Raw genomic sequence first — 62,448 nt, forward strand, 5'->3', positions numbered from 1 at the left:
CCCTAGAAACCCAGTGAGTCAATTTGCCAGCAATTTGTTCCCATCCATAATGTTAGACATAAAACTTACAAAGAAGCTTTGTAAACAGAATATAACCATACATATACTTGTTTCTGACTTCCAAGGGGGAAATGTCTGACAGCCCTCATTCTAAATGCCTTGACCCAGGGTACAAAGCTGACCCCGACTGGAACCTATGAGAATGACATAAAATCAGGGAGCTTCAGGGTCAATTATTATTTTTCATAATTATATAGACATACATTAGGGCACACACAGTGTCAGTCTGAACAAGGAGAATCAAAGAAATACCCTGTTTAAGGAGACTTACCAATGCCACTGAGGCCCCTGTGAGCTGTGTCTGCTTCCATCTCCTCCGAGTCCACGGGGGGCCATGGTTCTGAACTTCATGTTAATAATTCCCTTGCCTTTCTTTATAGTTTTACCATAGGTGTAGAAATAGCATTTAATTTTACATGTTTGTATGCTTTGAGACTTCTTCTTAAAAGATTTTATTTATTTACTTTTAGAGAGAGTGAGGGGAAGGAGAAACAGAGGGAGAGAAACATCAATGTGCTGTTGACCCTCACGTGCCCCCAACTGGGGACCTGGCCTGCAACCCAAGCACATGCCCTGACTAGGAATCGAACTGGCAACCCTTTGGTTCGTAGACCAGTGCTCAATCCACTGAGCCACACCAGCCAGAGCTGAGACTTTAATAAATGGAGTTATTCTTCTAGGATTCTCTCTTTTTGCTCAACATGGTTGTGAGATTCATCTGTGTCGACCTGTATAGGTATGCTTCATTCATTTTCACAGCTTTCTCTGGCTGATGGATGTGAGTGTTCTGAGTTTTTAAAAAGTGAATAATGCTTCTATGAAAATTCTTCTCTATGTGTCCTGGTGCTTTATGTTACTGCTGATGTTGACTGAGCACTTATTTTCAGTCAGGCACACTTCTGAGCACCTTAATGCGCTGATTCATTTAAACCCCCGTAACCCTAGGAGGTAGAGTTATTAATCCCATTTCACAGATAAGGGAATGAAATCCCAAGAGTTTAAGTAATTGCCTAAGGTGACAAGCCTAAGAAGCAGCTGAGCTCGACTTTGATCCAAACCTCTTAGCGTTAGAAGCTATACTTTGTCATACGTAAGAATACTGATGCTTCCGTTAACCAATCACTCAACCAATTCGAAAAATTTTAAGGTTCCTTTTCTTTTGTCCTCATATACTTTTGTTAAGTCAAATGCTGCTGAATTCTTTTTTTATTTTTCAATTTAATTTATTGGGGTGTCATTGGCCCAAATTTTTTTAAAACTACAAATCAACAAATTCAATGAAGATCCAATATCCCATGGCTGTTTTTCGGGAATTGAGATTAAAATTCCCATTGTCCCCTGCCTCCACCGCCACCCCCCACCAATCAAATATTCTGAAGTGTCTGCATTTAAAATCGACTTCAGATTGGGGGAAAATTCACTTTATTAGAAGATACAATAATGTGTAAACTATCTTAATTATTTGAGACCTCTAAGAGCAGTGACTAATTCATGTGGCCCACAGAGGTCAGGTCCATGGCCAGGCAATGGCACATGGCATTTATCCCCATCAGGGCTTGTCTCAGCGGCCTGTGAGCGGGAACATGAACAGGAGCCACATGCCCATCTTTTGAGTTGATGGTGGGAAGCCTCCAAGTACCACCTAGTCCAGAGAATGACAGATTGAGAAATCAAAAGAAATATGTTGGGGAAGTGAGGGAAAAAAGACCTCATTCTGCTTCCAAATTTAGCAAAGTTCCACAGAGTTATAAGGGAACACGCGAACAGGCAGTCTTTTCTGAGGACAGAAGGGGCCTCCCTCAGGCCACACCAAACCAACAGAACACACCTGCCCTCCCCTCCCTGCAGGGAGCCTCGGAGGGAGCAATGCTTGGGGAAGCTGAACCCAGCACCTTTGGGCATTCAGAAATGAGAGCCAGCTGGAAACATTGTTAAAGACTAACACCAGCAAAGTAGGAAAGAAATCTTGCAGGTGCCACAGGGAAAGGAGTCTGGAGGAATATCAGCGGTAAACATAAATGCTCATCCAGGAATTACAGGGAGCGCCAAGGTGGCTGTCAAGCACCTGTCGCTGAGGATGCCGACGACTAAGAGGAGAGGACGTGGGAACTAAGCCCGGGGAGCTCAGCACCTCGGAGGGAGGTGAACGACCGCCAAAGAGCCGCCCCGCCCCTCTGCAGAGCTAGCGATTTTCAGGGCGCAAGGTCTGAAGAGGGCCAGGTAGCCAGGTACCTTTCCAGGACTCACAGCACTTTGCTCTTAGAAACGCCAGCTGCTGGTGGGTGCTTGACTAAAAAATATTTTAAAGCATCACATTTAGAAAAATAATTAATAATCTGCCATTTCAATAGTTTTAGTTGAATAAGACTGAAACTTCATAAAGTGAATCTTAGTTAAAAGGAGATCGTTTGTTATACATGTCTCAATAAAAAGAACAAGTTATACAAGGGTTCAGTATGAGAACCTTTTTGGGGGAAAATGTATATATATTATACATATGTACATACGTGTATATATACGTGTGTGTATAAACACACACACACGCACACATGCACTGAAGTGTGTGGAAATTTCTACACCAGGGTTTATCAGCTAGGCTATATGATTGACACTGGGGCAGGACAGCAGTTTGCTATGGGGGCGGCCCTGCACATAGTGGGATTTTTAGCAGTATTCCCGGCTTCTCCCCAATATGTGCTAGAAGTACCCTCTGGGAGTCCTAACAATCGAAAATGTCTCAAGAGACTGCCCAATGTCCCATGGGAAGCAGAGGGGGCCCCCCCCGCCCCCGCCCAAGTTGAGGATCATTTCTTTACCCTAATGTGCTTACAGTGGCTAAATCTGGGTGGGAGTATTACAGGTCACCCCTCTTTATTTCTAGTTATTCTACAGTGAGTATGTGTACATTCACCTTTTATGGCAACAAAATAGAAGCTACTATTAAAATACCCACAACCATATAACTATTTATTTAAAATTTACAGGCACATGCTTTTGACTGAGGTCTTTGGAAAAACTGTAGGTACAAGTGTCATGGAAGATATAATGTGAGGAACCGCAAAGTAAAATAGAGAAAAAACAGTTCTTCCCAGATAATTTAGCAAAAATTCATCTCAGGGGAAGGAGGTGGCAATGTGAGGGCCGGAAGGAACGTGCTTTATCTGAGTGATGACCCAGCGTACCGTCCATGCCGATGGAGACCTGTTTGAGGTCTCATTCCATTCACCACGCCGGCCAGACGTGCACTGCTGCCCGTCCCAGTAGTTTTTCTTGGCACTGATTTCCTTGGAATTGAGCTCAGCTGGGGGCACCTGATCTTGTCCATTTCGTAGTGCGAGGGGACAAGTGTCCTTCTTTACATACTCTCTTCCTTTGTGCAAAACGTGGTACTAGGTTTCACTCACTTTGTAGTGGGGTATTTTTATTTACCCAGTTGTTTAGAATTTATGACCTCCTGCAGAAAAAGAGCCACTAATAGATGTGTTCACGGGGAAAACTTACCTGATGTGGAAGAGGTATAAAAATCCTAGAGCTGACAAAAAGCCAGTGAGAGGATGACGAGTACTTGTCAAAGTTTCTGAGACCTTCACTTCCCAGCTCCGTGTGCGCCTCAGGCTCAGGGATGGAACCTGACGAGGTCCCAGAAGATGACTTCTCAGAGCTGCTGAGCCCTGATAGCAGAGGTGACAGGCTGCCCAGGGGGCATCACCAACACAGACACATCTCAGAATCTTAGAATGTGCTACCTTCCCCATAAAAATACTGATTATGTGCTCACATTTCAATGTGCATGTGTGTACGTATGTTGCAAAATACTGAAGCAACACAATTTTAAAAATGCTCAATAGTTCTCACTTGCTTAGACTGACAAAAGATATAAAAACAACTCAGAATTACATTACTTTTCATAAAACCCTCATGGGTTTCAACCTGAAGGCATGAAGTGGGAAGCAAATTACTACTGTACTTTCAGGTACGAAAAACAAAGAAAAACTCCGCTTTGAACAGAAATAGTCGTACGTCTAAATGGCTTCTCTTTCTGGTGCGAAGCTTGCTCCTTGCTGTTGATGATGACACCACACACACACACACACACACACACACACACACAGCACTCACTATGCACCAGGCACCATTCTAAGTGCCTTCTGTATACTCTAACGCTATCCTCAGAACGACCCTAAGTGAGTCGTCATCCCTAGTTCATAGATGAGGACATTTTAAGACATAGTAGGTGCTCAACAAATATTTTGTGAACGAAATAAGCCAAACTATCATCAATCACTTTTTTTCTTTTTGCTCTTAGTAACGACCCATTGTTTCCCACATCTGTTCTGCTTTCACAGTTAGTATTATAAACCTGTCCTTCAAAACTGGCAGCGTCACTTTTACAAACATTGAGAGGAACAGAACACTCTGGTTAATATAATTATGCTCTAAATTAAACCATTAGATCAGAAGCTGTTTGGATTTGTGGACAATCTCAAAAGACCAAGACTCCAGGCCGAGACATCCATCTCTGCCACCAGCATGGTCTGCCTGTGCCAAAAATACTAATGAGGAAATATGGATATCTGTTTTCCTGAAAGAGCTTCAATGGATCATGAGTTTGTGATTAAAACGAGTATGTATTGAGGTAAATCATATGAAATTGCTGTGTGTGCAGGTCAAAACTAGTCAAATATTAACAATTTTACATGGTTCAACTTAATCAATGCTGTCATATTTTAATGCAGTGAAACTGTAGAATTTAATTCTCTAAGTGAACGGTGAAGGGGACTGGAATAGTTACTGGACGTTAACTAGGATGGTGTTGCTTTATGGTGCACTTTAGTTCCCACAGTGAATTAGGTCACATGTTTAATACACTTAACCTTCCATGTTCATTGAACCTATTCCTTTTGTATGTCCTTGTCTACTTATTCATCTTAAGATTGTGTGGATGAGGAATATCCATTCATACATATTCCAAGTAGTCTTTGAGACACTGTCCATTTTAATAGAGTAATGTAATAGTCACACATTGTTTCAACTGCTAAACATGTTCTAGTTACAGACTATGTAAATATCTCATAAACATATTTCTATATACGTTGAATATCAACCCCTCGCCAGGGCTACTGTTTGCGAATATCACCTCCCATTCCATTGGCTGCCTTTTTGTTTCTGCTGGCAGTTTCTTTTGCTGTGCAGAAACTTTTTACTCTGATATAGCCCCACCCATTGACTTTTGCCTTACTTCTCTTGCCTTTGGGGTCGAATCATAAAATGTTCTCTAAGACCCAGATGCCCGAGTTTAGTACCTATGCTTTCTTCTCTGCAATTTATGGTCTCAGATCTTATATTTAGGTCTTTGATCCATTCCAAGTTAATTTTTGCACGTGGGGACAAACTGGAATCCAGTTTTATTCTTTTGCATGTGGCCTTCCAATTTTCCCAGCACCATTCACTGCAGAGGCTTTCTTTTCTTCACTGTTGTTTTTGGCTCCTTAGTCAAAAATTATTTGCCCATATACATATGGTTTTATTTCTAGGCTGCCAGTTGTGTTCCATTCTGCATGTCTGTTTTTCTGCCAATACCATGCTGCTTTAATCGTCGTAGCTCAACACCGAACAAACAATCCAATTAAAAAATGGGCAGAGGACCTGAACAGACACTTCCCCCAAGAAGATCTACAATTGGCCAACAGACATGAAAACATACTCAACTCCACTAGCTAGTGGGGGAATGCAAATGAAAACTACAATGAGATGCCCCCTCACACCTGTTAGAAGGGCTATCGTCAACAAGACAAGCAGTCACAAGTGTTGGGGAGGCTGTGGAGAAGAAAGAAAGGTTCCACTGCTGTGGAAATGTACACGGCCACAGCCACAAGGAAAACAGTCTGGCAGTTCCTCAAAAAGTTAAAAATAGAGTTGCCATACGACCCAGCGATCCTCTCCTGGGTACCTACCTGAAAAACTCGAACACATTTATTCACAAAGATCCATGTGCCCCTATGTTCACTGCAGCATTATTCCTGGTGGCCAAGATGTGGAGACAACCGAAGTGTCCTTCGCTAGAGGACCGGACAAAGAAGACGTGGTACACATACACGGTGGACTACAACGGAGCCTAAGAAAAGACAACCTACTGCCATTTGTGACAACACGGATGGACCTTGAGAACAGTACGCTCCATGACGCCAGTCAGTCAGGAAGAGCTAAGAACTGTATGATTTTACTCACATGCGGGATAGAAAACCGAAACTCACAGACACAGACAACAGTGTGGTAGATACCAGAGGGAAGGGGTGGGGGCTGGGAAGGGCTAAAGAGGGCCGAATATATGGTGATGGAAGATGATCTGACTTTGGGTGGTGGGCACACAATGCAATGTACACATCATGGATCACAGAAACGCACACTTGACCCCTATGTATAACCTTGTTAACCAATGTCACCCCAATAAAGTTAATTAAAGAAAAACATTTTCAGAAAGAAGTGCAATATTCCATTATAAAATGTGATGTTTTCTTTCAGGCTAGTCCCCTACTAAAAAGTCCCTAAGTTCCTGAGAGGACATTTTCTGACTACAAAATAATAATTACAGTTTATGTTTATACTTCAGAACTTCTTATAAAGTATTAATAAGACTGCTTAAAATAGCCCAAAGTGTGTGATATCAAGATCTGTGCTTGATTTGTTCACTTTGCACTTGTATTGTTGATTCAATGGTGGGTTAGGGTCCTTAAGTATGACCAACTTACCACATACTCAGTGATATTTGCGTGTTTTAAATATCTCATTCTTCTAACAATAAGCCAAATTCTAAAAAAGTAGTACTTATGACATGAAATATTTTTTGCAATGTTACTTACACAATTAAGTGCCCAGAAAATAACTCGGGAAGTGTGCTTATTAGAAAATCACAAAGAGGTCACAGTACATCCACCTGAATACACTGGGCATCCGATCTGGCAAACATTTTGGAGTACTTACTGGATACAAAGCAGTGTGCCAGCCACGGCACCCCAGGGCCTGCCATCACTGTCAGAGGCCCCCAGGCACGGACCAACCGCCCACACGAGGCAGACTGAAATAAGTGCTATGCGAAGAGAGAGAAGAAATAAGCAGTTCTCCCTGATACAGAGAAATATGGGTAAAATATGGGTAAACTGTTACCCAGGTACTTTATTGCTTGGTCACGTGATTGTTCACACTCATACGCCTTAAGGGAGGGGAGTTTGGGTGCTAGTCTTCCATTTGTACATACAATCCCCATTCCTCCAAAAATTGCACCAGATAGGTTTCATCTTCTTCCAGAGGCTTGTCTGAAGCCTGCTCCTCATAAAGTCTAGACAAAAGGCTCTCATCTGGGAGCTCCTTGTACTCAGGATGCTCACAGGCCTCTGAGTCATGTTCAAAGTCACATAATGAAGGTATAAACAGCCTGCCAGTCTGAGGGTCCCAGTCAACCAGTGTGGTCAATGACTCTTCTTCTGGCCCCTCTTCTGGGTCCGCATGCTCCTCTGGCAGGTGGTCCAGGTCCCTGAGCTGAGGGGCATATGAATACAGTAGTATGTGTAGGCCCGAGTCTGTCAAGGCTGCCTGTTGCTCAGACACTTTTCCCGGTAGGAACACCTCCTCCAGCAAACTGAGCTCTTGGTCTCCAGGCCCCACAGAAATGTCAGTAGTTCTTACATCATATTCATATTCAACAACCATTTTATCTGTGGGTATTGTTCTGCCGAGTGCCTCTTGCTGGGTCAGGAGAGGCCCTCCGGAGCTTGGCTCCGCGTCGCAGAAACCGTCCACCACATGGGAAGCGTACCCTAAGTGTTTCACCTCCAGTTCCTCTCGACCGGGCTCACTCAGGTCTGACACATCATTGCTTTTTTCCATCACACTGGTATCCTTATGAGAAATTTTAGAATCCTCCAAAATATTGAAGGTGATAAAGTTAATCACAATTTTTTCAGCAGGTACAAAGAATCTTTTGTCAAGTTCATTTCCATAAATCAAAATCTATAAAGAGAGAAGAGAATGGTTTTCACTTTTTCACTTTAAGGGAGACATTAAAAACAGTCGTTAAGTAGAACTCACACTGTCATCAGAAGGTTTGAAAAATCTATTCTTACCAACTCCTTGAAGTGAAAGTTACGCTTGGAACATACAGAACACCTCATTCACCTGGAGGCAAGAGACCCGAGGCACAGGAAGTGCACGCGGAAGTGAGAAGTGGCTCATGAGTGGGTATTTTTCCAGGTCAAAGATGACGGTGTGACTGTCCCCTCCTCTAACTGGCTGAGGAAATTCGGGGCGTTAATTTCTCCAGCCTTGGTTTCAATTCTGCAAAATCAGAATTTCTGCCACATCAGGAGTGGTGAGAACTGACTGAAGTAGAGGTTTTGAAATTGCTTTGTTAATTATAGTTTAATTATAGTATTTGTTAATGAGCTGTGGTTACCTGGACAAAAACATGTGGATGAGCATGAAAACCAGATGGGAAAAAAGAAGATAAGAATGAGTAGGGATGGTCTTCTTACTTCCACCCATATGCCAGTGCAGTCATGCTATAAGGAAGCCAAAAAGGAAAATCCATTTGCCAGTTTATGGCGGCTGGAGAAACTCTAAATCAGGTCAGAAACATATGTTTTGGATTAAAATCTTGGTGGGGATATGTGGGAGATGCCTGCTTCGATGGCCAATGATGAGTTATGTGACACCCTCGCTGTCTAATCTATGATGTGATTTCATTTAACATTATGAAACAGGTCTTTCAGCTTCATGCTTTCACAAATTTTTTGGTTTCAGAAAGTCACTTGTGGTCAGTTCTGTGAATTTTCCTCCCAGGAGAGGTTTCCCTATGCCATTAAAGAGCTAACTCCAACACTTAAATGCAGGCAGATTTATATAAACATTTTAAAACGGAAATAATAAAAAAGTACACATATGTATCATGTACATGGGAACATACATTTTAATAATTCCCAAAGAAGTCATTTTTATCGTTCAACTATGCTCAGCCTTTCAGACCCCTTCAGTGCATGGTCCAGAAGCAGAAGGGTTATTCCTTCTCCTTTCTTGCTTCTCCTCACTGCAAGTGATGGCGTCCTGGCCATCTGCCTCTTACGTGCACTTCCGTTCCGGGTCTTTGCCTCCAGCCCTCCACCCTACTCTGCTCCTTTAAGACGCTCATCTTCCCTCCTAGTTGCTTTATTTGTTTCTTCTAGTCTCACTCCCCCTGATGCTGTCCTAGACCCACTCACTACGCATTTGGATCCATGTAAAACACATTACTGACTGTGACACTCTCAATGTAAAATCCTACAGAGATTTCTTTGCCAACAAAAAAAAAAGCCCCAGTTCCTTAGAACAACAGCCCAATTCTCTCATTACCTGGCCTTCCCACCCACTCTCATCTCATCTTTCACGGCTCATTAGGAACCTCAGGATTTAGCAATACTCCATGGTTTCCCAAACAGCCACCCCTGTTGTTTCTTCTGCCCGCAGTGGGTCCCTGACTCTTACTCACCTTTCATAACCAAGCCCAGGCATGAAACTTCTCCTGATCTCCCATGTAGGGTGCCTGCCTGTACCCCAAGAATCCCCAGTGCCTGCTTTCATCTTAGCCATACATATAATTTTGAAATTCTTGCCCCCAACTACACTTGAACCTCTGGAAGGGCATGACTTTCTTTCTGCCGTATCCCAAGACCTTGTCTAATCTGGTCATTAAATATAAAATCTTTGTCAAAGCTTTGTCTTTGGTTATGCTAGTGAGTTAATCTAGTTAAGTATTTTTTAATTCATCAGCTTTTTAACCTTAAACTCCCTCTGCCCCTAAAAGGAATGGTATCTGTTCTGGTGTGTTGTTATAACAAGTCCTGCCATGCTAAGCACTCACCAAATTTGCCGGGTGTTTCTCTTTGCCAACGTGGATGTATCTGTACACGGAGAAGCCCATCACAGACAAGATAAACACGGTAACAGATATGGGCAAAACATACCAGAAGATGACTTTAACCTGCCAAGCTGATGTCTGGTCTGGAAAAAAGGGGGAAGGCAGATGTAACTCTGTGTGGTGGGAAAACACGGGCCATGTCAAGAGGCTTTGGGCAGACAGACTGCTTCCATTTAGACAGACTGCTTCCATTTAGGAATTCGGTTTTCTCATTAATAAATGATGTTATAAAGGCTCTCAGAACACTCCCTATCTCTGACAGTAGCTGGTCTTAAGGACTCATCTGGCCTGTCTCAAATCTTTACAGTGAGGCTGCATTAACAACCCGGGTCAGCGTATATTCCAACATGTTATGTCTGCCTGTGAGATTCCAGGTGGTGTTTACACTTGAAGGTAAATGTACCTGAAATTCAGGCAACTCACAGCACTCCAAACCAAGTGACAACGCCATCTTGCAAAGATCCTACTAAGCAGCCCCACTTTCCCGAGCCACTCACTCGACTCCATCGTTGTCATATATTCAGTAGAGGACAGGAATACAGGTGCCGCCTCCTGTGTGACCCACAGGACTATCCTTGCACTGGCCGGCCAGACAGCCTGGGTGTATCTGGAGCTGGGAGTGTGTGTGGGCAGGTGGCTGAGCTGCTGTGCACTGAGAGCAGTTTGGATGCACTATGTATGGGTTCATGATGAGTAAAAGTCCATCAGGGAATAATAAGACCTGGTGAACAGTTTTAAGAAAAGTGGTCCTGGACCCCACTGATTGGGGTACACAGCTGATGAACAGGGATTGTTGTGGCTTTTATCTGTCAAGCTCCTGTGGGGTACTTGGAAGTTTGATGGTTAATTTTACATGTGTTAATTTGTGTAAACCATGGCACCCAGATATTTGGTCAAACATCATTCTAGATACTTCAGTGAAGGCACTTTTTAAGATGAGATTAGCATTTCAATAAGTAAACCTGAGTAAAGCAGGTTGTTGGGTGTGGGGCCCACTGCAGGTTCTTCTGTGCTGAGCAGTTCCTGAGGAGCACACCTGCCATCGAATTCTATGTAGAAAGGTGCCACCACCATCTTCGCCACGCAGATGGTGCAGGTGGCTGAGCGTCACCTGCTCCTACTTCAGGCTACAGCTCAGTCCGGGCCTCCTGGCACCACCCCGGGTCTCTGGGCCCCTAATCAAGAGGAGCCAGGACAGCAATGGCCAGAGGTACTTGGTGCACGCTAACTCATGTTGACTACAAGAAGCCTAAGAACTCAATTTGTATTTTAGGGGTTTGGAGACTGTGGAGAGCAGAAGTATTTTTGAAAGAATAGTCCCAAAAGAGATAATATTGATTTTTTTTAAAAGAAGGGTGCCACAGCAGTGTCTTGGAAAGGTGTCTGAGTTGTTTTAACAGCTGGGATGGCCCGGAAAAGGTCAGAGCCGGAAGTGGGCCTCCTAGTAGTTTTGCTGCCTTTCCTAAGCTGCTTAGGAAGTTGCTCCACCTGCTTACTGGGAAGTATTTAATTTAATCTGCACTCTAGTTGCTTAGCACAGCCAACTGCTTAAATGACTTCCACTGGAATGCAGGCCCACCATTTGGCCACTGACCAAGCTGTTAGTAAACAGAGCACTTTATCCAAAACGCAAAAGTGATTTCTTCCATCTCCTTTGTTTTGGCTTTTGCTTGCTTAGCATTTTAATTTTATTTGACATGTGGTAGAGAACCCTTCATTTGAAAGGGAAGGTATGATAAGATTAAAGATTAAAAAATACAGCTTTTCTCTTTTCATTTGTGCTCACAAAATTCCCTTTTTATTCTCTGGGGTATTTTCATCATGCAACAAGGGGGGCGGGAGGAGGGCGTGAGGAAGAGGAGAGCAGGGCCCGGCCACCCACCACCGTTCCACAGCCGGTGACAGAACCAGGGCTTGGGGGGAAGGCTGTGACATTTGTCTCAGGCCAGCACATTTGGAAGAGAGCAATGTGGCCAAAGAGCCATTCAATGAAAGTCAACTTTAGGATTTATTTTAAAATTTCACATTTTGAGTCTAAGGTCCCCTCACCCTGGGGGAAGAATAATTAAACAAATGCCAAGCTCCTAACAGGAAGGAGACTCCTTGGCAGCTGAGGTCAGAAAACGTGAGAAGGAGACAAATGAAAGAAAGGAGAGAGAAGCCACGGTTGGTCGGAGCGAGGCAGCGACTGCTGACTGGCGACCCCGATGAGCCGTCAGTGACGCATGAGCACACCTCGTGGAGCCGTCATTCGCATTCCTGAGGGGGAGCAACAGGCTCTGTCTCCAAGCATTTTTAAGATAATGCTCTGCTTGTACCAATAAAGTTATCTGGTGTTCTTGAAGACCACAGAACTTCTACTGCCCAGGGTGATTATGATTTTAAAAAAGAAAAAAGATGTGTGTAAAAATTCCTCACTGTTATTTCCCAAGGTAGAGGCTTGCTGGCAGCAAGCGCCTGGACTGGTGCTGAGAGTTCCCTGAGGGGGTGAAAACACTCTCGCACATCGGCCAAGTTCAATGGCAGTGTCCCAGGATGCTTAATGCATTTCTGGCGGTAGCTGTTCCTGCCTTTGCCTCAACCTGTTTCTGATAGGAATGGGTTTGCCAATACTTTGTCTACACTGCCATATTCTCTTCTAGTTTTAACAGACTCCCTTTCTCAGCCAGCGGAGGGTTTTTTAAAGCTTACCTTTCAAAGTACTCATGCACTGCTTCTTGGAAGGCGGAGCAAGGCGAGGAGGCCCGGGGACAAAGGACTCCACCTGAACGCAGTACAGAGTGTCCGGCTCCAGCCAGTTGAGCACCAGCGTGTGGTTGGTCACGCACTGAGACCACTAGGTTAGGGGATTGCAAACAGCAGTTACAGGCAAGGACTTCCACTACCACCCAGACAATAACTCTACAGGATATAAAAGACCAGGATACCATGAAATCCTTTACTATGACTACAAGCTTTCTTTTTAGCAACAGCTTTCAAATACCCTTTTCCTTTAGCTCAGCAGAGCATGGTCAGGGACTGGAACAATCCTGGGAATGATACTAATAATAATAACAACATAAAAGTGGTTTCTTATTCAACTTTGTCCTGTGTTCTTGTTAACATTTTGTTTCTTTCTTGGACAGTGACTGATAGATGTAATGCAAGAGGAGGCTGTCCATCCAATTAAGGTGGACAACTTCTCCAACTGTAACAACACACCCCATTAACAGAGAGTTTCTGTAGAGGAGAGCTGAAGAAAGTTAAGTTTCCACGTAGCTTCCATTGTGGCTTGGATGCCATCTCTTTGGAACACCACACCTTCCCATTTCCACATGCAGAGACGGAAAGCATCAGAGCCGCTTGCTCCAGCACTAACTGCAAACAGCGACACAGACCATGTGCCCCCGACCCACCTCGGGCTTACCGTTCTGTTGGACTTGGTATTATAGATGGACACATTGTACTTCAGATTAGGGTATATTTGTTGCATGGAAATGGGACTTTCTTGTGGATTTTTTCTCCACTTCTCTGGAGCAGTCAGAACGACAGAAATGGATTTCTCATCAGGAGTCAAAGCAACCTCTGGTGGGCCAATTTGTGCTTAGAAGGGAGAAGAGAGGGAGTTATGCTTGACTGTAGGAGTCACCTTGGATAAAGCTATGGTCTAACCCTGCAGGGATCAAAGCTCCAAAGCCCACGCTCTCGTGGAGATGCCGCCGGCTGTTCTAAGGTGGGCCTGCGTTGCACCGAATCTCGGAGCAAGCATTTCGAAGAGTTGCATTCACTTAGTTCCCAGCCACATGAGTAAACTACCTGATGGCGGTAAATACAGTGAAACTATAACACTGCTGTGACTTGAAACACTGGTGATAAATCACATTATTATGCTTTGACACATGGCAAAAACCGGACACGGATAACTGAAGCATTGTGACCGACAGACCTTTGGAGACGTGACTAGAGTGATCAGAATGGGGGTTAGTGAAGTATTATCCTAAGCCTCCAGATATGATGTCTGCTGCAACTATTATTTACATAAGTGTAAAGCCCATTCTTAGGTCTTGGTCTGTAGAGAAACACGGAGGGCGCAGAGGTGCTGTACTTGGCTGAGGGCACAGTTTGCTGACTTCAGATCTAGAAGGGCACCACGGCAAAGGTGCCAGCATGAGGACCCAAAGGAGAACATGCAAATTTCATTATGGCAGCTCTGAGTCAGCTACAAATTAAGAATGGAGTCATTAAAAACCAGTTACCAGGAAGATGTTGCCTTACTTCTGAGTTACGCCTAGAAATTACTCCATCACACCACCGAGTTTACAACAAGAAAAGGCTTAGTTTGGTGATCAGAATAATCTTTAATCAATTTTATGGGCAGAGTCAATGGTTTCTACACCTATAAGACTTCTTAAAAATCTATTAATTGTAAGTCAAATTACACAGTCTCCACTAAATGATAAAATAAAATTGAAATTGGATAATATTGGCATCCAGCCGTTCACTTGGGATCTGGGAGAGATATTAGAGGCCACGTGGCCAGAGCTCACTCTAAAGATGAGATTCCGGGACCCAGCCGGAGGGGCTCCCTGGGCTGGGCACTCCGTCGGCTGCCGGACAGACAGAGTGCAGAACGGAGCCCAGCAGGGCGCTGGCTTCTTGGGCAGAGCTGTTTGTGACACTGAAACTGTTAACACTACGACATCAGATGAACATGATATTGATTTGCATTTAACAGACGAGTATGTTACTTACTTTCTAAGAGAGGATAGAATCGTCCAGTTTCTGCCCATTTAGAACAATTAGTTCCCCGAATGGCCTTAACTTTGGCATAGTACTGATGTTCATAGTCACGAGTTTCAGCAGAGAGATCACAGTATGTCCTATTGATATTCCTGCATTCGGATTTATTCAGCCATTTCTTTTGCCCATATCTGCTGAGAACCAAACTGTGAATTAATAATGTGGCGCCCTCTATGCTTTTCAGTAGGAAAAACACGGTCATTACATAAAACTGAATGGAACTTAAGACCTTCTCTTCAGAACAACTGATATGCCTATCACCGAGATAAAAAAAGAATCTGCTTTGCTGCTGGCAATTTTTTTTCATCAGCTGTCAGGAACATGAGTCAGAGTTTCTGGAAGCACCTTTCTTTTCTGTGAGTTACCATGTGGGTAGTACAGTTTGCAAGCTTGAGTTTTATTATTATTCTTGGGCTATAGTAAAGACTTTACATACTGTGTGATCAATTCTTTTAGTAATTATATTTATGTAAGTGTTTAGTCCACCATGAGTACTAAGGTGAGTTTAATGGGTAGTTTTAAGAAACATTAGTAATCCTTTTTTTTTTCTTCAAAGAAAAATTACCTTGACATTGTCATAAAACTTAAAAATCTACTTGCCATCAAGGGCTTCGGGGAAATTCACGAAGTTGAAATACATGCTCGAAGCTGCATTTTCAATAATTACAGTGATGATGATGATGATGGTGATGTTTGCTAGGTTGTTCACATTGACCTTTCCTTTCCTTCATTAAAAACACAACATCCGGAGTAAACACAGAGGAGGGGTGTTTTTAGGGGGGAGAGACCGAGGTAGAGAAAGTGGCAGGAGATCAGCCGGGGAAAGAGGCAGGGCTGCACGCAGGGCTGCTGAGAGGACTCCGGCAGAGTGTTAAGGTTTGAGAAGATAACTCTGGGGGTCGCGGGGAGAGGCGCTGGGAAGACACTGTAAGGGTCCAGGTGCAAGGTGCAGGGGGCTTAGACAAGGATGGTGGCCGCGGAGCTAATGATAGGACAAATGAAGAAATAGCAGGCCACAGGACTTGGGGATTGAGCGCATGCAGGAGATGAGTTCAGGACAACGTCTCTTTCTGTCTGGGACACAAGGGTGTAATGGTGGTAACGTTCACCAAAGCAAGGGAGACGGGAGAAGAGTGGGTTTGGGAAATGGGAGTGGACAGTAGAGGGAAGGAGAGATCATGAATCCAGGTGACATGCGGGGCCTGAGGTATGTAAAAGATGCCCAAATGCCGCTGTCCACAGACCCTGGGCTCAGGAGAGAGTCGTGAGTGGGAGGTAGTGATTTTGAAATAAATGGCAAAAAAGTGCTCTTTGAAGGCGTAGGCATGAATGAAATTACCATGGAGACAAAGCAAAGCCTAGGGTAAAATTTCAGGGGCATCAAGATTTACAGGTTGGATACAAAGCACACTTAGAAACAGACAACAAGGTGGGGCTTACCCGAGGGATAGGGGAGTAGGGGGAGGACAGAGGGGGTAAAAGGGGCTTAAAGGTGATGGAAGGAGACTTGACTTTGGGTGGTGAACACAACACAATATACAGATGATATACTGTAGAATTGCACACTTGAAACCTATAAAAACAGAAACAGCAGCTAAAGAGAAAGAAGAGAAAACAAATATCACAAAAGCAAGGGGAGCACACGTCTTGAGAAGGAGGCAAGATAAATTTTGTCAAGTGTTGTCAAAGATTAAGGGTATCTTCCCGTTTCAGAATACAGCAACAGAGTCCTGAAAGCAGATAGCTCCTGTTTCATACCTATCGTAATTCATTAGAAATGCCAGTCAGATCTTGCTGACTAACTGCTCTGTCCAAGTGACCTCCTTTGCCTAGGGGCTTTTAAACTTTGACTGTGAGCCACATGAAGAAAGACATTTTCCACTGTGACCCGCCTCATAAAATCATACATATATCTAACATACTAAAACAAAGGTTTTGTAAGACAGCACCTAACTTTGCTGCATGCCATGCATTCCCTTATTTTCCATTCCAATCCACTCCACACTACTCCAGTCCTTTCCACTAAAAATAACGTTAGTTATGTCCCTCCAAGTTGATTTCATGGCCCAGTAACAGGTCTTGACATGTCTTTTGAGAACTACTGCCGTTGCCTACTTGACCCTCCCTCCTTACACTTCCTCACTGTGCCAAGGGCGGGGCAGCTTCCCACGACAGGTGGTGATGGAGAAGAAAATGCTGTGTACCGGGTTCCGGACAAAATGCTTTGTAAGCCTGACAAGCTGACAGACGTGAATCATTCAATAAACACTCCAGTGACGACATTTGTGCAAGGTAAAAAGTCACAAGGGGCCCTTGGTGGTCTCGGACTGCTTTCTGGTAGTGGTGGTAAACCTCTACCAGGTGCTCACTGTGTGCCAGGTGGCATTTGCACATTACCTCAATTATCATGGTACCCCTACGAGGCAGGTGCCATTGTTTTTATACCATCTGACAGATGAGGAAACTGAGGCTGGTGAGATTAAGGGACCCAACCTCTCAAGTTCATGTCACTAGTAAAAGACATATCTGGGACTTGAAGCACTTTTCCCCGATGCCAAAGCTTGAGTTTTCAGTGCTATATTCCATTTTTTTTTACATTAAATTCTTTTGGCAGATATAAACTTTTGTTCAAATTTCACCTCTTACTTGGAAACAAACTTTACTCAAAAGTACAATGTGTAACCTGCCCAAAGTTACCCAGCTAGGCCTGTAGCCTGGCTGTGAACCTAGGACTGGCTGGCTGGAGCTCAGCCTGGAGCCCTGCCCGTGGAATATACCGCCCTGTACTCCTGCCCACCCATAGATTTGTTTTTAAGTATTCTGTTTCAAAAGTTGAGCAACCTAAATTATCTGCTGTCAGAGAGCAGTGATGACTCTGCCCACTGTTAAAAGCCCTTTCCTGAATCACAGAGACAGACAAAGGACAGAGCAAGCTCTTTGCTCCACCTAATGGAAAAGGAGGCCAGGCCCCGCTCCTGAGCCATTCCCCTTTACACAGGGATGTCTTCCGCCCTACACCCAGCTCCCGGGAGACGCCTCAGAAATGAGGGTGAGGGTCTAGACAAACGAGCTCCTTAGGAATGGCAGTTGAAGTCTCCTACTGCCTTTGGTGGCCAGCATTTTTTTTCAAAGATAAAATGACTTTATTCTTTTTTGTTAATATGGTATACTTTTTTTAAAAATCAAACCATCAGAAAAGTAGAATCAAGAGAGAAATAAATCACCCTGAAACCCATTATCCTGGAATATTTGGTATACATGATTCTGGACATCACATTATGCTTATGTATGTAACCAGAAGGATAATTAGCTGAATATAGAGCTAAAAACCAGATTATGCCACACAAATGGTTGTAATAAAAGTATTAAATTTAACTCGACTTAAACTTTAACATAAAAAAGTGAAGTTAAAGAAACTGCTATAGTTCAAATGTTTCATCGCCATAAGAGATATTAGTTCTTAAAAGATCTTTTAAATTAAGAAAATTGTTTTTGGAAAAATATCAAGAGCTTAGATATGAAAATGAAGTATTTTCACTTTAGATCATATTTAATGGTTTCCTGATATGAAAATCAGTACATATAGTTTTTCTTCACCTTCTGATTTGTTCTATTATTGTCTGGGATCAAACATGTACAAGAAATTTCAATAACCATATTTCCCATCACAATTTAGTCTTGGTTTTTCATTTAGATTGTTACAATGCATGCTACTGATCTTCACACCATCGTCCTGTCATTACTAAGCTTTGTTCAGGTTCATCTTTTTTTTTAATGTCAGGTGGCTATTATTTTCAGTTAGTGGTTCTCCCCACTCCCAATAAGGTCTGAGGGGAGGGATGTCTGAGTTCCCCAAATGCCTGATGATACTTCTGTTGAACTCGTAAGAGTCTCAGGCCCCACCCACTTCTCTCTCAGAAGACGCATCCCCGTTTCTGCTGAGTGCTGCCGACAACCGCCTCCCCTCCCACCCGACTTAAGTCCTGCTTTTGCTACGATGTCCAGAAATCATTTCATTTTCTTAAAGGCCAGTAACTTCACCAAGGTAAGCCTTGCTGTTGTTTTTATTAAATTTGCTGGACACGACATGCTCTTATGATGTGCAATTCTAGGCAGTCATTATTACCTGGTCAACTATCCCTATCTGTTAGCTATAATAAGTTTTAAAAGTCTCTTATTTAACATTTTTATTTTCCATCTTTTTCCTAAGTCCTGCCCACTTGCTTTTAAAAGAGTTCCTTCTGTGGTCTTAAGAATCTGTTCTTGAGAAGAGATTGCTACTTCTTCTCTGTAAGCTTTATCATTAGAAACACGTTTATGAAACACTTTTTCAACAGCAGGAGGCTGATGTGGCGGATGGCACTTCCCTGGGCTGCCCCCCTCCCACCTGCCCCGTCTCACTAGGGTCTCTCCCTGGCCTGCTACTGAGCTTCTACAAAGGATGTATCACTTGACCTTGATTTCTGTTTTAGCTCCTCCTCCTCTGACACTTTGTGGCACCAATCTGGCACTCCATGGGGACATTTCCTCACCTTCTGGTGGTGGAAATCCTTAGACTCCACATCCTTAGATTGTTAGGTAAGCTCCTTAGTACTGTGACATTTATACTTGTGAAATTATTTTCTACTGTTGGAGTTTGAGAAGGTATAGGTTTACTTCAAGCTTCTGTGGTTGTTTTATTACAGATCTCACAGTATTTGGCTTGTGCACCTCCTAGTTGTGGCTTAGGGATTGTGGCTGTTTCCTGGGTCACTCTGAAGATGGGCTTTGTCTCTCTGATTTGCATTCTCTCTCACTTGCACTGAGTTTTGAGGGAGAGTGAAAAGTGAAACTGTCCATTCATTACTATCTCTAATAGGAACAGCTAGTTGCACATAATTCTGTGTTCAGTTTCACTTAAAAATGTCTATAATTCTTATAAGTTTAGATGTTTCAGAGATGGTGGATTTCCTTCTTTGCTCAGCCACATAATAATCTTTTGCCCAAATTCTTTTCCCCATTTAAATAACTTCCTTTTGCCTTAGCCCCTAATGCTCCTGTCGCCACCAAAAAACTCTTTTTTAAAAACACACACACAAAAAACAACAACAAAATTCTTTTCTAATTTAACCTAACAAAACATAACAAGAGCCCTGGCTGGTGTAGCTCAGTGGACTGAGTGTGGACCTAGGAACCAAAGGGTCGTAGGTTCGATTCCCAGTCAGGGCACATGTCTGGGTTGCAGACACGGTCCCCAGTAGGGGGCATGTGAGAGGCAACCACACATGGATGTTTCTCTCTCTCTCTCTCCTTCTCTTTCCCTCTCTCTAAAAATAAATAAATAAAATCTTTAAAAATTAGAAAATTTAACATGAAACACCTAAAATTTTCTTCTTTTCAAATATAATACTTAATACAAAAGATGGTTTATCTTTGCACAATTATGTGAAGTCTGAGTCTAGTGCTTACAAATTAGCCAAAAGGAGAAGGACCTACTTACATGAAATACTGCACAGTATAAGTAACGTCCACTGCTGGTAGGCCCTCTGGGGGACTCCACTGCAGGACATTCTTCATGTTTACGGATAAGAAGGTGAGGTTTGCAGGCTTAGGCAAACCACCTGGGACACAGGGAACTGAAAAAGGAGTAGAGAGAAATCAAGGGCTTGGTGGAGGAAAAGGAAAACACAACCCCTGGGGTCGCTAGTCTCCAGATACCGCCTTCCAGTATTGGTGCACTGTGCATTTCCTCCCAAACTGAGCCTGAGTGGACACTGTGACTCACTTCAACCAATGGAATGTGACAGAGGTGACTGAGGGGCTAAGGCATGGCAGCTTCCACTTTTGCCTTTTGGGAGCCCCGAGCTGCCACGTAAAGCCTGTGCTACCCTGCTGGGAACACCGTGTGGAGAGGCTATGTGACGAGGGAGAGGGTCAGTTGCCCCGGCTGAGCCCGGCCTTCCCCCCGAGGGGCCAGCAGGAGCACTGTGGGCATCCCAGCCCCTGCCACAGACGGAGAGTGCACGAGGGGCTCCCGGGGAGACCAGCAGTCCATCCCGCTGTGCCCCCATTAACCCTCAGAACTGTGGGAGATAATAAAGTGGTGGTTTTAAAACCACTATTTTGGGGTAGTTTGTTGTGCACCAGCAGGTAACTAAATAATTCCCTTATTAGATACAGAAATGGGATTTAGAACAGATGCCCCGGAAGAGTAGAGTTTTGGAGATTGGAGCTGGGGTTAGCTTTACTAAAAAGTATGTATAAAGTAATAATTAGGAAAGAAATGAGCAAAAGAAGACAATTATTTAATCAAATGCTGGTAACTTCAGACTGTGATCTAAGAAAAACTGTGTCTAGAGGATGAATTTGTAAAAATACTCTGTACAGAAATGATAAAAAATTGAGAAACTGCCAGAAAATTATAAAAGGACAAAGGAGAGTGAAAGATAGTTTCTTATGAGAGAAAACAAGGATGACCCTTGAACTAAAGTAAGTAAAGAAATCCAGTGGTAACATGTAAGAATCAAAGCATTAAACTATGGGAGAGATCACAGAGCACTCGGTAGTAACTGGACCTTATGAAAAACTTATCCCCTCACACATCTGTATGTTCTAATCCATGAACTTGGAAAATATCAAATTTTGATACCGAAAATCAGATCAGGAAATAAAACACAGCTAAGTCACAGGAGGCCGGTCCAAGTTGGCTCAAGTCCCATAATTCCTGTGCACTGTAGCTGGGACTCATCGGAGAAAGGAATTAGCTTTATGCTTCTGGTAACCCTTGCCTGAGAGTAGCGCTGTGCAACGTATTCTAATTTCCCAAGCCAAATAAAAAGGCAGACATTTTTTTTTACCTCAGAATTAAACTTTTTATATGACCCTAAGGCTAAGCCTAAATAATCTCCTTCACATGTGGCAGAGCAACCAAAATGCAGACAGTTGTGTGTGTGTGTGTGTGTGTGTGTGTGTGTGCACGCAGATGCTATACTTGTAATGACTTCTGCTTTTAACCTTGGTCGTTTTTTGATAGCTCAGTTTTATTTTTAAGAAGAAAGTTAAACACTGATCACCGTGTGGGTATGTGTACAAAGGAGTAGAGAGGCTCTCAGAAGGACACCGCCTGCCCACCGTCCTTCAATTTCTTTGCTGTGCTTCCCATTCTCTGGAACCAGACTGTATCGACTGCTACTGGCATTTTTCCTGGAGATTATTTACAGTGTGCATGATCAATGACTTCATACTGCTCTATGCTATCACGCAGTTTGAAATTTTAATCATATTTTTCAGGATGAAACAGAGAACATGGGGAGGCAGAACCATGGACCATAGTATTTCTCCACCATTCAAAAGCTACAATATAAAAAATTCCAAAGATCTTTCCAGATCTAAAATGCTACATACAGTTCTGCATGTGTAGATGAACTAACATGTGAGGAGTGGTTAGCATCTTGTAGGAACTATAATTAAAACAGACTGTGCATTATAATATCACAGATGTAAGATATTACCAACACGTGATTCCAGGACTATCAGATAAGGAATTAGAATATTCTGATTTGTGGCACCTTGGGTTTGGAGATTTGAAACATAAGTTATCTTAGATATTACAGTCCAGGCATATTTTCTCAGTGTTTAATTTATACAAGTCTTTGTCTTATGCAACATTGGTTTCTGCTCATCTTTTAATATAAGTAAAAAAATTGATGGAACAAAATGCCTAAAACATACCCCAAAAAGGTTTAAGAAGTAAGTTAAAGTAAAAAGAACAGATTGCTCATTTAATTTAATTTATTTTTCTTGGTCACTGCCATAAGGAAACAAAGCCATTTTGCTTTTCTGAAGTGAACTGCATTTTGCAATGTACTGTCAATCATTAATGCTCATTGATTCAACATTTTGTTTAGTGTTTTGTAATTGTTTAAATAATCCTCTAGAAATGCTATGCTGATTACCAAAATGTTACCAAACCGCGGTAATAATAGGTTAAATAGAGGGAATTAATGACGTGACAATAATGTGTGTACCTCTCCGCATTCTGGGTAAACTGTATGTGTCACCACAATTTTGACGGCCAGCCTCCAAGATGGCCCGCTGGTATTCTTTCCATCCAACATTTGCAGCCTGTATAGTGCCTTCCCCCATGGCATCTGGGTTGGTCTGTGTGGCCAAGAGCATATTACTGAAGTGATGGTACACCATTTCCAAGATTAGGTTATAAAAGACACGTTGGCTTCTATCTTGCTTTCGTCTCTTGGTTGGATGCCTCCTCCCAAGAGGCATGTCAGTGAGCTTAGAAGTGGGTCCTGCAGATGACTGTAGTAGCCCCAGCCTTTCAACCTGTAGCGATACAACCTGACTACACTCTCAGGAGAGGCCCTGAGCCAGAAGCACCTGCCTAAGCCATCACCAGACTCCTGACCCTCAGAAACTCTGTGAGGTATTGTTGGTTGTATCCAGCTGTTAAGCTTTGGGGTAATTTGCTACACAGCAACAGACTGCTAATACAATAAAGATTTAAAGATGAGAGAAACTCAGAGAGATTAATCACTAAAAAAAAAAAGCAAATTAAACAGGAAGAAAAAAATAGGGCCCCTCCATTCCCAATAACGTTATAAATGACTCCTGCTTTAATAATCTTAAAGAAGTGTTCTTTGTAATAGGTCAATTTTATTTTTATAAAGAAAATTACAGACCCAATGAGAAGACTAAAAACTTAGACTTTGAGTAGCAAATGAAAATCATAGCAACAGCTTTTTTTTTTAAGACAAATGCTTAGTTAAGGTCATTATAAATACATGACAAGGAGTCATAGTAGTAAATAGCTTTAACAGAAATGCAATTCAGGTGCGTGTTGCTGTTTTATACACTGTTTCTGGGGAGAGAACATCCCAGCTTTTTAGTCCTGCACATTCTTCGTTTGGACTGCCATCGTCTTTTTGATTGCGTAGGCGAAGGAGCTATCAGTTCTGGATCATCCCCTTGTGAATAAATCAAAGTGTCATCTGGAGGCAGACCTACCGTGAAAAAGGAGGAGAGTGGCTAAGAGAAAACTGAAGAATACAAAGGGGTTAGACCTCCTTCTTTGTAAGCCCTGAAAAGGAACCTGGATTATATCAGAAATTCGGTGGGCAAGTAGTGAAGCCTTGTTATCCGGAGATGCCATGAGCCTACGTGTATTTCAAACAGATGACTTCACCCTTCGCTGGGAGAAGACCGGGTAAGGGCAAGAACAGAACTGGAGAAACCAGTAACCCATAATTACAGCTGCCCCAGTGAGGGAGGCTGAGCTTGCGCCCAGAGGCTGGCGGTGGATATGAAGATGGGTGGGCAGCTGGGAGCTCTATTTTCAAAGCAGAAACAACAGGACGTCCTGATGAAGCTGGGATGCAAGGGTCTCACAAGTGAGAGGCATTCTGTTGGAACTAAATGAACAGACCAGGATTTATCAAGGAATACTTGCCCTTTTATCTGTTTTGATGATGCAAAGGAGTGATAAAAAAAGAATTAGTACTTTTTTTTTTAAAGGGGAGGAATGGCACATTTAAGAAACAAAGAATTGGTAACTAGTATTTCTTATGGTTTTGAAATCTTTGCAGGTTTTGGCATGGCATTGTCCCAAGTTGGGAAAAGAGAGAGAAAGAGTGGATACATGTTCCAGTTGACGGAAGGCATTTTTCTAACCTGCCTGCACTGATCATTTAACACCAGAGTGAATACATCACACCCACACTGACGTCAGGAGTCAAGTCCCTGGGCAACGAAAGCACTTTTTTCCACATAGACTCGGGGCCTGAAAGTACAGCTCTGATTCTCTCACCGTCCACTGATCTCACAGCCCCAATCACAAAACTGTTGGACCGATGCGCACAGTTATTTCTGAGCGCGCTGCACCACTACGACTGACTTTGGTTCGAAACACGAGATTCTTCATGGTCTGGTCTGCCCTCTCCTTTGCGATTCTGCCAAACATACAATGTTCACCAGCCACACCAAATTCCCCACAACACCCTACCTTACTCTGCTCTTGTGTGCCTTTACAGTTTTGGTGCCCTCCCCCCCAGGTATTTTTTGGAACCAAAGAGCCCTTGTTCCTCCATGTGTGCGTCCATTTAATGACTACTAGCCTGTACTGTGTTAGCAACTAATGTACACTGATGCTGTGATGTTCTGTAGGGTGTGCATGGTCTCCACCAAAGGAAGTGGGCATTGACAATCTTGAAAAAGCGTTCTTTGTAATAGCTCAATTTTATCTTTATACAGAAAATTACAGACCCAACGAGAAGACTGACAACAGTTTCTGGGCAACAGTCTAGTCTTTGAAGAGAAAAAATGAACTCCTAAGATCTCATGAAGGGGCAGAACCCCTCTGGATTCCCTTTCAGCTTTTCTGCCTATAGTCTGGGCTTTGAACACTTGGGGTGCCCCGTTGAATGGTGGGTGCTTAAGATGGCCTATGCCATAACGAAGTTCTGAGGGGCCCACAAGGAGGTGTCCACTTAACGAACTTCCAAGTAGTGACTGGTCAGCTGTATCTTGTAAGCCACATCATTTAGATTAGTGCCCCTTTAGTGCTTGTTTTCCTTTTGTTACTGCTTGGCCTTTGGACAAGCCCTCTAGCCTGTGTTCACCTTTGTCACAGCACCATAGGAAAAACGTCCTACGTCTACTCATGGGTCCTTCTAGTAGGAAGACAACAGATAAATGGCATTTGCAATGGGCAAGTCTATGACAACTTCTTTAGTAGAGCTTTGTAAAATATGGCTGTTACAAGGTTTCCAAGAGGTACCTTGTAGACAGGTCTCTAGGTATAGTGAAATGATATGTGGTGTTTTCCTGCTTGCCTCAAAATTAGTATTAAGGCCATCATCTAAGTATGTTGCAGTTTTAATTATATGACTGCCGGGAAAGTGTACGTACTTGCATTTCATTATACTGTGGGAGAAGCCTAAATGCTTTGAATAAATTAGTGTCTGATGAACACCAGTAAAAAGTGGTGAGGTTCTCAGAGTGGAATCACAACAAGCCAGGGTAATTAAGTGGTCTTGTGGTTACCCAAACCTCTCTGCTTTGGGGCTGAGACATTCCAACTTTTCCGTGAAAAACAGTACGTTTCTCCACTGGTGAGAAAACCACCAGACTTAAAAGACTTCTGCTTTGGGGCTACTCAAGCATCTCAAGCTCATGACTGACTAGAGAAGCCTTGGAATTGAGGAAGTCCAGCCCAGCCTCGTCCTGAGAAAGCCTCCAGCCCGCCAGCCCACTGTGTCTTGCTGGCGCTGGAGCAGAGTGAAGGAACCACGAGCCTGTGAGCTGTTGTCACTGGGGACCGTGTCTTATAGAGCCTTTCCATCTCCAGTGCCTGGCAAATAGAAATGCTTTTGACCTGAAATAATCAGGGACTGGTGGGGCTTACATAAACCATGGGATCAGGGTATGACCCATAGGCATCTGAATGAGGACAGACAGCCTGAACTTGAAATCACCTTGGTACACTTACACTATACTCAGGGGCTCAGTGAGACAGATGGCTTTTAATGAAGAAGTAGTAGCCCATGGCAAGTGGTGGCTACATACCTTAATATGGTGTAAGACCCTACCTCACCCCACCCCCTGCGAAAGAAAGAAAGAAAGAAAGAAAGAAAGAAAGAAAGAAAGAAAGAAAGAAGGAAGGAAGGAAGAAAGGAAGGAAGGAAAGAAGGAAGGAAGGAAAGAAAGGAAAGGAAAGGAAAGGAAGAAAGAAAGAAAGGAAAAGGAAAAGAAAGAAAGGAAAGGAAAGGAAAGGAAAAGAGAAAAGAAATCATTTTCTGACTTTTCTATTGTGGGGAATGAAGTTAAAAAGAGTTAAGGTACAAAAAGTACAGGAGGGTGATTAACCAATTTCAAGAAGCTTTGAAAACTTTCAAATAACTCATCCTAACCACCACAAAGCAGAGCCAACAGGATGGCTGCCTTGAGTCAGGTTATTGTAAGTGTTGTTCTAACTTCATCATGGTGAAAGGAAAACTGTATATTTTTTGCCTCAAATTATAAACTATTTGTCTTGAAAAATATTAACTCCTCTCTTCTCCTCACCTCCAAATTATATAGCAAGAGCCCTTAAAATGTAAGCCATCTAAGCAGCACTTAAAATGTGACTCAGAAACTGTTTACCTGAGAAAAGACACACAGCTGTGTTCTGTGGACGGAAAACTGAATTATCTTCCCACAGCCACCATCCCCAGTATTTCTCTGCCCACTCACTGCTGTGCATGTAAGCTGCCTCAGTTTCTCTATAATACTTATGTCCATCTGCATACCAATACACACCTTATACAATTATACAGGGCCCTGCCATCTGCCCTATCTCATTGTTTTAACAACTGTGTATATGAGTACGACAGAGAGACGTTCTAACGACAAGGATTCTAGGGTGACACTGGGGCCTCCTCCTTGCTTACCACTTACCAGCTGTGTGTCTGTAAGTATTTTATTTAACCTCTGTGCCTCAATTTAATCATTTGTAAAATGAGACAATAGTACTATCCGCTCCACAGGCTCATGGATAGGATCCTTGACATAGTGCCTGGCATCAAGAAAGAGCTCAAGAATTATTAGCTCAGTACTGTCCTCCATAATTGCCATTCTCATTTTAGCGCTGAACAGAGACACAGGCCCAGAGAGGCTGAATGACTCGCCTGTGGTGACTCAGCCCTTTGTCAGGTGCCTGAACCCACGTGGTCTGACCACACAGGGCTCTGTCTGCTAAGATAACTCACCTACTGCCTTTAGGAAATGCTCTAAGGAACAGTGTTGTGGGAAGAAGGGACTGTAAGGTCATTATAAAGTTTGCAAGTTACAGATGACTGCTTCTAAGGAGAGACGGAAGAAATTCGATGGGGACTGCCCCAGTATTTCCTCTTTACTGACGCTTCACCTGCTGGAACTGTGCACGGCCACAGCATTCATTCAACACAGAGCTTCTGGGTGCCAGCTCCAGGCTGGAAACAGAAGCTGACAGGCACCGGGGCAGGGCAGCAGAGGGCAGAAATGCGCAGGAGGCCCTGCTCTCACAGACACTTCCTGAATGTGGGACACCACCCACCAATATATGCCAATGTGCTCAGGTATATGAATGTTTTATATAAATGAGTGAGGCAAACGTCATACAGCAAAAGTGATGTGCTTTCCTTACAGCCACGCCTTAGTAAATAAATCTATGTGCTTTTAACCATGTTTTTGAATACTGTTGTTGGTGCTTGATAGCAAGTAGGGTTTTAAAGTAAATGTACTGGAGTTTACCCAGCAAAGAGTCTGCATCTCCCACTTCGCTTGGGCGTGTTTATGATGATCCCCGGCTACTGCTCAGCTCCTGGCATCTGAGGCATGCTTCCTTTCAGCTGCAATTACCTCCAGAGGCAGCTAACAATGCAAAAACTTCCATCTCATTATTTTATAGTCACACCTCTGTTTCTACACAACATAGAATTTCCTGGCTGGATTACCCAAGTTTGTTGGAAGTGCCTTTGAATACTTTTGAGATTAAATCCACATATCAAAGGTGAAGATTTACCACTTAATGGTTTTTTTTCTGGCCAAGGTGTGCCAGGACCTACCTGGAATTCTGTGAACAGGAGTTTAAGAAATACATTGCTGTGAGATTTTTGTGTATAGCTTCCTAAAATACCTGTTTTCAAGATGCCATTATTGATTTTTATATGCCAGACCCATTGTTAGAAAACCAGTCCTAATATCTTATGTCATCTCTTGTGTGAATGTCTTCCTTTCCTTTCCCTTCCCTTTTGGAAATTAGCTTTTTGAGGTCAGGGACTTGATTTTCTCCACATCTGGCTATTTCTCAAGTGTCTTGATTAGTAGTAATACATATCATAGTAACTGTGGAAAAGTAAATTCATATGTAGGTTGGAGTCTCTACTACTTGCTAACTTGCTTTAGAAGGAAAACGATGAAAGAAAGGACAGAGTCAAAGACAAACCACCTGGAACCACTAAGGTATTGCAAAGAATAGCTGTTGGGAACTCCAAGTTCAATCAGTAGGTATTTATTAAATATCAACATACATCATCCAGTTTATTTTTCAAATCATTTTCACAACTAGCACTTCTTTTTACCCTCACAGGGGTAATGTGATTCTTTCATTAATATCACCACCACTTGAAATTTTTAAAGAAATAATCCATAAGATAAAAGTGTGAGCAAAAATGAATAGAAAAAGTAAGAGTCTAAAAATGATTCCTTAGTAAGAATTTGGAAGAAATTATCCAGTTGAGACTTGGAAGTAATTAACAGCACTGACTTGCGCACACTGTTGACTGGGGCTTTGAGGCAAATGAGGCTGACAGTGTGAACTCAGACTTTCCAGGCGACAAGATGAAGATGGAAGAGCACAGTCAAAACACTGTCAAAGGTGAAATATTTTCCAATAGGTTAACTCTGCAGTGGCAACTAGATGCTCTGATGTTTTGAGGGTGACCAGGACTAGCCTCAGACCTCTTCAGGGCTGAATTATGCCTTGATAAAGTTGTACAACTAAATGCAATAAAATGAAGAGGGCTTCCATCTAGGCCTTGCTGAAGATCAACTCTTGAAGTACTTTCTTGCCACAAAGATGTAAAAAAAACACCCCCCAAACCACTTGTTAGGATAAAAGCAATGTAACAATGGACAGGCCACCCATGAAGAAGAGTCAAAGATACTGACAACAGTGGAACTTACACAGGAACAACTACAAGAATCAATCAATTAAGACATATCCTTTGCTCATGCACATTCAAGCCCACAGAGACTCCAAGGACTGTGTTGACTCAGAAAGTGGAAAATAGCACATAGGACAGCAGGTCTACCTTAGAAAACCACAGTTTAACATTGTGGTCTTTGATAATTATTTGTGGTTTGATTCAGTACTGAGAAGAGAGGAGCCGCAGACCACACGGTGACTTGTTGAGGCTGACAGTGACCTTGAATCAGTCTGCCTGCAGCTATGAAGCTCCTTACTCCTACCTACTTGGTGATACCGCCTTCAAAAATATTGTCCTTTCCCTGGTATTTTGCTATTTTTTTTGTTAGGTTTTTGTTTGCTGATATGCAGTTTTATAAGAAAAAAATGTACATGTAAAAAAAGAATATTAACTACCTGGTAATTTATGGGTAGAATATTATTAAAGCAGGACTTAGCTTTATTTTCTTGCTAATATTTTAAATGAAAAGGCATGAATTTATATTGAACTATAATCATTTCACACAATGAGGATGAAGAGCAGCCTATCTGTGACTATTAATTAAATTTATGTTTTCTAAAAGGTTTTGAAGTATTTGTTCACAGTAAGGCATTTATGTGGACACATCATTTCTTTTCCATGCATATCTTTTCCACAGGCAGAGTGAGTGCGATGTGACAGGTGTGGGTACACACATACACACACACCCTGTAGCAACTCTCGTCAGTCTCAGTTTAAAGGACCTCTTTTATAGGAAGCCTAGCCTAACCCCTAAATTAGATCAATTGCCTTGTCCTGTGCTTCTAAATGAGCTTGGTTTCCTCAGTTCTCACATTTATACTTTCATGCAATCACTCGTCTGAGACTGAAGGCTCCGTGAAGAAAGGAGCCTCATTTTTGTTCACCTCGATGCCTAGAACAGCTCCTGAAAGTAGGAATGAATGACATCAAATGAATGAATGAATGAATAAAAAGTGCTCAAAGCAAGATTGTTTAAAAATTATATTGTGTCAAGTACATTTTAACTTTTGAAAACTCAAAATGGATGCATGGGGGTGTTAGGGTAATTCTTCTTCATTGAATCTGATCCCCTCAAACACCTCGTTCCCCTGTGCTGTTTGCTGCTGAACTGCATGTGATGTTATACACTTTGAACTTAAAAACTGTGAGCCAATTTTTAAAATAACAAAGTAGAGCATTTAGTAGATAGTTTAGTGGCCCTTTTATAACATATATATTTTTATCTAAAATGGAGGAGGAGGGCTGGCCTGGAATGACACGGGCAGTTAGCTGTAAGTATGAAAAACCGCCCTTGTCGGAACAACAGTGAGGGTTGTGCAGTGAACATGCCCACTATAGAAGCTGAGGAAAAGAAGCCAAATTGAAAGAGTTTTTAATGGCCAAAGCTGGAAAAATCTGAGCAGAAAATATAATTGTATTGAATGATAACTCAAAGTAAATGTTTATAAGTTCTTATTGACACATTTAAACAATCAAATAAATAAGTAAGTGGGGGAGAAGTGGACAGCTCTTCTTTGCAATAGTATTCCAATTAATATGGAGAAGAAAAGAGGGAAATAAAAAAATCACCATTAATCATAATAGTTATGTAGTATCCATTGGTGGATACTAAAATTAGTGAGTATAAGTTTGAGGAGAAACAGGATATTTGCATGATCTCAAAGTATCTTCCCACAAGATATTAATCAATCACAAAGTGGAAAGTATTAACCCTACAGAGAGAAACCCTCTGGACACCACCTCAACCACGTGGTCAAGACTAATGTCACCAGCAAAAGACATATTAATATCATAAATGCTTTCGCATGCTGCACTGAGAAAGACAATATAGTATGTATGGTATTCTTTTTTCAAGATTTTATTTATTTATTTTCAGAGAGAGGAGAAGGGAGGGAGAAAGAGGAGAAAAACATCAATGTGAGAGAGACACATCCATCAGTTACCTCTCTCATGTGTGCTGACTCAGGACTGAACCCGGAACCCAGGCATGTGCCCTGGCCGGGAATCAAACCGGCAACCTTTCTTTTGCCTTGTGGGATGCTGCCCAACCAACTGGGACACACCAGTCAGGGTGTGTATACGATATTCCTGTGCAAAAGTAATAACCTCACTAATCATGAGGAAACAGCAAATGAACCCAAATTGAGGAATATTCTAAGGAAGAGTTGATCAGGATGCTTTACAAGTGTCAAGGACCTAAAAGCAAAAAAAGGCTAAGGGACTGTCACAGATTGGAGGAGAAGAAGGAGACGTGACAATTAATGTCGTGTGGGGTCCGGGAGTGGGTCCTGGAACAGAACGGGGGCACTGGTTGAAAAACGGGTGAAATTCCAGCAAGGTCTACAGTTTAGTAAACACATTATGCCAACATTAATTTGCTATTTTTGAACCTGGTAGAATGGTTACACAGGAGGTGAAAATTGGGGGAAACTAGATGAGGGAGTTATAGAAACTCTACACTTTTTCTGCAACTTTTCTGTAATATTCAAATTAGTTCAAAATACAAAGTTTAAAAAATAATCAAAAAGCTTAACTAGTTCCACTAGAATCATTTGTGTGTGTATGAAGTATGTCCTGGAATAACATGTCAGTAAAATAAAATACCCGATGCTGCTGTGTTTATGTCAAAGAGGAGACACTTCAACAAATACCCTCATCATGTTTATTATAGTATATTAGTTCTAATAAGCATGAGTGTATTAGTAATATTTAGATTGTATTCTAAAGCTCCAAAACTAAGTTAGGTTCAATTGTTTATAGACATAAAAAACTCTATATTTTTCCCTCTTTGAGGATTTTGGAAAGATTTGGGTGATTTTGTTCAAGAGTCAACTATCTTTATACACCCAACATAAGAACACCTAAATACAAAAAGTAAATATTAAGAGATGAAGGGAGAAATGAACAGCAATATAATAACAGTAGGGGACTTTAATACCCCACTTACATGAATGGATTTATCATCCAGACAGAAAATCAATAAAGAAACATCAGCCTTCAAATCCCATATGATCTCACTTATAAGAGGAATCTAATGAACAAAATAAACCAAAGAGCAAAACGGAAGCAGAGGCACAGAAACAAGGAACAGACTGACAGCTGTGAGAGGGGAGGGAGGAGGAGGAGACTGGTCGAAAGAAGGAGAAGGGACTAGTCAAGGAACGTGTGAAGAACCATGCACACGGACAGCAGTGTGGGGACTGATGCAGGGCAGGCTGGGTGGACGGGGGCAAGGGGCAAAAATCGGGACAACTTTAAGCATAAATAACAAAATATTTAAATAAAAAAAGGATACAAGTGACACTCCTCAGGGTGCAAAGCAGAATGTTCACTCTGCTGCTTACTGATTAGAGTGACTAAATCACATAGCCACATAACAACAAACATACAAGTGAGAATTTGAGCAACTTGTCAGAAAATATGGTCTTGGTTTACACAGCTGGCACTTGGCAAAGCTTGTGAAACCTCTAACATTTGTGAGAAAGTATGCAGGGAATAGGTTAACTCCACCTTCTCAGTTTGCCAAAGTTTACCTGTGAACTAGGCTAAATCATCAGACAGGAAAACAGCCTGGCCTTGCCTTTACCTGCCTCTTAATTTATCTAATATCATGGCCTTGGCTTTCACCAATGACTGCTGTATGTTGTACCCATTTGAAGAAAATGCACAGTATTTTTTGCAGAAGAAGGAAGGAAGGAAGGAAAGAAGGGAGGGAAAAAGGAAGAAAGGAAGGAAGGAAGGAGACACACACACACACACAACAACTTTAAACAACACATTAGACACACGGATTTAATAACTGTGTACAGAACAGGCCATTTAAAAGCAGCAGAATGTATCTTCTTCTTAAGTGCACACATACCATTCTCCAGATAGATCATATGTTAAGCCATAAAATGAGTCTCAGTAAATTCAAGAAGACTGAAATCATTATCAAGAATCTTTTCCAACTACAATAGTACAAAACTAGAAATAAATTACAAGAAGAAAACTGAACAAATAAAAAATACGGTATGTGGAAACTAAATAACATACTACTGAAAACCAATGGGTCAATGAATAAATCAAGGGAAAAAAATACCTTAAGACAAATGGAAATGGATGTGAAACATGCCAAAATCTATGAGATGCAGCAAAAGCAGCTGTAAGACAGAAATTTATAGTGACACAGAACAAGAAAAATCTCAGATAAGCAATTTAACTTTATACCTAAAGGAACATGAAAAAGGACAAACAAAGCCTAAAGTTAGTAGCAAAAAGAAATAAAGATCAGAGCAGAAATAAATGAAATAGAGTCTAAAAAGACAATAAAAAAGATCAATGATACTAAGAGCTGGTTCTTTGAAAAGATAAACAAAATTAACAAACCTTTAATTAGTCTCACTAAAACAGAGAAAGAAGTCTCAAATGAATACAATCAGAAATAAAATAGGGTTACAAGTGATCCCAAAGAATACTATGAACCACTATACACCAACAAATAGGACAAACTAGAAGAAACGGATACATTCCTAGAAACATACAATTTTCTAAGATCAAATCATGAAGAAACAGAAAATCTGAATAGCCCAATTACTAGTAGATTGAATTAGTAATCAAAAAAACAAACTCCCAACAACAAAAGTCCAGGACCAGACTGTCTCACTGGTGAATTTTACCAAACATTCAAAAAAGATTTAATACCTAACCTTCTCAAACTCTGCCAAAAAACTGAAGAGGAGGGAATGCTTCCAAACTCATTTTATGAGGGCAGCATTACCCTAGTACCAAAACCAGACAAGCAAATCACAAAGAAAGACCGTTACAGGCCAACATCCCTGATGAACGCATATGCAAAAATCTTCAACAAAATATTAGCAACCAAATTCAACAATACATTAAAAGGATCATACACTATGGCCACGTGGGATTTATTCCAAGGATAAGAGGATGGTTCAAAATCTATAAACCAATCAATATGACATACCATGTTAACAAAACGAAGGACTAAAATCATACTATTATTTCAATAGATGCAGAATAAGTATTTGACAAAATTCAACATTCATTTATGATTAAAACTCACAACGAAGTAGGTACAGAAGGAACATATCTCAGTATAACACAGCTTAAATATGAGAAGTCCCCAGCTAACATCACACTCAGTAGTGAAAAACTGAAAGCTTTTCCTCTAATGTCAGGAACAAGACAAGGATGCCTACTCTGGAGACTTTCATTCAACATAGTATTGAGAATCCTAGCCAGAACAATTTGACAAAAAAAGAAATAATAGTCATCCAAATTGGAAAGGAAGAAGTAAAACTTATTTGTGAACAACATGATTTTATTAATAGAAAACGCTAAAGACTCCACCAAAAAAATTATTAGAACCAAAAAATGAATACAGTTACAGGGTACAAAATTAATATTTCAAATCTGTTGTATTTTTATATGCTAGCAATGAATTAGCAGAAAGAGAAATTAAGAAAACAATCCATTTACAATTGGATCAAAAAGAATAAAGTACCTATAGGTAAATTTTTAACCGAGGAGAGGAAAGACCTGTACACGGAAAATTGTAAGACATTGAAGAAAGAAATTAAAGAAGACACAAATAAATGGAAAGATATTCCATGCTCATGGACTGAAAGAATTAATATTGTTTAAATGTCCATATTACCCAAAGCAAGCTACAGATTCAATGCAATACCTATCAAAATCACAATGGTATTTTCTACAGAAATAGAACAATCCTAAAATATGTATGGAACCACAAAAGATCCCAAATAGCCAAAGGAATCTTGAGAAAAAAGAACAAAGCTTGAGGTATCATGTGGCCTGATTTCAAACTACATTACAAAGCTATAGTAATCAAAACAGTATGGTATTGGCATAAAAATACACATATTTGTAGATCAATGGAAATGAATGGAGGGACTAGAATATACACTGGGGAAAAGATAGTTTTTTCAATCAATGATATTGAGAAAATTGCAGTCACATGGGAAAGAATGAAACTGGATCACTGTCTTATGCCATACACAAAAATTAACTCAGAATGGATTAAAGACTTGTATGTAAGACCAGAAACAAAACTCCTAGAAAGAAAAACACAAGGTAAACTCCTTGACATCAATCAATCTTGGTGATAGTTTTGTGGGGGTCTGACACTAAAGGCACGGGAAACAAAAGCAAAAGTAAACAAGCGGGACCACATCAAACTAAAACACTTAGCACAACAAAGGAAACAACTAACAAAGTGAAAAGGCAACCTAAATGGTAGGAAATATTTGCAAATCAAATATTCGGTAAAGGATTAATATCCAAAATATATAAAGAACTCATACAACTCAATAACAAAAGAAAAACAAAAAAGAAATATAATAAAAAATGGGCAGATGATCTGAATAGACAATTTTCCAAAGAGGACATACAAATGACCACCTGGCACATGAAAAGATGTTCAACATCACTAAACATCATAGAAATGCAAACCCGAACCACAATGAGATATCACCTCATATTTGTTATTATCAAAAAGACAAGAAAAAACAAGTGTTGGTGAGGATGTGGAGAACATGGAATCCTTGTGTATGCTTAGTGGGAATGTACATTGGTGCAGACACTATGGAAAACAGTACAAAAGTTCTTCAAAAAATTAAAAACAGAGATATCATACGATCTAGTAATTCCAAATCGAAGTATTTATTTGAAGAAAGCAAAACACTAATTAGAAAAGATTCATGTGCCCCTATGTACATAGCAGAATTATTTACAATAGCCAAGATAGGTAAAAAACCTAAGTGTCCATCAATGAATGAATGGATAAAGATGCAGGGTGTGTGTGTGTCTGGTAACAAAGAATGAAATCTTGCCATTTGTGACAACATGGATGGAAGTTTGAAGGTATTATGCTAGTGAAAGACAGATATCGTGTGCTTTCACTTGTGTGTGGAATTTTAAAAAAGCAAAACAAAAAACAAACAAAACAAAACCAGACTCATAGAGAAAACAGATTGGTGCTTGCCAAAGGAAGGATTGGTGAAATGGATGAGTAGGATGGAGGTACAAACTTCTAGTTACAAAATAAGTCATGGGGATGTAATGTCCAGTATGGGGACTATAATCAATTACATTGTATGAACTCTGGATGGTAATAGATGGTGACAGATAGACTTATGGTGGAGATCATTTCTCAATGTATACAGATGTGGAATCATCATGTTGTACACTCACAGAATATTCTATGTCAATAAAAAGGGTACGTTCCAAGAAAAACAAAACAAAACTTTTTCTCTATACCAGAAATGCAAAAGAAAAAAATAAATCAGGTGAATGAAACATTCTGGTTCACTGGATTCCAACTGGTAGAGTTTAAACTTAACAGCAAAATCAAAAACAGTGCCGTTACCTTATGTCACGGATCAGTCACAAGTTTTATTTTCAAGAGAAATCAAAGGACACATATCTGTACACGGTCGTACGTGAAAGGGGAAAAACGACGTGCCCAGAAGAGGGGACCTTTCTTTAAAAACGCCGCTTCTTTCTAGACCCGGTTCCTTCGGATCAGAACCTTTCTTTCAGGGATTTTGGTTTTGTGAAGCGCAGACACCACCTCCAGCTCCGGGGAGTCCCCTGCTTAAGTGCAACAGGTCTAGGTGTCCGAAGCGGGGTGGCAAGAGGCGGCGACGCGCGGACCCAAGCCTTGCGCGGGGTTATTACGAGCCTCGGCGACCGCCGTCAAACTTCCTCCTCACCGACTGCAACCCGCAAGGGAAAGTGTGAAACCGGCGCGGTGCAAACTTGACTCAAAACCAAGCGCTCGAGTGGCCGCAGTGAGTTTCCGCCCGCGGCTCTCGGCGCAGCAAGCGCCGCGCGGGCGGGACGGAGTCTGCTCGGCTACCTCCCTGTCCTGCAGCTGGCGGCGCCCCCGGGACGGCCCACTTACCTGCGCGCCCCGACGGCGCGGCCGCCGCCAGGAGCAGCAGTGGCGGCAGCAGCAGTGGGAGGGCCGGACGGCCGGGCGCTGGGGCCCTTCCGGCCGCCGCCCTCGCAGCCCTCGCTGGGGGTCGGGAGCCCCACATGGGCGGCGGAGCCGGGTCACATCTCCACGGAAGGCCAGCAGCGTCCGACGCCCCGAAGGCCCCGGGCGCCGGCGGCTCCCCTCTGCGCCTAGGTCCCGCAGCTCCGGCTGCGCGAGGCGCTCCTACACGCCCGGCGCCCGGGGAGGCGGTGCCAGGTCCGCGCCCCACCCTCGTCCCTTTGGAGTCCCGAGCTGGACGCCAGGGAGAGGGGAGGGTCCCGGCGATAACTAGTCCCTAGCCACTCCTTGTTTCAGTTCTGACCGTGTGAGTTTCAACCAATGAGGCCACTACCAGGGGCAAAACCTCACTGCAGTAAAGAGAGAGGAGAAACACCGCAAATCACTAAAAACTGACTCTGGTAACCAGGCCTCATGGCCACCTCCCGAAAATTTTTGAAATGTCAGAGTTCGGTGCTGGAAGAAGAATGAAATGGGCTATTTATTTCTCAACACACTGCCAGGCACTCTGCCATACATTGATTGTATTTGATTACATTTAATCCTCGCCACCTGCAATTAGGTATTGTCCTATTTTACAGATGAGAAAAGGGAGACTCAGAAAGTGAGGTGTCACCCTGAATGCAGTCTCCCAAGCCTGGAGCAGCGGCGTAGAGACTTCCAAACAGGCTTGATTATCGGTCTCATGCTCTTCATAATGGGAGGGCGGGGGTTGCAATTAAGAAACATGTGGAAATGGTATAAGGAAAATCTGAGAGGCAGTCTTGGCTCTAGGCCTTGAAAGGAGTTATAAAAGTTGGGCGCAGCCCTAAAATAGAATAAACGATTTACTTCAGATGTGTTACGTCTCTTTCCCTCATGAATACCTGTTCACAAATGTACAGATAATGCGAAACGACCCTAAAATTCGCTCATCTACCTTTATCTTAGAAAAAAGAATCTTCAATAGCTGAAAAAAATTATTTTATTTTTTTGATGGGAGGGAGTGAGAGGATGGTCAGGATTTTCAGAGTCCTCTAAAAGGCTTGGAAACAGAGGACGAATCCAGGCTAAGACTGTCTCTTTGACTGGACTTGGCTTTGTGATGCAGAACCTAGGACTCCGCAAACTCCATTTCTTGTGGCCAGGTCCTTTAGGTTCCACCAGTAGTAGGCGCTAGAGGAACACTCAAAGCTGGAGGAGGAGCTCAGGGTCTTTCAGTTTCCTATTTCTGTTGTCAGCGTAGCGCCCCAGGGTCGATGCTGTGGCGGGAGCTGCTGCTGGTTTCCTGCTTCTTCCTCAACGCCCAGCAATTGCCTTGTTGCTCAGCATTAGCCTTGTTCCTCAAGGACACCAGCAGCGAGCTGGCCATTCCCCATCCCAGAGGTCTGAGTTGCAGTGTCCTGGCTTCTTCTTCCGAGATGTAACCCCCACGTCTTCCCCTTGTTTCTTCAGCCCTAGGACTGCTTCCTGTAGTTTGCCTCAGTCTCAGAATCCCCTTTTCATTGTGCTTTTTAAACTCTCCAACATCGGTTTACCCTATTCCTCATAGCAGATTCTTTCTGTCAAAATAACTGGTATGGTTTCTGTTTTCCTGGCTGGATTCTTACTGATTTAGTAAACGTTTAGGAAGGATCGAACATTTTAGCAAAGATTCTAGGTTGTTAGTAGATCATGGGTGTTATCTTGAGCTGCCGTTCTTACTAACTGAAAATTACATTAGTTTAGCTCCATTATCATTTTAAGTCTAGTGGATTAGTTAAGTATGATGCATATTTGCCATAAAGATATCTTGCACCAGTTATTTTTTGGTATCTGAGCTTTAGGACTTGTATGCATTTCTGTTCAAATGCGAATGGTTCCTGGTGCTAAAGGGGCTAAAGCAGAGGAATCCATGGCCCTCCATCCAGTCTCCCCTGATTGTTCTTAACTTGAGCAGTAACAGTTCATTGTCTCCTCCTACCAGGAAGTGGAAAAGGGTAGGGTACCTGGGACTTGGGGTCCTTCCCCATAAGTGGCCCACCCCTTGTCTGTGAGCCAGTAATCTGTAACCTCCCCCCTTCCTCCTCAGCTTCCCCTTTCCACTAGTCAGGCAGCAAGTCGGAATTTCTCAGGTCTCATACCTGTTAACCAACCTATCGCTCCGCCCTCAGCACACCTGTGGGTATTGTAGGCTGAGTGCACTCTGAGCTACTGCTAGGTGTGCAGTTGATGTTTCCCATGGATTAAATTAGAGTGGAGCAAGGACTTCTCTATTGTTTTTTACCTATGACCCAGACCTTACCTTAGGGAGTTTCTTCTGTGCCTTTAAATTCTTACTCACCCCTGTCCCAGTTCCTCCCAGTCTAAGCCTTCCCAGTCAAAAACAGACAGTATATTCTTCAGGAGATTTTGGAAATGAGTCAACACACTTACATGGGTATTTTGTTCTGCTGTAAAGATTATTCTTCTTGCCATGATTTATCTTGCTGAGATCTTAATTTCTGGAGCCCATTGCATGGATTTTGGGGCTTTCTAGTCAGAAAGGCCATACACCAACACCTCCCACTCTCAACCCCAGCAGCAGTAAATACTACAAACAAAAAATACAAACTTTTCCTATTGCAGTTTAAATAGTTTCCAGGAATGATAATAATAATGTCTTCTTCTCTTCTCCCTCCTCTTCCATCATCATCATCATCACCTGAAGTTACTGATTTCTTACTCTGAGCCAGTTGTTATGCTAAGAATTTTACATTTACTGCCTTCTTAGATCCTTGCAGCAGCTCTGTGAGTAAGTCATGGTACCCTGAGTTAAAAAATGTCGTTAATAAACAACAGAACTGGAATCTGAATCTTGGTTAAACTAATGCCAAAGTCGATGCTTTTAATGACTTCCCTATATGCCCCCGGCACTTAAGAAAATCAAGCAAATACTTTTGAGGGGTAAACTGTAAAATAACACACATATTGAGATGGATATTTATTAATTTAAGAAAATGCAGCATTAGTGCAATTTCCATATTGTAAACTCCGTTGTGAGTGGCAATAGATACCCATTCTTGGACACTCTGGTGTTGCAAGGCAGGTTCAGAATGTACTAAGGTGACTGCTGCAAAAGTAAACCAGAAAATTAGGGGACAGGTGGTGGTGGGAAAGGATTGGGAAGATAAAGTTTGGTGGAAAGGGTTGGGGGGCAAATTTGAGGAAAGGAGAGAGTATTGGGAGAGGATAAGCATGCGGTACTGAAATTTCTAAAATCCTTGTGGTGTACTCTGCCATTCTTTGTGGGTATTTGAGGCCACTAGCAATTTTTATATTATGCCCTCTGCTTAAATCCAAATAATACCTACTATTTAAATCCTATGGAATGCTATCTCATCATGCTTCTTGACCTTTTTTCCAATTTTTTTGAGAAGTGGTTTGTGCATTTTACAAGATTTTGTAATTGTAAGTATAATTCACATACAGAAAAATGCACAGACAGATGCTACAGCTCAACGAGCTACCACAAAATGCAAATGTTGATATACATCACACAAGAAATAGAACCCTGCCAACCCCACAGAGGCCTCTCTCTCACCCCTCACTTCTTCCCCATATCAGTGTGTATTCCATTGTGTCTGGCTTCTCTCACTCAACATTATACTATGAGTCGTCCATGTTGTTGCTTATAGTTGTGTAATGCTGTGAAGTCTGACTATGCCACAATGTGTTTATTCATTCTATTTTTGATGAACTTTGTTTCTGGTTTGGAGCTATTGACAATAGTGTTGTTTGAACATGCTCATTGTGTCTCTTGCTTAGGTGTACATTTTTCTGCCAGATATGTACCCAGAAGTCTAACTGCTAGATCACAGGACAGACATGATTTCACCTTAAGTAAATAATGCCAAACCTGTTTGCCAAAGTAGTAACGATGTACATGCCTGTTAGCTCTAAATGAGAGTTTGTCTTCCACATTCTCGCCAACACTTGGTGTTTTCAAGTTTCATAATTTTAGCCATTTTAGAGTGTGTGTAGTAGTATCTCTTTGTGGTTTTCATTTTCATTTTTCTGACGATTAATGACATTTAGAACTTTTTCTTAAGTTTAGTAGTTATTCGTGTCATGATCTGATCAAGTTTCTTGCCTGTTTTTTCTTAGATTGTATTTTTATTTTGTTTTTAATTTGTTTGAAGCAATTTGTTACACGTGCCAAATATAAGCCCTTTAGCAGTTGTACATGTTGCAAATACTTTTCCTTTTGCTGTGGCTCTCCCTTCTACTCTCTCACTAGAGTAATAAAAGAAGTTCTTAAATGTAATATAGTCTACTTACCAATTATTTCTCTTATGGTCGTTATATTTTGTGTCCTGTTTAAAAAATGTTATCTCACCCTCAGGTCATGAAGATATTCTTCTAAGCTATCTTCTGAAAGCTTTACTGTTTCATTTTTTCACCTTTCAAATTATGACATGCCTGGAATTGATTTTTATATGTGATGTGAGGTAGGGGTTCAAGTTTTATTTTAATGTGAGTCCAGTTGACCCAACAGTATTTACTCCACCCTTTCCTTTCAGCTTTTCAGTCCCATCTTCTCCATAAACTGCATGTCACACATGAATATGGACTCTACTCTGTCTCACTGGCCTGTCTGTTACTCTACTAACACCACACTATTTTAATTACTTTATCTTTGCCCACGTAGAGCAAGTCCCTTTATTTTGGTCTTATGCGAGTGTCTTGGATAGTTTTTGGCCTTTGCAGTTTCATATACACTTTAGAATCACTTGCCAATTCCCACAAAACAACTGGCTGACATTTTTTTTAAAGTTTTTATGAAGGCGTGGCTTACATAAAATGCATAAAGCACACCAGTCTTAAGGTGTTCATGTATACACAACCATGTTATCAACTTCAGATCAAAACGTAGAATATTTCCAGCATGCCAGAAGCTTCCCCCAGGCTTGTTCCCAGACCCCTGTAACATGGGAGGTCACTGTTTCGACTTCCGTTGCCACTTGACTCCTGTTTGACTCTTCTTTGCCCTCCCAGTGAATGGAACCACATGGTCTGTATCCTTTTGAGTCTGGCTTCTTTTGCTCAACAGAATATCTTTGAAGTTCATTCATGTTGTTACATGTATCAGTAGTTTTTATCTTTTTTTTATTGCTGGAAGTGATCTATGATAAGTTTCTTAGTATCTGAGTTTGTTCATTTTTATGTCAAAAACAAACAAGGTTTCTAGAGCAGAGATCATAGTTATTGCATATGACATTGACTTTTAACCTTTTTCATCTCGTGGCACATATAAACTAATTACTAAAATGCTGTAGCACACCAGAAAATATATTTTTTTGTTGATCTGACAAAAATAGGTATAATTTTTATACAGTCACACCAGATAGGTATTGTGTTGGCTGTTGTCATTTTTTAATTTGATAATCTAAGGGAAAAGAGGTCAGTGTCCCAGACTAAATAGTCAGGTATTGCATATTTTGAAAATTCTTGTGGCACACGGGAAAATCACTGACATACAGCAATGACTGTATCCATTCTGCACGCCCCGTTCTTCTACCTTGGGGCGACACAATGAGAGCCAGGTGGAGGCTGAGCGTGCCCCACAGCCGAGGAAGCCCAAGCCAGGAACCTGGAGGCTTGTACAGACTACACACTGCTCAGCTGCCACTATCACGTTTCGAGGGAGGGAGAGACACCCTGTCCCTGATTTCAACAAGTACTTTGGAAAGTAAATGAATTCTTATCTCTGGGGACGCAAAGGGGAGAGTCCCTGCTCTGGACTGCAAACATTTGGCTTCGAGGGAGATAAGTTTTATTGTCCTTTGAATGGGAACTAATGGTTCCAAGTTTAGCAACCTTGCAATGAGAGAAACAATGAGCCTAGGGAATACATTGTCGAGTTACGATAAGACAATGTGGTAGGCTAAAAACTCATGAAACGGCATATAGAGCCCTACATTTGTGGACATCCGGTGAATGACCAAGGGGGTGTTTTAGATTGATGAGGGAAAGAATGTGATTATCAGTGAATTATGGAAAAATTACCTTATTTCATACCACATACAAAAATAGTTGGAGGTGCATTAAATAGCTATTATGGGTTAAGTAATATCCCCCCTCAAGTTCATATGTTGAGGGCCTAAGTCCCAGTTCCTCGGAAAGTGACTTTCTGTGGAAATAGGGTTGTTGCAGATGTAATTAGTTAAAGCAGGGTGGGGTCCTGTTGGAGCAGCGTGGGCCTGTGGTCCATATGACTTGTGTCCTTATAAAAAGAAAAATTTGGGTGCAGACATGCACACAGGGAGAATGCCATGTGAACAGAAAGGCAGAGGTTGGGGTCATGCATCTACAAGCCCAGAACACTCCAGACTGGCAGTAACCACCTGAAGCCAGGGGAGGGGCATGGGACAGATTCCTCCTTTCAGCCTTCAGAGGGAACCAACCCTGCCAGCACCTCGACTGCAGACTTCCAGCCTCCAGAACTGGGAGACAACAGCACACCAATTCGAGAACTGAATGTGAAAGCAAAACTAGAACAACTGTAGAAGACTGTATATAAAGGATATTCTATATACATATATTCTGGATACGAGGCAATTATCACTTAATGTCAAGAACGTCTTAACTAAGGGATGTGTGATGTTTTGGTCATTTCTTTTTTTATTTGGAGGTTGAGAACTACTGTGGAAAATGGAAACAGTTCTCCTAATAGAAACGATGGCTTCTGGAAGGGTTATAAATAGCCATAGGGGTTACTTTAGTCAGGACCATAAAGAAGAGTGGTAATAAAGAAGATGAAAATCCTGACGAATGTGAACGGCCGTGGCGTGCGTGACCACCAAAATAGATCTCAATGCCACGACTGTTGGTGTAATAATTCAGCTGGGGGTCGCACCTGGCTGCTGGGCATGCTAATTAGCCCGAGGATATTAAAAGAAATTAAAGAGTCCCGTTTTCTGATATGGAAAGAGAAAACTACAACATTAATAATCTATGTTGCTCCAAACCCAGCGGTAGTTTGGCTTTACTCTTTTGTAGCATAGTTCCCTCTGCTGGATAATTTAAGTAATTTAGATCTGAAGAGTTTTGAAAAGGCTAGATTAGCATGTAGTGACTCACTTTGGAGTTTTTATTCCAAAATGGTCTAGAATAATCAAGACAGTCTCAAATAAAAGCAAAACTGGGCAATTAACACCAAGTTACTATAAAGGTAGAAGGTGATAAATTAGAATTCATTACAATGAACAACAGCTGTTCATCAGAAGAACGCCTGTTAAAGAGACCGAGAAAGTACAGAGCAGAGGGAATTTGCAGTCCATGGGTACATCAAAAGGAGGCAGAAAATGTGAACAGTTCCTACAAATTGATGAGAAAAAAATAGACACCCAGTATAGAAATGGACAAATGCTTTAACAGGCACTTCAACATTGTGGCCATCCATAGTGTATAGGAGTGTGTAAATGCATGCTTGTATACTTCACCGTCTGTCTTCCCCAATAAGGATTTCCAAGAGGGTCAGAATTCCTCTTTTGCTTACTGCCTGGTACCAAGGAGGTACACAGTAAACATTTGTTGAATGAATGACAGAACCTTATTTATAAAACCAAAATGTAATTTTGGAATTTTGTATTTTCTCAAATGTTGAACATTAACATTTAACATTTAGGATCCAACTTAAAACATTGCAATTCTAGGAAGAGATGATTATCCTGGTAGTACAAAGCTGGGAGAGAATACGGAAGGGCAGATTTGTAGGTAGAAATATGATTGGTAGAACCTGCTTGGTCTGAATTCAAAGTCTTCCTGGCGTTTCACAGGGTTCCCAGGCTCAGAAGGATGAAAGCAGAAGTAAGGGCCGGCGTAGCGTGAGCTCGGGCCTTCACCCTCCGTGTGCACGGAACCTGGGAAAGGCCCCGACCCGCCACCGGAAGTCACTGTGCTCTCACGCTCCTGAGTCTGGGTGTCCTGCAGGGTTTATCCACGCCTGAGCATGCGATGTCCTAGTTTACATCCCTGACAGAGGGCAGAGACCTGCTGGTGCAGACCTTTTCAATACAGGATCAATCCCCGCCACCGCCCCCCTTAAAACTGAGTTTTGGCTCTGAACAGCACAGAAAGGTGTAGAAGAGACGAGCGATCTCGAGTTTGGTCTCAGCCCTCAAACTACTCAGGAGCAGGGACTCGGCTGCCACTGACCTGTCTGTCAAGAGTGACTGGCTGTTCTACAGGCCCAGGCCTGGAGGCCAGGACTGGAAATCACTGGGGGTTCACAGCTGGTTTAGACTACATTCAGAGACAGCATCCGGTTCCTCCCCCGGAAACAAAAAAGAAACCAAGAAATGAAAAACACGGTTTACTGACCAATTTATGTCAAAACATAAAAGTTGCTGTCATTTTGAAAGAACTTTTTAACCACACAAGATTACAGTTTGACTCAGAAGTATATCTTTAGTCGTTCTTATTAAGATCTTCAACGTAAGGCATTACCTGTCCGTCTCCCATACTCACGTAAATACAAACGTCATGAAGTTAGCAAGTGCCATAGCCTCCTTACCCATTGCTCCCCACCCCCTCCCCAGGTGCTCACATTCATCATTCATATCAAGGTGTGAATTGATCCATCGGAGCTTTCTGTATTCCCAATAGGAATATTTCCTTTAAAATTCATTTATTCAATTATTCAACAATTATTTATTGAGCACCACTCTCTAAGTACTGAGCACTGCTTTGGAGCTGGGGATTCAGCAGTACACAACAGACCAAGTCCCTTTTACTGTGGAGCCCATATTCTAGTGTTTAAATAGAAATAAAAAATTTAACCTAAAGGAATAAATCACCCGGATTGTTTTGGAAGCTCAATGAGTCTTTGGCGAGCACCCCCCCCCCGCCCCCCCCGCAAATACTCACACACCAGCCATGGCAGCCGCCTGGGAGTGGCTGTTTCTGAATGCCCACTTTGGCTCTCTCCAGTCAGTTCACAACAAGCCAAAGAGATTTCTTTTTCAGGCAAATCTATCTTGTAGCTTTCTTGCTACAAGAAATGTTAATCATTGCTCTTAGGATAAGAACAACCATCTCCAGCACGGCTGAGATTTGGCCCCTGCCTGTTTCTCCAGTGCCACCTGGCACCACCCTTCACCTTGTCTCTTTCCTGCTCTCTAGAGATTTAGTGCCCAGTTCTCAGCTCCTCTCATGGCCAGGTACTCTTCCTCATCAAGGTACTAACGAGGTGTTACACAGAACTCAAACAAGTACTTCAAACATTCATAGGGAACCACAAAGGGTCTTGCTTAGCAAAAGTGATTCTGAGAAAGAAGAATAAATCTGGAGGAATCATGCTAGCTAATATGAAACCATACCATAAAGCCATAGAATCAAAATAGTGTGGTATTGGCATAAATACAGACACTTGGATCAATGGAACAGAATAGAGATCCCAGAAATAAACCCATACTTTGTAGTCAATTAATATTTGACAGAGGAAGCAAGCACATACAATGGGCTAAAGATAGTTTATTCAGTAAGTGGTGTTAGAAAACTGGACAGATGGGTGCACAAAAATGAAACTAGACCACCTTTTATACTACACACAAGAATAAATTAAAGTGGATCAAATACTTAAATGTTAGACTCAAAACCATAAAAATCACAGAAGAAAACATAGGCAGCAAAATCTCAGACATTGCTCATAGCAATATTTTATCAGATATATCTCCTCAGGCAAGGGAAACAAAAGAAAAAATAAATGAGACTATATTAAACTACAAAGGTTTTGCACAGCAAACTAAAAAGTTTTTGCATCAACAAAATAACAAGACAATCCATGGAATGGGAGAACATATTCACCAATACATCTCATTAAGGGTTAATATCCAAAGTTTATAAAGAACTTACAAAACTCAACAACAAACAAAAAAACAAACAAACAAATAATGTGGTTAAAAAAATGGGCAAAGGACCTGAATAGACACTTCTCCAAAGAGGACATGCAGATGGCCGATAGACATATGAAAAGATGCTCAATGTCACTAGTCATCAGAGAAATGCAAATTTAAGTACAATGAGATACCATCTCACACCCGTCAGAATGGCTGTCATCAATAAATCAACAAACAATGTGTTGCCAAGAATGTGGAGGACAGGGATCCCTCATGCACTGCAGATGGGAATGCCGATTGGTGCAGCCCCTGTGGAAAGCAGTATGGAGTTACCTTTTGACTCAGCCATCCCACTTCTGGGAATATATCTGAAGGAACCCAAAACACTAATTCAAAAGAACATATGCACCCCTATGTTCTTTGTAGCATTATTTACAATCGCCAAGATATGGGAGCAGCCCAAGTGTCCATCAGCAGATGAGTGGATAAAACAACTATGGGACATTTACACAGTGGAATACTACTCGGCCATAAAAAAGAAGAAAATTTTACTCTTTGCAACAGCATGGGTGGACAGAGAACATTATGCTAAATGAGATAAGCCAGTCAGAGAAAGACAAATACCATGTGATTTAATTTGTATGTGGAATCTAATGAACAAACCAAACTAGCAAGCAAAATAGATGCATAGATAGAGAGCAGGGTGAGAGCTAAGGAGGGAAGGTTAGGGGGTGGAGGGTTTGAGCAAAAAGGAAAAAGGACTCATGAACATGGACAACAGTGTGGTGATTGCTGGGGAGGGGGGTGTATAAGGGGACTAAATGGTAATGGAAAAATACAATTAAAAAAAGAACTGTTAAAAAGTATATTGAACCCTAATGTTACCTCTTTGTTTTACCTTTTTTCCCTGAGATTTTCATAAAGTTGTTCTAAAACTTCATTTTTTAAATGAAGACTTCTCATAATAGTACTTATGTATGCTAGTGGTGGTAATAAAATGAAAAATAGACATAAAACAAATAATGTTTTACCAGTAGTATTTCAGTATATTGTTATTTTATTATTTTTCAAGTTGCTAAAACTGATACATTATTACTAGTTAACATTAACTTTAGTATGGCAAGAACTTTTTAATAACTGTCACATATTTATGTGTATATATTACTTGTATATTTCTGCAAACATTAACCACAAACAAGAAAGAATCTTTTTTAAATGAATCATTTCACAGCTCTCCACACACCTACTAAATTCCATACTGTGTACTCTATAATGTGATATTTATCTCCATTTTCCAGTAGCCCCAACTATGTGGTAAAAAATGAAATTGAAATGATCTGGATTGGCATAATATTCTTATGTCTATATGACCTAATAGTTTTAAAAATCTTAGGTTATTGAACTTTGGTCTTTGGCTCTATTCACTTATATGATAGAGCTACTTCCTCATGTAATTCCATTACCTCCATGTCCAGTCTGGGGGGGTTAGCACAAGGCTAGAATCTAGCTAGCCTGGGTCCTAGAGTGAGACTCAGCTTTCTCATATGTGAAACAGAATGAATGTTTATGCCATATTTTGCTGTGAGATCAGTTAAGAAAAATCTATGTGGACTCTTTCCGTGCCTGCCACAGCCATGGCTTATGGTCCCAAGATGCATCTGAAACGTGTAGCAGATCCCAAGCATTGAGGGCTGAATAAACTGACTGGCGTGTTTGCTCCTCAGCCATCTCCCGGTCCCCACAACCTGAGAGGATGTCTCCCTCTCATCATTTTCCTAAGGAACAGACTTAAGTATATGCCCTAACAGGAGGTGAAGCAAAGAAAATCTATGTGCAGCAATTTATAAAGATTGATGGCAAGGTCCAAACCCATGCAACCTCCTCCCCTGCTGGTTTTAAGAATGCCATCAGCATTGACAAGACTGGAGAGAATTTCCATCTGATCTATGACACCAGAAGTTGCTCTGCTGTTCATGGTATTACACCCGAAGAAGCCAAGTACAAGCAATGCAAAGTGAGGAAGGTCTTTGCGGGCACAAAAGGGATCCCTCATCTGGTGACCCGTGACATTCACACCTTCCGCTACCCTAATCCTTTCATCAAGGTGAATGGTGCCATTCAGACTGATTTGGAGATGGGCAAAATTACTGATTTCATCAATTTGACACTAGTAACCTGTGTATGGTCACCGGAGGTGATAACCTGGGAAGAATAGGCGTAATCACCAACATGGAAAGACACCTTGGTTCTTTTGACATAGTTCATGTGAAAGATGCCAATGGCAACAGCTTTGCAGCCAGCTTCCCAGCATTTTTGTTATCGGCAGAGGCAACAAACCATGGATTTCCCTTCGCATGGAAAGGGCGTCTCCCTCACCGTTGCTGGAGAGAGACACATAGACTGGCAGCCAAGCAGAGCAGTGAGGGAAGTGAGCTCTCGGTGACATGATTGCAAGAGTATTTGAAGTTAATTAAAGATAATACAGCACACACAAAAAGAGAGTCTATGTATAAAAGAGCTTGGAAAACAGATGCTTTAACAAGGAAAGTATTATTGTGAAAAACAGAAAATATAAGAGGAAAGAAACACCAAAAATGAGAAGTGGCTGTGCACTGGGTTCCGGGGACTTCGCACGGATCACCTCACTCCTGCGCTGTGAGGCAGGCATTGCCATCCCCGTTTGAAGGCTGAGGACACTCTGGCAGTGAAAGGTCAGTAACCTCCTGATGTGACTGACTGAAAAGTGTCTGAGCCACAATTCACATCTAGCTTTTTGAGTTCCAAGCCCTGCCTTCTTTTCACCGCACCAGAGCCAACTCTCGATTAATTATGTACGGTCTGTGGAGATGGGTTTACTATTGTGAATATTCCCATTTGTCCCTGCTCCTATCTCTGGCCCAGTCATCTCTGGCTGTGTCCCTTGAAATATTAGGGAGGCCATGGATTATAATTTAAAATTGCTTCCTTTGGGCACTTTACCTTGTTTCCCATATTTGTTTTAGATCAAGAAATATGAACCTGAAAACACATGCTATCACTGCTGGTTTTATATATATTATATCTGATTTTAATCTTTAGAAGGAAGACATTGATTTGAGGCTGCATCTCACAGGTCAGTTCCAGAAGGTCAGGAGGTGCAAATGAGCTGAGCTATCGATACAATTGAGATCATTTTGATGAGCATATGCTTGCATACGGACCTATCATGTGGTTCATCTCCATAAAATCCCAAGCTTTATGGGTTTGAAAGCACTAACTCATGTCTTAGGAACATCCCACATAGATTATCATAATTCTTGTGCTGCCCAAACACCTGCTTACCTACAGGAATTACAATCAGACGAATGGTCTGCTCAAATCCAGATTTGGAAAAGGAATATGAGCCCTGGCTGGCATAGCTCAGTGGATTGAGCGCGGGCTGCGAACCAAAGTGTCGCAGGTTCGATTCCCAGTCAGGGGACATGCCTGGGGTGCAGGCCATGACCTCCAGCAACCGCACATTGATGTTTCTCTCTCTCTCTCTCTCTTTCTCCCTCCCTTCCCTCTCTAAAAATAAATAAATAAAATCTTTAAAAAATGAAATATGAGAATACCTGAGTCCTTTTCTGTTTTGTTGAAGCAGCACTTTTCCCCTATGCCTTAACCAGCATAATAATAAAAAGGATGTTAATTTGTGATTTTGCTCACTTCAAATTGACCAGAGTAAAAACATGAACGGTTGTCTCCCCCTGCCTTGTTATTCTGTGCGAATATATCAGTGATCTCGTGCAGCGAGCCTATGAGTTCATGATATTTAAATGTTTGCTGCCTTGTATGCTGTCAGGTTGTCTACTGAGTTTAGGTTTGCAGACTTAGCTAAATTACAGGGAAAAATACACAGCAGCTCAAGTGGGTCACCTAGTCATGCTTTAGAGGCAGAGAGGGAAGGTGTGAGGCAGAATGACCAGATTCCCTTTATTTTCCTCCCCTGATAATCAAATTAATTTTTTAGTGCATCTTGGTACTGAGTGGTAGCTGCACACCCAGTGCATTCCAGCAAAGCACTTGATGATTACCACCACACTGAGATTTCTAAGCAAATCATAACGATCAAATATTAATTTCTCAGTTGCATGCAAACAATATAAAATACCACATTTTAACTCCTCTCATCCTATTCTTTTCCTTGTATGACCTCATATGACCATACAACTCTGTTCAGATATAAAATATGGATGGAGTCCATTTGATATAGGAACTACACTTTTCCCTGCCCAGGTGGCTCAGTTGATTGGAGTGTCATCCCATACATGAAAAAGGTTGCAGGTTCGATCCCTGGTCCAGGCACGTACAGGAGACAACTGATTGATGCTTCTTTCACATCAATGTTTCTCTCTCTCTCTGTCCCTCCCTCTCTCCCCCTTTCTCTCTCTCTAAAATCAATAAATATATATCCTTGGGTGAGGATTAAAATAAAGAACTGCATTTTTTTCCTCTGAAAATATGGGCATTCTATTGTGCATGATTAGAATACAATGCACATGAAAGAAATGCCATTAATCTAATGCCTCTGTGAGTTAATTATCTCCTGGTTCATGGCCAGTTACACACCTAACCTTTGGGACCATAGGAAAACCAGATAATGCAGTGTAAATCCATCCTCACTTTGCCAAAACAACCAAACCTCAGAAAGATCCCTTTCTTTCTTCTCTCCCTTCCTTCCTAACTTCCACGAATATTTTACTGATGCTTTCATTCTAAGTGCTAGCACTGCACTAGTCTTGACACAGCAATGCACAGGTAGTCTTGGTCCTTTTCCTTAGCAAAATTATACTCTAGTGGGTAAGAGAGACATTAAATTCATAATTTCACCAAGAAACATACGATTGTAATCGTGGTAAGTGCTATGTTTGAAAATTTCTGGATACTGTGGGCACGGGGGAATGTGAAAGTACAATATTTTATTAGTATTTTTAAATTAAAATATAATTGATAAAATACAAATATAATTGTAACATTATATTAGTTCCAAGTGTACAACATAATTATTCAGTATAGGTGTGTCTTACAAAATGATCACCGCACGAAGTCTAGTTAAGTTCCAGCCACACAGTATTTCCTGGAATGAGGTAGTTTTCATTGTTACTTTTCTGTCTGAAAGAAACACTCTGGAATTCAGCAGGCCATTTCTCATCGCTTCCTTCTCTGTTCTTGACTGGTTTCAGCAACTGCCTCTTGGTGTTTTGAGTTAATGCAATTTTATGGGGGAAGTAGTCAGAGTTCTAATGTCTTTGCTTAGTCCAAAAATTATTATACACCCTCAAAAGATGACATTTTAAATATAATTTCTTATGCTTTTATTCTATTTTGCTTAGACATACTTTTAATGTCCTGCTGAGGCGCCTGTATTTTTTTCAAGTACTATTAACTTCCAGTGGAAGACAGAAGTCTGTTTTTTTACTGAAGCTCAAAGAACGTCAAAGAGTTTTGTCCTCTAAACAAACAATGCCTGTAGGTGACTGGGGCGGGCTGCAGGGAGAAGGCAGGAGAGAGGCCGGTGGAGCTGGGGCCTCCAGTGCCTGTGACAGTGAAGAATGCGAGTCAGCTTGAGCCCCAGGGCCCAGAGTGGTGCGGTGAGACTCTGGTGCTCCGAAGTCTGGCTTTGAGGTGTTGCTATGGAATTTATTTATCAGTTGGTTTTTCTCCTTCTTAGTTTATTTATAGAAGTTTTCCAAAAGATGTATTCTGTGAGTACTTATTCCATGGGATGTTCCATGAGGAAGAAAACACGAAAGCTATCCATGCTCAAATATGTTTCTTTACTGCTAGTCTTCTCAGAAATTTAAAAATTGAGGCCACATTGTACATTACCAAGAGAGGAATCGGGCGGTGTATATTCAGATTTATTTGATGGCGAACCTCTTTTTTAAAAATAGAACATCTTATAGGAATGCTGTTGCTTGCAATGAAGTTTGGGAAACACAGGCTTAGATTGGTTACTAAATTAATTTATTCTCTTAGGGATACCAATGGATGGAAAGGAAGATGTTTCATAACATATGGAACAGTAAAGAATAAAATGAGTCTGTTAGTAAAGTGATGTTGTAGGAAAATCAGAAAATGGCTAGTTCATATAGACAAAATCAGTGAGACTGGATAGTCACTATTGTTTAATTTCACAGTGGAAAGGTATGGATGGGCACTGGTCTAGTTCTTCTATACACTCTGAGGTTTGGCAGTAGCAATCTGTTGCTAAGTATTTTAGGATCAATTATCTAAGGTTAGAAGCAACATTGTTTCATGTCTTTTAATCCACCCGAGTTGATTTTTAAAAATTCTAGATTTACTCATTTGATTTAAATATCACTATTTTGTGGTATTTCCATCCTTCTTTTACTAGAAATGAATTTCCTGATTTGAACATGGCTTCACTGGAGATGAATAAAAGTGAATTATAACTGAATGCTGCATGATTTCATAACTCCATAAAAACATATCGACCAGTTTGAATTGGCCTATTCAGTACCAGCATTTCTAATTATTCCAGCTCCTGTGTTCCGCGGGACTTGACGGTGTCTCTTTGGATCCTAACACGTGTTGTAATCCAGTGCCAAATTCCCTTTCCTCATTTACTGATAGAGAAAAAAGCACAGTTTTTCTCTTTGGCATCTGAAAAAAAATGTTTGCCTTTTCTAAAACTAGATTCTTAAATCTACCTTTATCATGGTTTTAACTCATGGTCCATGTAGTAAAAAGCTTTACTTAATAGATAAAGTAAAAACACATTTCAGGTAGGTAGAACTGTCCCTATTTAAAGTTAAAAAGGGGGTCTCAGCTCACATTCCAGAGTGAAGATGGGGCCTTTCTGAGACAGTACAATTGAGGGGAATGAGTTCTGATTTAGCAGTCAAAATTTGAAATTCAACTAATGTGTTCAAATAGAAATCTTTTTAAGAATTAAAATGCTCTAAAATTCTTGGTCATAAAGTATACCAGATTAACAATTATTATAAAGCATTTTAAAATAATGACATTTTGTCTGAGCATTAAATAACAATGCAAGAGGAGTGGAGCTTAAGACCCCCTCTGTCTTGGGATGTTCTCATGTCAATCCAGCTCACAGGGCATGCCTCCTCAGGGTCAGACTGGGTTTCACAGTAAATCTGAAAGTGAGATTTCTTCCATTTATTTATTTATTTATTTATTTATTTATTTATTTACAAGGACTATCAGTAGAATATACTTATGTTTATAATATTTTAACTTTGAAAATTTAATTTTGAAAAAATGGGTCAGGCATTTATTCAACAATTATGGATGGTTGAATATCTTATATGCACCGTGTTCTCTTCATTTTTCTCCATCCCCTGAGCCCAGGAAACATGTCCATACATCGGGAGGACAACCTCTTGGTGCTGGGATAGTCAGGTGGCTGTGTGAGCAGATGGGTTAGGTCTTTGGCTTGGGAGGGCTGTAGTTCATAGAAGATGAGGGCTCGGCTATTGGATATGATCATTCATTCATTCGTTCGTTCAGTATAGACTGAGCACCAACTATGTGCCAGGCAGTGCATTTGTGGTGTCAGAGCCCTGAGCAGTGCTAAGTCAAGTTGAGGTTGAAATTGCTGTTCAATGCCAGGAGGCCTGGATGTTGCCTCAAGGGTGGCTTAGAACAAGCAGAGGGTTTTATAATAATGACTCAAACTTCTTTCAGTTCTCTTCTATTTCTGGGGCTTCCATTTGAAGAGCTAGTACTTTCTGCTCTGTGTACTTATTCAATTAAACTGGGATTGTAGTTGCAGTAGTTCATGGGCAATTTAGGATAATGCTATTTCCTATGGTTGTTGAAACATTATACTTTAGGAAGAACTCTCAGGAACTAATTAATTTACCCCACAGAACTCTGTAAGGTGGAAGGCCGTGACCTGCGTTTTCACATGTGCCAAATCCCATATGCAGTACAGACAGGAGTATCTGATCACGTGACCATTCTCATTTCTTTCCCGCATTTGCCTTCTCAAAGCTGAGAAGAAGGGGTCAGGAAACTGTAGCCTGGGGACCAAACCTAGTCCCTGGGCGTAATCCCGTTGTTTTTGATCAGTCCAAGAGGTAGGAATAGCATGTGTATTTTTAAAGGACTGTAAAAACAAAGAAGACTATGCGACAGACAGTAGGTGGCCTGCAAAGCCCCAAACGTTTCCTTTCTTGCCGTCCATTCGGCCGCCACAGCAGAACACCACAGACGGGGCGTCTTAAAAGCAACACACGTTCATTTCCCACAGTTTTGGAGGCTGGAAGTCCAAGGTCAGGGTGCTAACACAGTCACGTGAGGGTGCTCTCCCCAGCGGCAGATGTCTCCTCGTGTCCTCACGTGGTGGAAGAAGGGGCAACCTAGCTTTCAGAGCCTCCTTTGTAAGGGCACTGACCCCGCTCATGAGGGCACCACCTCCATGACTAATTGCCTCCCAAAGGCCTCACTTCCCAACATTGCCACCATGGGCATTAGATTTTCACTAGACGAATTTTGTGGGAAAGAAGGACACAGATATTCAGGCCATAGAGCACTGGCCTGTGACAAAAAGCTTTGCCAACCCCTGACTTAGTGGCTTATGTATGGGTCTTCATGCCATCTAAAGACTGCTAGTACAACTCACTCTGGAAAAACATTTGAAAAAATTAATAAGTACTCAAAAACTTGTCAAACTCTTATAACCTATATTTAAACACAAAGCAGTTTGGGCTCACTCATGACTACGAGGAACACCAGCTTGAACAGGGGTTGTGCGCGGCCCTGGGCCCGTGACACGGCAGAACCAGCTTGCAAGAGCTGACCGTGCACACACCTTCCCAGCTCCGGGGTTAGTGCTGTCAACTTGGCAGCTCGATGCTGACCATGGTGGAAATAATCGCACTGCAGAAATCAGCAAGATCTACAAATCGAGGTCTTTTCTGTCCAAAAAGCTGATTTTAGGTATTTACCAGTACACCACTGAATGTATGTCATTTGCTATCTGAAGTCATTTATAACCCAAACTAGTCTATTTATTCTAGTAACAGAGAGAATTTTTAATTTCATAGAAGCTAATTTGTGACACGGTATTGATAAATTTTCTTTGAACCCCAAACCAAGAGCACATATGAATACCTATCATCTACATAAGGGGAATAATAAAATTTTGGTAACTACATTATTGGGTTGTTGTGAGATTTAAATGTGGCTATCTATAAAATAGTAAATTTTCAAATCTAAAGCATTCAAAGCAGTGCCAAAACATGCTAGTTACTCTATCAATGTTAGCCTTTGTGTATCCATATGCGGACTGTAGCTCAGTGGGACAGAACACGTTCAGACAAATCCCATCCAGGTCCCATCTGGAGATAACTTTGGGCTTGGAGTCAGAAGAAGGGACTCCTCGTTCTGCCCTTTAGCGCTTTGCATCTCAGTCAAGTCAACCTCCACATGCCTGACTTTCTTCACTGGAGAAAAAGCTTCGCGCACCCGCCTTGCTGGTGGGTGGGAGGATGAGACAAGACGATAAACGGGGAGGTGCTGTGCTACCGGCGGCACACCACCAAACGTCAGGGGTGACCACCTCAGGCATGATCTTGAAGTGTGTTCGGTGAGAGAGACGCAGGCTGACATTCTGCTGAAAAGAAGAAATAAATGAGTCACATTTTCCTTTGCCTCTCACCCTCTTCTGTCAAAAGTGGTGAATCACTGCCAAAAATGTAAATGAGACTTTCATAAAGACTCATGAAAGATTTTATTCCACTTGCAGGAGTGTTGGTGGCCCTCTGTGTTAGAGCTAAACTATTGCCTGGAAACCCAAATGCTGTAGAAAATAAACATAAGTCTGTTTAACAGAGTTCATTTATTTTTCTATTATGTAAAATATTTACCTTCCTTTTAAAATGCAAGTTGTGCTATGCACTTAGAAAAATGGATTTATATTTATACAATTTTATTACTACATGTGAAAGTTTGTGGAGAAACTTGTTGTGAGGTACTATCTACACGAAACATAATTCATAAGTGAATTAAAATGACTTTTTAAATAATAAAATAACTAGAAATCATGTAATCGCCAGAAGTGATTCATACGATGTAAGATGGAGTTGGGAGAAAGCAAAGCTTACTCTTGTTTATATTTGTTACTGACTCTCTAGAGCCTGGTCATTTAGACTGTAATGCACCTATGAATCACCTCCGGATCTTGTTACAATGCCGATTCCAGTGCAGTGAGTGTGGGCCAGAAACCAATCCAGTTAGTGTCTCACAAGCGCCTGGGGGTCAGGCCTCGGCTGCTGTGCTGCAGGCCGTGCTGTGGGCAGCTGTGGGAGTTCTGCACTGCTGAGCAGGAGGAAGGATATTCTTGGAACCTCTGCCAATTTACGGCAGATTCTATTCAGGCTGCCAGTTGTTGACGTCATCAAGAGATAATGCCCCTCTTTTTACATAAGTTCTAACCTAGTTAAAAAAGCAAACAAAAAGGCAAATATTGACGTAAAAGTAATACCCTCATTACTGATGAGAGTTTAAAACGGAGGCTGTAGCATCCTAGGAGAGCCGAATGGGCTTGCTATGAATCATAGGTTCCTAGTGCCTTCACCACCTGCCAGAGCCACGCTGGATGGTGGCAGGCTCCCGGGAGCAACAAGCAGAGCTGAGCTCCCCCTCTCTCAGTTTAGCTCACCCCCAAGAGAAAGGAAGGCAGAGTGAGGTGGAGCATGTCTCATTACCCTTCCTAGATTGGCCAGCAAAGGAGGTAAAGCAGCAATTTTCAACTGGTGTGCTGCAAGAAGTTTTAAAACATGCAACACCTGACTACTTAGTCAGGGGCACGAACCTCTTTTCCCTCAGACTGTCAAATAAAAGAATGACAAGAGCCAACACGACAATAGCTGTCTGGTGTGAATGAATCAAAATTTTAACTTTTCTTATCAGATCAGAAAAAAATGTATTTTTTGGTGTGCCCCAGAATTTTGGTAATTAATTTACATGTGCCATGAGATGAAAAAGGTGAAAAATCGCTGCGTTAAAGGGCCAGAGAGCAGCCTGGAGTTACAGCGCTTTGCACAGGAAGTGAACTCCCAGAGGACAGAAGAAACAGTTCCCATTAACACCAGGGACTGCATCGTCTCTCTCTCTCTCTCTCTTTTTTTAAAGTTACTAATTCATTTTTTCCAATTTCTTGCAAACACTTTCTTTCTTTTATTTCAGAGTGCCCGTAAAAGTTCAAATCGTGACTTGACAGTTTAATTATGTATGCTTCATTCCGGACTGCTGACTAGGGAAGGGCCACCAGGCGGGCCTGGGCTGGCCCCCTGTGCGTTGAAGACAAGTGGATGAGACACAGGACCCGGGGCCCTGGGCAGAACAGAACGAAGGCACTGGGAGAAAGAAAACTGCAGGCACAGATCCCTTTCCAACCTTGGTGTAAAAATCCTTAGCAAAATACTAGCAAGTTGAATTTAGCAACATATGAAAAGGATGAAACTGCCATGACCTAATGCATTTTATTCCTGTAATACTAGAATGCTTCAATATACGAAAATCTATTCATGTAAAATAGGCCTACCTAAGAGATATTGTGGGTTCCGTTTCAGACCACTGCAATAAACTGAATATCATATAAAGTGAGTGTGATCTTTTTACTGGTGGAGGCTCTTGCCTTCAATCTGTGGAAAATGCAATATCTGTGCAGTGCAATAAAGTGAGGTCTGCCTGCACACCACATTAACAGAATAAAGGAAAAACCCGCACGATCATCTCAATGGACACAGAGAAAGCATTCAACAAAATTCAACGTCCTTTAATGATAAAACTACTCAACAAACTAGGAGTGGAAGGAAACTATGTCAACATAATAAAAACCATGCATGAGAGAACTCATAGCAAATATCATACTCAATAGTGAAACGCTGAAAGCTTTTCCTATAAGATCGGGAACAAGACAGGAATGCTTGCTAGTACTGCTCTTATTAGCCAGAGGAATCAGGCAATAAAAACCAATAAAAGGTATCCAAGTTGGAAAGGAAGGATGAAAATGATCTTGTCCTCAGGGCTGTGAGAGAAGATCTGTCTCATGCCTCTCTCCTAGCTTCTTGTGGTTTGTTGGCAATCCTCCGAGATCCTTGGGGGCAGCGTCTCCCCCCGGCCCCACCGTGTGTGTCTGTCTCTTCCTGTGGTGTTTTTTTTAAATAGGACACACTCTTATTGGATGAGGGACCTGCCCTTCTGCAGTATAACACCCATCTTAACTAATTACGTGTGCAATGACTCTATTTCCAAATGAGATCATATGCTGAGACACTGGTTAAGGCTTCCACACATGAATATTTTGGAGACACAGTTCAACCCACAACAACTTTGTTCACTTCTCAGTGTCTTAGTTTCACCTGTGAAACAGGGCTATTAATAATACCCACACTGTGGGGTTGGTACAGAGATTCAATCATTAGAACATGTAAAGTAAAGCATTTGAGGTGTCCTGTCCCCGACACACGGTGAGCCACTGGCAAGTGTCAGCCATCACCATTGTTCTCTCGTACCACTTGTACAGATGCTGCCCCCGGGAAATGTTCTGCTCTGGGTTTACAGCCCCACACCCCTCCCCTCCAGACACCGCCCGGAGTTTTACCCCTCACATGCAGTACTTCAAAGCAGGGTATGCTGAGTACAAAAGTTTGGAGTGGGTGAGATTTCTGTATGCCAGGCAATCGTGGAAACCTTCATGGAGATGTTAGCAGACCTTGAAGATGGAGGGGGGAGGTGTGAATTCTTTTTTTCCCCCCAAAATCCCATTTTATGCATCTGATTTGGGAGAAAATACTGCTCCTTGAACTCCAATTTCTTATCTGTAAAATAGGGACAATACAATTGTTGTGATGATTAAATGAGACGATTTAGGTTAAATACCTGTCAGATGCCCCAAATATAATAGTTGCCCAGTGAATATAAACAGGTGACACACAGAAATTGGGCTGTGGGTGAAGGTGTGGGCAAATCATTAAGATGTGCACTGTGGCTTTCAAGCAGAGAAAAGCTGGGCTTATTAGCTCAGTAATTCCACATTCAAGTCCAATGACAACCAGCTTCCAGATGACGACACAGGAGCACGGGGGACATAATCCACAGAGTCCTTTCTCGGGACTGAGGCTCGGCCCTCGGAAGAAACAGGTTTCAAGTTGAAGACTGCACCTTGAAATGTAGCCACAGGGGGTCAGTAGCGCGCTGTGTGTCTACAAAGAGGCAAAAAACTGAGCCCCCTCTGCTATGTTTAATCTATAAATTCCTTATTCTGAACCAGGAGTGCCTTATTCCTTCTATACACTCAGATAAATGGACAGCTTAGCTTGAAGAAAACATGTTTGCCGCTTACAAACTGGAATAGGCACTGACCTCTTTTCAAGATTAACACACTATGACACCATTGTGTTTGAAGGAAGGGCATCTTCATTAAACCTATGTTTTGGTTAACACCCTTGTGTTATCATATATCTCATGTTTAGATCACAGCTTTTTAAAGGAAATACACTCACATATCATTAGAATTATAGTAAGCATAATTTCACCTTGTTTTGCTATTTGGGGTGGCACTTGAGTATCTTGGATCTTATCATTATGGACAATTGCATTATCTCTTTGAGTCCCAATTTCTAATCGTTACAGTGGGGATTATACCGTTATGGTCACAATTAAGTGACACAGTGTAGGTAAAGTGCCTGACATAAAGCTGTGAACAGCTTGTTGTTCTGAATGCCAGTGTTATCCCTGTTTGGGGAGAATCTAAAGGTAAATGGGCTTGTGCAGCCCAATGGAGGTCAAAGGGTGACAGTTCCTTCTCTCTGTGTGACCTCTGGCTGTTAGAGCATGCGCAGTAAAATCGGAAGCCTTGCAAAATCTCTGCAGTGCCCAATTACATAAAACCAAGTTAATGCTTTTTGCATCATCGATATTTAGAAGCCACTTGGTGAGCCAAGTTGGCACCTATGTTTTGAAGAATGTGAAGAAACAGCTGTGATTACATTTATAGTATTCCATTAAATAATATGTTTCAAACTCAAGCTGTGTAATTTCAGATTTGCATGTTTACTGACGTGTTTGCATACAGAGGACCTAAATAAAGTTAAAATAAAGTAAAAATGATGGGGAAAAGGAGGCAGCTCCTTTTCCTCACCTCCTTTGCATTTTTAAAACCAACTCTCTCAACTTAGTGCCATAACATGATGGTTCTTACCCTCTAATTCTTAAATAATTTCCAAATCGCTTTAAAGGCTTAAATGACTTCTTTCTGCACCAGGCAGAGACACACCCTGCTCAGCCTTTGTTTACCTACTCTGATGTATAAATCTCCTAAATGACGTGTGTGTGTGTGAAATTGGGTCAAAGGGATAAGGGATAATTTTACCTTTCAAAAATAAACAACGGAAAAATGCAGGTAACGAAATTTAATAAAGAGAAAACATTGATTATTATGATATAGTAGAAACAAACAAGTTACTTTTTCTTCCATCACTGATGTTTATAAGTCACCAGGTGAGTGATTTTGAGACACCTTTGTTCGCACCATGCAGAGTTAACAGCTGGGATGTAGTTAAAACATTCCACTCAGCTATGCGCTTGGGTGTCCAGGTTCAGAGTTTCAGGTTTGCGATTTCCAGGCATACTCCCCTCTACATAGCAGATGACTTTTTAATTGGGTAAAATGATAGTGAGGAAGGCATATCATTCTCCTGCAAATATTTTGGTCTTTTTTTAAAACTCTCTTTGCAAGTAAAGTATTACTATTTGCATGATAATTCCTTCTTATATTTCTTTATTTTGAATAATCTGAAGATCTTAATCTATTCCACTTCATACCAATCAGAGGCACACTTATGTACTCTTTTGAGAGCTGTTTGAGTCTTTTTTCTATTTATTGATTGCTTTGGTGTTTTTCTTGTTGATCCCTAAGCATTCTTCATCTATTAAGGTTATTAACTTTGTTCGTTATCTGTTGCAAAAAAAAACTCACACATTGCTTTTCGTCTTTTAAATCAGCTTATGTTAAATTTTAAGATTTAGAAAATTTAAAGTTTTATGGGGTGAAATCTATTAATCTTTTTC

At 41.6% G+C, this 62,448-nt stretch overlaps 1 protein-coding gene and 1 pseudogene across 2 annotated transcripts; one reads left to right on the forward strand and one right to left on the reverse strand.

The window, feature by feature from the left end:
- Positions 1-7,196: 7,196 nt before the first annotated feature.
- IL20RA (interleukin 20 receptor subunit alpha) lies at positions 7,197-37,721 on the reverse strand. Of its 2 annotated transcripts, XM_045843427.1 has the most exons (7): positions 37,430-37,721; positions 20,265-20,400; positions 14,738-14,916; positions 13,413-13,588; positions 12,698-12,842; positions 9,950-10,089; positions 7,197-8,067 (listed from the first exon to the last, which is right to left on the reverse strand). In XM_045843427.1, exons 1-7 carry the CDS (start codon positions 37,563-37,565, stop codon positions 7,294-7,296), a joined length of 1,686 nt encoding a protein of 561 aa, XP_045699383.1. In that variant the 5' UTR covers positions 37,566-37,721; the 3' UTR covers positions 7,197-7,293. The 2 variants fall into 2 exon arrangements, with proteins under 2 accessions (XP_045699383.1, XP_045699384.1); XM_045843428.1 differs by lacking the exons at positions 14,738-14,916; positions 37,430-37,721 and having other exon boundaries at positions 20,265-20,334.
- Positions 37,722-48,995: 11,274 nt separating this feature from the next.
- On the forward strand, positions 48,996-49,809 carry LOC123821861 (annotated as a pseudogene).
- The last annotated feature ends 12,639 nt before the right edge of the window (positions 49,810-62,448 follow it).

Source organism: Phyllostomus hastatus, unplaced genomic scaffold, assembly GCF_019186645.2.
Source record: "Phyllostomus hastatus isolate PE091 unplaced genomic scaffold, TTU_PhHast_1.1 phas_contig_40, whole genome shotgun sequence".
Lineage (NCBI taxonomy): Eukaryota > Metazoa > Chordata > Mammalia > Chiroptera > Phyllostomidae > Phyllostomus > Phyllostomus hastatus.

What these genes read in the sequence shown, in the direction of transcription:
- IL20RA (XM_045843427.1), bottom strand. Translation starts at nt 37,565, where the DNA reads ATGTGGGGCTCCCGACCCCCAGCGAGGGCTGCGAGGGCGGCGGCCGGA. An exon ending in TATACTGTGCAGTATTTCAT is followed by an intron (nt 14,917 to 20,264) that starts GTAAGTAGGTCC and finishes GGTTCTCAGCAG; the next exon opens with ATATGGGCAAAAGAAATGGC. An exon ending in GTGCATGAGTACTTTGAAAG is followed by an intron (nt 10,090 to 12,697) that starts GTAAGCTTTAAA and finishes CCTTTTTTCCAG; the next exon opens with ACCAGACATCAGCTTGGCAG.